The 72,089-nt window shown below is 37.4% G+C and overlaps 4 protein-coding genes across 5 annotated transcripts in view; 3 read left to right on the forward strand and 1 right to left on the reverse strand.

The window, feature by feature from the left end:
• Positions 1-9,401: 9,401 nt before the first annotated feature.
• LOC118001354 (amine sulfotransferase-like) lies at positions 9,402-16,065 on the forward strand. Its single transcript, XM_034991447.1, has 5 exons — positions 9,402-9,410; positions 11,133-11,259; positions 11,971-12,065; positions 14,910-15,096; positions 16,013-16,065. Exons 1-5 carry the CDS (start codon positions 9,402-9,404, stop codon positions 16,063-16,065), a joined length of 471 nt encoding a protein of 156 aa, XP_034847338.1.
• Positions 16,066-21,429: 5,364 nt separating this feature from the next.
• LOC118001334 (transmembrane protein 230-like) lies at positions 21,430-22,003 on the forward strand. The gene is made up of 2 exons (XM_034991435.1): positions 21,430-21,523; positions 21,578-22,003. The coding sequence occupies exons 1-2, from the start codon at positions 21,430-21,432 to the stop codon at positions 21,859-21,861; spliced, it is 378 nt and encodes a 125-aa protein (XP_034847326.1). The 3' UTR covers positions 21,862-22,003.
• A 21,123-nt stretch (positions 22,004-43,126) lies between these two features.
• RSPH4A (radial spoke head component 4A) lies at positions 43,127-53,156 on the forward strand. Its single transcript, XM_034991436.1, has 4 exons — positions 43,127-44,131; positions 45,513-45,747; positions 50,155-50,898; positions 53,050-53,156. The coding sequence occupies exons 1-4, from the start codon at positions 43,452-43,454 to the stop codon at positions 53,122-53,124; spliced, it is 1,734 nt and encodes a 577-aa protein (XP_034847327.1). The 5' UTR covers positions 43,127-43,451; the 3' UTR covers positions 53,125-53,156.
• A 3,905-nt stretch (positions 53,157-57,061) lies between these two features.
• ZUP1 (zinc finger containing ubiquitin peptidase 1) overlaps positions 57,062-72,089 on the reverse strand; it is a 28,999-nt gene continuing 13,971 nt past the window's right edge. Inside the window, exons 5-10 of one of the 2 annotated variants that reach the window (XM_034990369.1) lie at positions 72,060-72,089; positions 68,502-68,690; positions 67,899-68,064; positions 63,366-63,517; positions 62,084-62,304; positions 57,062-58,389 (exon numbers count right to left, since the gene is read on the reverse strand). The exon at positions 72,060-72,089 is cut by the window's right edge and continues 139 nt beyond it. In XM_034990369.1, the coding sequence (XP_034846260.1) occupies positions 58,342-58,389; positions 62,084-62,304; positions 63,366-63,517; positions 67,899-68,064; positions 68,502-68,690; positions 72,060-72,089 (806 nt within the window). In that variant the 3' untranslated portion in view covers positions 57,062-58,341. Of the gene's footprint in view, positions 58,390-61,289; positions 62,305-63,365; positions 63,518-67,898; positions 68,065-68,501; positions 68,691-72,059 lie in introns of those variants that run through there. The other variant, XM_034990368.1, reaches the window with a different exon arrangement.

Below are 72,089 nucleotides of genomic sequence, written 5' to 3' on the forward strand. Positions count from 1 at the left end.
GGTTAAGCGTCTGCCTTCTAACCCTATCGGGCTCCTTGCTCAACAGGGAGCCTGCTTCTCCCTCTCCTCCCTCTCCTCCGCACTTGTGCTCTCTCTCACTATGTCTGTCTCTCTCTCTCAAATAAATAAATAAAATCTAAAAAATATTTTAAAAAAAGATTTCTTCAGTAGTTTATCAGCAACTGATTATGTAATCAAAAAACAGTTAAATTCATAGGTATTTTCGCAATGTTGTTTTAAGTCTTCATCTCAGTCTAGTTTATAGGACAGCTCTGACTGTACTTATCTTTGTGTTTTAACAAAGCACCGCTCTGATCTTTGTTTTGATATTTGGCAACTTGTTTTAGGTGGAAGTGGCCATTGCACTTGAGAATACAGCCAATTAGAGTTTCTTCTTTAGTTTTTTTATGATACTGTTACTTACTCTCCATCACTGTATTCTATTAATCGTTTTTACCTCCCATTGAAGCATATGAGAGAGAGACACACACACACAAAAAAGGGCATCTGTTAAGAAGTCAAAGGTTTGTGAGAGAACTGCAGGCTGTCATGAGATATTTTCAGTTAGTGAGAATCCAGAGCTGAAGTAGACTCTTATCATTCTACTCCACCCATGTTTGGGGGTAAAAGGCCAGCAGGAAAGTAACTTACTTCCAAATCTCGACCTGATATGGGGACCGTAGGAGAGGTAACCAACAGCTGTACTGTTCTGAGTTGCATGCCAGATAAGCTTTCTCTCAGATCTTTTTTAACAGCTTTCTTGAGGGATTATTCATATACCATAAAATTAACCCATTTTAGGTGTAGGCTTAATCATGCTTAGTAATTTAAAATTGTGCAACCATCTCCACAATTCAGTTTTAGAACAATTCCATCAACTTCCCAAAGTCCCTTGTGTCTTTGGGCAGTTCATTTCTGTTCCCATGCTCCAGACCCAGGCAAACATGAAGCTATGTTCTGCCTCTATTCATTTGTCTTTTTGGAACATTGAGGTTCATTCCTGATGTAGCATGTATTAATTAAATGTGTTTTATTTTTATTCCCGAATAGTATTCCATTGTGTGGATATGCCACATTTTGTTTATTCACCAGCTGATAGACATTTGAATTGTTTCCACTTTGGCTACTATAAATGATACTGCTATGAACATTCACGGACAAGTCATTGAAGGCACTAAAGTTTTCATTTCTTTTCGGTAGAAACCTACAAGTTGAAATGCCAAACTGCTTTCCAAGGACTCTACCTTCACATCAGCACCATTGGAAAGGATGCCCATTTCTCCACGTCCTCACTAATACTAGTTATTTTCAGTCTTTTTGATATAGCCGTTCAGTAAAGTAGGAAGCGATATATCATTTTGCTGGAGGAAGTTCAAGAATATTGGAGGGGCACCTGGGTGGCACCATCGGATAAGCGTCAGCCTCTTGGTTTTGGCTTGGGTGGTGATCTCAGGGTGGTGAGATGGAGCCCCATGTCAGGCTCTGTGCTCAGTAGGGAGTCTGCTTCACATTCTCTCTCCCTCTCCTTCTGCCCCTCCCCAACATACTCTCTCTCAAATAAACAAATAAATCTTTTAAAAAAATATTGGAGAAGGATACCAAGTCAGAATTTCAAATAACAGTGATGTACAGAAGCATATTGTCACCTAAGTCAAAAGCACTGTCCAATCTAAAATTTGGATATTTTGCTTACCATGGATTTTATTTACATTAATTTTTATTTTTTTAAGTACTGCATTAAAACATTATTTATCCCAATTACTGAGATTTGGTTGCCTCCTTAAATTTTGCACCAGATATAGGTAACTCAATCTCTTCACCACAGTCCTTGGGAGTTCAACAGAGCTTTCCAAGTTTCCTGGCCTCCCTCTCCCAAAGCATAAGGTATTTGCCATCTGCAGCTTTGAATAATGCCTCTAGATTCTGCATTACCTCGTATTTTTGTGCCAGCAAGGATGCCATAGGAAAAAAGTGGATACATATTGATCTAAGGCAAACCCAGTGAAAAGGTTACATGAACATTTCCTAGTCGAGGTAAAACCAGGAAGTGATCAATAACAGCTCTTATGGATGCAAAGGATGAGTTCATGGATTATACTGTCACAAACTCCAAAGATATCTTTGCCAAAGAGCAAAGGGATGCATTCTTGGATTCAGGAAAAAGGAGAATGTGGGTTTTCAATATTTATGTGCTGGCCCATTGTTTGTGTTACAACACAAAGTAGGTAAATGACCTCAAGTAGCTCACAGTGTTTGTCCTTCAGAGATCACATATCAGGCAGCAAAGGTAGACATTGTATGATTATATATCAAAACAGGTCACACACTTCCAGAACTGTAAGCAGTAATTTTAGAGAGACCACTGAATTCTAACAAGATAGGGAAAGATTTTCACAAATGACACATAGAGTACGAGTCCATAGAAATAGTAAATGGGAAGGATATTAGCTTGGTGCTACTTTAGGACCTATGTCAGGGTAACAGATAGAGAATGCTGCCAAAAAGGTATATTGTGAATTTACAGACTTTTGTTCCATATCACCTTTTTTTGGGCAAAGCACTTGGTAAAAAAAAAAAGGTGGGGGAGAGATGGGCTGGGAATGCACAATTTAGTGCACCCTCCATTAACAAAAAATGGGGAAATCCTGGGAAATTTTCAAGAATATTTTAGAGGGACAAAAGTCCTAGAGTTGAGAGGGAGGAGTCCAAGATGACAGAGGAGTAGGAGACCTTAGTTTTGTCTGGTCCCAGGAATTCAGCTAGATAGCTACTAAATCCTTTTGAACACCTGCAAACTCAACCAGAGATTGAAGAAAAGAATAGCTGCAACTCTACAAATAGAAAAGTGACCACTTTTTGCAAAGGTAGGAGGTCCGGAGAAGTGAGTCCAAGGTGATATATGGGAAGATAAATTGCGGTGGGAGGGAGCCTCTGTAAGCTTGCTACCAGAAAGTGATATAGCAGCAGAGCACAAAATCAGAACTTTTAGAGGTCTCTTCTGGTAAGGGACATCATTCAGGCTGCTATGTGGGGGCGGAACCCTCACTGGGACAGTGTGGTCTCAGGATCCTCGTGGTCACGGGAAGACCAGGGGTGCCTGAGTGCAGCAGAGCTCTCAGGTATTGGAGCGGGGAAGCCGGCTGCAGAGACGGAGCCAGGGAGTGGGCTCTCAGCTCGGGGTTGCCATAAACCAAAAGCCACTGCAGAGTTGGACCACTGCTCTCTGAGCAGGGGCTCAATAAATGACAGAGCTGGCAAGACACCCCCTTCCTACCCCAGGAGGAGTGGCGCAGAAGCGCACTGCAAGAGTCTGTAGGGTTTGGAGACTTGAAATGGGGTTGCCTGTCTGAGATAGAAATGCTGGTTCACAGGCTGGGGGAGCATGGAGAGCAGACAGAGAACAGGGAGACAGGAGTGATTGCTGCTTTTCCCTGAGGGCTCACTGAGGAGTGTGGCCCCAAGATCTTGGCTCTAGAGCTGGAGATTGTGAGGCTGCCATTTCATTCTCATCCACTAAAGCTGCACATGGAGATCCTTCAGGGAACAAAAGCCACAAAGACCAATCCGAGCTGCTTACTTAGCCTGGCCCCTGGCAAGGGCAGTGCTGTTGCGGGGTGGCGGGGGGGAGCAAAGACACCTGAGAATCAGCACAACAGGCCCCTCCCCCAGAAGATCAGCAAGAACTCCCAGCTAAGACCAAGTTTATGTATCACACAGAACTGCAAACCTCCAGCACTAGGGCAAAATATATTGTATATAGAATTCTTGGGGTTTTTTGCCCATGATTCTTTAGTCTTTCAATTTTAATTTTTTTCTCTTTCCTTTTTCAACCAATTTCTTATTTTATCAACTCTTTTAAGTCTTTTTTCATTTTCATTTTTACACTTACATTCTATCCTTTCAATGTATTTAATTTTATTTTTGTATATACATAAGTTTTTCTTTCTTTATAATTTTGGGATGCAGTTTCTTCTAAGAGACAAAAGTACACCCAGGATTTAGTGTATTGCTCTGTTCTGTTCACCTGTCTGTTTATATTCCTTCTTTTTTTTTTTTTTACTTCTAATTTTTGGTTTTACAGTTGCATTCTATCCTTTCACCTATTTAATTTTACTTTTGCACATATATAAGTTTTTCTTTCTTTATAATTTTGGGATCTAGTTTTCTAACAAACAGACCAAAATACACATAGGATCCAGTGTATTGCTCTGTTTGGTTCACCTCTCTGATAATATTCTTTTTTTTTTTTTAATTAAAATTTTTTTTTTCAGTTTCTGTCTCTTCTGATTTGTTTAGTGTATATTTCTCTGGGGTACTTGCTGTTGCCATTTTAGTATTTTATTCTCCCATCCATCTGTTCTTCTCCGGACAGAATGACAAGATGGAAAAACTCACCTCAAACAAGAGAACAAGAGGCAGTACTGGTTGCCAGGGACCTAGTCAGTATGGATATAAGTAAGATATCAGAACTAGAGTTCAAAGTAATGATTATAAAGATACAGGCTGGGCTTGAAAAAAGCATAGAGGACACTAGAGAGTCCCTTTCTGGAGAAATAAAAGAACTAAAATACAATCAAGTCACAATGAAAAACGCTATTGATGAGATGCAATAAAAAATGGAGGCTCTAACTGCTAAGATAAATGAGGCAGAAGAGAGAATTAGTGATATAGAAGACAAAATGATGGAGAATAAGAAGCTGAGAGAAAGAGCGAGAAACAATTACTGGATCATGAGGGGAGAATTTGAGAGATAAATGATACCATAAAGCAAAACAATATTAGAATAATTGGGATCCCAGAAGAAGAGGAAAGAGAGAGGGGGGGCAGAAGGTATATTGGAGCAAATTATAGTGGAGAACTTTCCTGATCTGGGAAGGAAACAGGCATCAAAATCCAGGAGGCACAGAGAACCCCCTCAAAATCAATTTAAATAGGTCAACACCCCAACTTGCAAATCTCAGAGACAAAGAGAAAATCCTGAAAGCAGCTCAGGAGAAAAGATCTGTAACTCATAAGGGTAGAAACATTAGATTGACAGCAGACCTATCCACAGAGACCTGGCAGGCTAGAAAGGACTGGCATGATATATTCAGGGTGCAAAATGAGAAAAATATGCAGCGAAGAATACTTTATCCAGCCAGGATGTCATTCAAAATAGGAGTGATAAAAAGGTTCCAGGACAAACAGAAACTGAAAGAATTTGTGATCGCCAAACCAGCCCTACAAGAAATATTAAAGGGGATCCTCTAGAGAGCCCAAAAGTAACATAGACCAGAAACGAACAGAGACAATATACAATAACAGTCACTTTACAGGTGATACAATGGCACTCAATTCATATCTTTCAATAGTTACTCTGAGGGGCGCCTGGGTGACTCAGTCAGTTAAGCGTCTGCCTTCAGCTCAGGTGGTGATCCCAGGGTCCTGGGATCAAGTCCCGCATCAGGCTCCCTGCTCAGCAGGAAGCCTGCTTCTCCCTCTCCCTCTGCCCCTACCCCTGCTTGTGCTCACGCTCTCTCTCAAATAAATAAACAAAATCTTTGAAAAAAAAAATAGTTAGTGTAAATAGGCTGAATACCCCAATCATGCTAAGTGAAATAAGTCAAGCAGAGAAAGTCAATTATCATATGGTTTCACTTATTTGTGGAACATAAGGAATAGCATGGAGGACATTAGGAGAAAGAAGGGAAAAATGAAGGGGGTGGAATCAGAGGGGGAGACTATGAACTCCAGGAAACAAACTGAGGGTTTTAGAGGGGAGGGGGGTAGGGGGATGGGTTAGCCCAGTGATGGGTATTAAGGAGGGCACATATTGCATGGAGCACTGGGTGTTATACACAAACAATGAATCATGGAACAGTACATCAAAAACTAATGATGTACTGTATGGTGACTAACATAACATAATAAAAAATAAAACATAAATGCCCCAATCAAAAGACACAGGGTATCAGATTGGATAAAAAGGCAAGACCCATTGATACGCTATCTGCAAGAGACATATTTTAGACACAAAGACACCTCCAGATTGAAAGTGGGGGGGTGGAAAACAATTTATCATGCTAATGGACATCAAAAGAAAGCTGGGGTAGCAATCCTTATGTCAGACAAATTAGATTTTAAACCAGAGACTATAATAAAAGATGAGCAAGGACACTATATCATAATTAAAGGGTCTATCCAACAAGTAGATCTAACAATTGTAAATATTTATACCCCTAACATGGGAGCGGCCAATTATATAAGCCAATTAATAAGGAAATTAAATAAACACATTGATAATAATACAATAACAGTATGGGACTTTAACAACCCCCTCACTGCAATGGACAGATCCCCTAAGCTGAAGATCAACAAGGAAATAAGATCAACTGATGACATAGTGGTCCAGATGGACTTCACAGATATATTCAGAACATTCCATCCTCAAACAAGCGCACATGGAACATTCTCCAGAACAGATCACATACTGAGTCACAGATCAGGTCTCAACCAGTAGCAAAAGACTGGAATTATTCCCTGCATATTTTCAGACCACAATACCTTGAAACTTGAACTCAACCACAAGAGGAAATTTGGAAAGAACTCAAATACATGGAGGCTAAAGAGCATCCTACTAAAGAATGAATGGGTCAACCAGGAAATTAAAGAAGAATGAAATTCATGGAAACAAATGAAAATGAAAATACAACTGTTCAAAACCTTTGGGATGCAGGAGAGACAGTCCTATGAGGGAAGTATATAGCACTACAAGTCTTTCTCAAGAAACAAGAAAGGTGTCAAATATACAACCTAATCTTACACCTAAAGGAACTGGAGAAAGAACAGCTGGAGAAAGCCTATACCCAGCAGGAGAAGAGAATGAATAAAGATTAGAGCAGAAATCAGTGAAATAGAAACCAAAAGAACAGTGGCACAGATCAACAAAACTAGGAGCGGGTTCTTTGAAAGAATTAATAAGATTGATAAACCCCTGGCCAGTTTTATTTAAAAAAAAAGAGAAAGGACCCAAATAACTAAAATCATGAATGAAAGAGGAGAGATCACAACCAACACCAAAGAAATACAAACAATTGTAAAAACATATCATGAGCAACTATACGCCCAAAATTAGGCAATCTGGAAGAAATGGATGTATTTCTAGAGACATAAAAACTACCAAAACTGAACCAGGAAGAAATAGAAAACCTGAATGGACCCATAACCAGTAAGGAAATTGAAGGAATAATAAAAAATCTCCCAACAAACAAAAGCCCAGGGCTGAATGGCTTCCCAGGGGAACTCTTCCAAACATTTAAAGAAGAATTAATACCTATGCTTTTGAAGCAGTTTTAAAAATAAAAATGGAAGGACCCTCCCCCCCCCCACCAAACTCTTTCTATAAGGCCAACATTACCTTGATGCCAAAACCAGACAAAGACCCCCACAAAAAGGAGAATTACAGACTAGGATCCCTGATGAACATGGATGCAAAAATTCTCACCAAGATACTAGCCAATAGGATCCAACAGTACATTAAAAGGATTATTCGCCATGACCAATTCTGGGCCTCTAGCGTGGTTCAACATCCACAAATAAATCAATGTGATATACTACATTAATAAAAGAAAGGACAAGAACCATATGATTCTCTCAATAGATGCAGAAAAGCATTTGACAAAGAATAGCATCCTTTCTTCATTAAAACTGGAAGTCCTAACCTCAGTAATCAGACAACAAAAAGAAAAAGCATCTGAATCGGCAAAGATTCAAACTCTCATTCTTCTCAGATGACATGATACACTATGTGGAAAACCCAGAAGACTCCACCCCAAAATTGTTAGAAATCATACAGGAATTCAGTAAAGAGGCAGGATATAAATCAATGCAAGAAATCAGTTGCATTTCTATACACTAATAATGAGACCGAAGAAAGAGAAATGGAGGAGTCGATCCCATGTACAATTGTGCCAAAAACCATAAGATACTTAGGAATGAACCTAACAGAGGAGCAAAGGATCTGTACTCAGAAAACTACAGAACATTCATGAGAGAAATTGAGGAAGACACAAAGAAATGGAAAAACGTTCCATGTTCATGTCCTGGAAGAACAAATATTGTTAAAATGTCTATGCTACCTAGAACAATCTACACATATAATGCCATCCTTGTCAAAATACCATCAACTTTTTTTTACAGAGCTGGAACAAATAATCCTACAATTTGTATTGAACCAGAAAAGACCCCGAATAGCCAGAGGAATGTTGAAAAAGAAAAGCAAAGCTGGTGGCATCACAATTCCGGACTTCAAGCTCTATTACAAAGCTGTCATCATCAAGACAGCATGGTACTGGCACAAAAACAGACACATAGATCAATGGAACAGAATAGGAACCCAGAAGTGGGCCCTCAACTCTATGGTCAACTGATCTTTGACAGAGCAGGAAAGAAGATCCAATGGAAAAAAGACAGTCTCTTCAACAAATGGTGTAAAGAAAATTGGACAGAGACATGCAGAAGAATGAAACTGGACCATTTCCTCACACCACACACAAAAATAGACTCAAAATGGGTGAAAGACCTAAATGTGAGACAGGAATCCATCAGAATCCTTGAGAAGAACACAGGCAGCAACCTCCTCGACCTCAGCCGCAGCAACTTCTTCCTAGAAACGTTGTCAAAGGCAAGGGAAGCAAGGGCAAAAATGAACTGTTGGGACTTCAACAAGATAAAAACCTTTTGCACAGCAAAGGAAACAGTCAACAAAGCCAAAAGACAACCGACAGAATGGGAGAAGATATTTGCAAATGACATATCAGATAAAGGGCTTGTATCCAAAATCTATAAAGAACTTATCAAACTCAACACCCAAAGAACAAATGATCCAATCAAGAAATGGGCAGAAGACATGAACAGACATTTCTGCAAAGAAGATATCCAAATGGCCAACAGACACATGAAAAAGTGCTCAACATCCCTTGGCATGAGGGAAATCCAAATCAAAACCTCAACGAGATACCACCTCACACCAGTCAGAATGGCTAAAATTAACAAGTCTGAAAATCTTTTTCAGTATAGCTATAGATAAAATCTTGTTAATATCTAAATAATCTTCATTTTGATTTTAATTTTCTAATTGGTCCAAGTGATTTTGAAGATGTTTTCCCCAAGTGTTTAATAATAATTTTCTTTTTTAACTTCTTCATTGGATTATTAGAATTATAGCTTCTATCAATAGGTAACAGTACTATAAGACTTCTAATTTTTTAAATTTATGGTGAATTACATGATCAATTTTTCAAATGTTCCATGACTACCTGAGAAAATGGTGTATATTCTCTGTGTGGGGCACTAACACACACACATATAAAATACATTTTGTTAAATAATTTTGTAGGTTAGTTGTGAATCCTTTTATCTTCATGTCTAAAGTAAGTGTGTATAAATCTCCCACTATGATTGTTGCTAAATCAAAATCTTTATAGACTTATTAGAATCTGTGCCATTTTAAATTTTTCTATTATATTATTCAGTATACAAAGATTCCTGTTCTGTTGTTCACTGCAAACAAATTATATGTTGTTCTGTTAAATCACTTGGCTTTAAATTTTACCTAACTTCATATTTTCATTTGTATTCTTTTTCCATGGGGTTTGTCCATGTGCCTGTGTTTTTCTTGATTTTCAATATCATTTTTCAAAGCGGTATAGTTTTACAAGTTGTGTAAGTAATTCTATCAGATCTATGCTTTCTCTTCATTGAATAACTAGGTTATGGCAATATTTTGTTCTTCTAACACGTGTTGCTATGAACATTCTTGATCATGTTCCCTGGTGTATATCTGCACAAGTTTACCTAGAGCATACACCCAAGAATAGAATTGCAAAGCCACAAAGTTAAAAAAATGTTCAACTTCATAAGATGCTATTTTTTAAATAAAAAGCAGTTGTACCAGCTTACGCTAACAGCAGTAATATTTTTACTGGTCAGTTCTTATTTTTCTCCTAGTAAGTTTTTCTATCAGACTTCTTAATTTTTATCCATATGGCAATTATAAAATGGTTTCTCAAACCGATCTTAATTTGCATTTCCTTAATTATTAATGAGATTAAGCACTTTTTGATAGATTTGTTGACCATAATTATTCCTTACTCTGTGGAATAATTATGACGTGTGCCCAGTTTGTAACTCGTTGTGTTTTTCTTATTCGTTTTATATATATTCTGGATACTAATCTAGTATTAGTTGTGTGTGTTGCTTCTCTCGTTGCTTTTGCAACTTTATGGTATATTTTAACAGCATTCTTAAATTTAATGTAGTCCAATTCATCAATTTTTATTTTAAATAAGTTTTTCCTGTTTAGAACATCTTTCTCTTCTCCAAGCCCAGTAATGTATTATTTACTTTTTAGATGTTAAAGTTTTGCTCTCATATTTAGATTCTAATCCATTTGTAAATGACCTTTGTGTATGGTGTGAAGTTGAAATCTATTTTCTTTTCTTTTTTCTATGTGTAAATTATTTTTTTCAATGTCATCCGTTGATTTTTCCTTTTTTCACTGATCTTTAATGCTATCTAATGGTTGTATATCAAATGTTACTTAATGCGCACAGAGGGTAAATTGAAACAGCTTCTATGCAGGGTAATTTGTAATCTTAACCAACCTTACAAATAAGTAATTTCACTTTTGGAAGTTAGTCCTATAAGCTTGCACATGTGAAATGACTTGTGAATAAAGTTAGCTATTGCAACAGTCTTCGTATTGCCAAATATTGGGAACAACCTAAATTTTAATGAATAATAAACAGGATGAAATAAATTTTCATGCATTCATATAATGAAATACTATGCAAATGTTTTATAAAACCTGTAAGAACAACCAGGAATTGTTAAAATTTTTATTATTTCATGGGTCATCTGGGTGGTGGCTCAGTCGTTAAGCGTCTGCCTTCGGCTCAGGTCATGATCTCAGGGTCCTGGGATCGAGCCCTGCATCCCGCTCCCTGATCCCTGGGAAGCCTGCTTCTCCCTCTCCCACACCCCCTGCTTGTGTTCCCTCTTTTGCTGTCTCACTCTGTCGAATAAATAAATAAAATCTTTAAAAAAGAAAGAAAATCATTTAAAAAAAATTTTTTTATTATTTCCCCCTGCAGATCCTTTACGTCTATAGAAACCCCAAGGATGTTATGACATCACATTTTCATTTTTCAAAATCATTGAGTGTATTAGAAGATTCAGATAACATAGAAGATTTCATGGAAAGATTTCTAGATGGAAAAGGTAACTATGAATTTTTTGTCTTGCAAAATGTTTATGAGGCAATGTTGCCATTCAACCAAACTCTCAAACTTAGGGGACATATTTTACAGAGATGAAGAAGGTTAATAATTGAATAATGTGAGAGTCACATTAGTGGTTACTAGTGTCTGTCAACTTAATCTTTCCCTCAGTGGCTTTTCCATTCTCACTAGCACCACTTTGGGGATTATCAGGGTTGCAAAGGCATATGTTTAAGAAATATTTTGACTGGATAGTAAGAGAACCACAAATGGGCTAGCAGTTCAAACTAGCTAGATCCAAAGCTAGATCCATGTGTCTTAAAATAGTTAATGTTCAGGGAGAGTTTAGTTAATGTGCTCTGTCCTGGACTCGTGGTAGGCCTTATATCAGAGCTATAGAATTTTCACTCTACTACAAGGGAGGATAGATTGATGCAAGAGGCTCGTGGAATGTGGAGTTAGGGCTCTCATTCACTTAGAAGATTCTGTCGCTTTATAGATAGCTAATGTTGCTACCCAGAGATCTTAAAATAGATAACAAGAAGAGAAATAAAGACATGTTTTCAGGAGGCAGAAGTAAAGAAAAGAAGTGGGCTTACCTTAAAGAAATCTTCAAAATTAGTACTTTGGGCTTCTTTATTCTGCATTGCTCCTTTTCTACATACTTAGGAAAGACAGGTTTCTATTAAAATCATGTAATTGTTCCCCACAGTGGGTGGAAGCCTTTGGTTTGATCACATTAGAGGCTGGTATGAGCACAGACATGACTTCAATATTCTGTTCATGATGTATGAGGAGATGAAGAAGGTAACGAGGAAAATGTTATTATTGTTTTTAATTATTTCTTTGAAACCTTTGCTTATCTTGGTTTCAGTGAACTACATTCTAGTTATCTTCATACCTAAAGACTTCTCAGGCTTTTCTGGGGGGTTTCTAATGTCCTGCCATCCTTTAATTACTCGTCTTCCTCAGGGTTCTCTTAGCACTTTACACAATCATCTTTTATGATTCTTTTTCAAGTAACCATCTGTAGCAATAAAGGCAAACTCAAATATCTAGAGCAACCACACCTTAAACAAGAGAAAAGCACTGCAGAGCGCTGGGCAGACAAGCCCCTGAAATATGCTGAATTAACCAGAGGTGGATGTATGCCCTATGATGCAAGTTCGTTCTTTCCTTCTTTCTTTCTTTTTTTTTTTTACATAATGTTTACATGTTGGCGTCCAATCAAAGGTCTCTTAAAACATTCCATAAACCAAGTAAAGCACATTTGAAGTTCACTATTGTGTGGTCTTCATTGATTTATTTAAAAAACTATTGAATGCCTACCTTGCGACAGGTACTAAATCATGAGACAAAGAAGATTAAACCCTTTATTTATAGAGCTAATAGTTCAACAGGGAAGACAGGTATTCACCAGCAGGTATATATAATCCAAAACTGTGATATGTGTTACTAAGGAAAACTATAGGTACAGTATCAGTACACGAAATGAAGAAAACTGGTAGAGTCAAAGTGATAGGCAATGTTCTCTGGAAAAAGTAACGTGAAAACTACAAGTTAACAAATATGAGTTAACAAAATGAGGAGCGGTAAAAGAGAATTCTAAGCAAAAAAAAAAAAAAGTGCAAATCGCCTGAAGCATTAAAGTGCAAGACATCTTTTAAGAAGTGAAGGAAAAAGTTAAAGAACAAGGTGGAAGTGACAAAAGATTAAGATAGAGAGTTGCATGGGAGCTAGACTGTGCAAGGTCTTTAGATATGTTACTGATAGTGATTTCTTTCATCTTTAAAAGCAGTAAGTCCTTGAAGAGTAATAAGAAGGATAGAGACCAGTGAGCTAATCCACTGAAAATCAGTGGTGTTTTGGATTAGAATGGTATCATTGAGATTAAAGAGAATGCAGAGCTCTAAAACATATTTAGGAGGTAAAGAGCAAAAGGGATTATGCTTGGGAAAAATGAAGAAGAGAGGTGTCAAGGGCACTTCCCATATTTCTGGTTCATCTATCAGTGTAGATAATGGTGTCATTCGTGAAGATGTTTAGGGATCACAGAAGCAGGATAAGGGTTAAGGGAGAAGATTATCACGTTGGTTTTGACACATGGAGTTTAAGATGCCTTAGAAGTATCAAGTATCCAAATGAAGACTTTTGGAAATAAATAGAAAATACAGGTGTAAAGGTCAAGGAAGAGCTGGGCTAAAATATCAGTGATATTAATTTGGGCATAATCACAGTATAGAATATAACTGATAACAAAGATATTCATTTGGGCATCATCACTGTATAGAATGTAATTGAGACTCTGGGGGCACCAGGGGGGCGCAGTTGGTTAAGCATCTGACTCTTGATTTCGGCTCAGGTGGTGAGATCGAGCCCTTCAGTCTCTGCGCTCTGTGTGGAGTCTGCTTGGGATTCTCTCTCTCCCTCTCCCTCTGCCCCCCAGCCCCCAAACCCCACTTTCTCTCTCTCTCTCTCTTAAATAGATAGATACATCTTTAAAAAACCAGAGACTATGAACATGGATAAAATTGAGAATGGGAAGGGAGGGAAGAAAGGGAGAAGGAAGTAGGAACAAGGGGACAAAAGGGGAGGGGAGAAGAGAAGGGGAACTAGAATCTATTACTGAGGGACCTTAGGATACTATGTTTGGGTGGAGAGGGATGAGCTCACCAAGGAAACAGAAAAGGAACAGTCTGAGAAGTAGAAAGAAAATGAGAAATTTGTGATGACATAGAAGCCAAGCAGGTGGGTTAAGAAAGATCTTTAAGATCTTTTTAAGATCTTTAAGGCTGCCAAAAAGTCAAGTGAAAAAGAGAGTTTAAAATGTCCATTAAATCTAGTGACATGAAGCCTGGAATGAAGCACAGTAAACCAGCTTAGAGCAGGTTGGGAAATAAGTTGGTGAATCCCAAATCGCCAGCTCAAGCACATCTATATTGTATCTGTCTTTTATGTACCTATTTTCATGTCTAATATTTGGCCTTCAAACAAAGCATGCCCAAAATAAAATTTACCACCTCCAAGAAAAGCTACTTCTCCTGTAAATTGCACTGTCATTCAAGTGGCCTAAATCAGATTTCTTTTCTTGCAGTGTCTTTGTCTCGCTTTGGGTATCAGGGTAATGCTGGCCTTATAAAATGATTTTAGAATTACTCTCTTCTTCAATTTTTTGGAAGAGTATGAGGAGGATTGGTGTTAATTCTCCTTTAAATGCCTGGCAAAAATCACCAGCAAAGCTATCTAGACTGAGCTTTTCTTCCTTGGGCCCATTATATTTAATGACTTGCTTTACTCTTTCCTCATGAAATTGTGAACTCTTAACAAGCACAAATAGCATATTATTATTCTCTTGAACTTCTCTAGCACCTAGCACAGCTCTGAAACATATAAGAGAGTCTACAAGTGTTTCTTGCACGAATGAGTGATGAGCTATCCTTATAAAATAAAGCAGTAGGAAGCTATAACAAAGCTGACAGCCAGAGCCACCATTTTCATAGAAGGAACAAGGAACTAACACATTCTTGTGAAACTTTAGACTTAGAATAAGCCCCCACACCTTCAGTTTTCCACAATGTGGTAAGGTTGTTAGGCGGTAACTCATGCATTTCTCTCTCATACGCCAACTAGTTTCTCCTACGATTCTTGCAGGATCTCAGAAGTGCTGTGCTTCAGATTAGCAGTTTTTTTGAGAAAGAACTGAGTGAAGAGGACATGGATGCTGCTGTGGAACAAGCTACATTTCAGAACATGGCATCTGATCCACAAATCAACTGTGATTATATTCTAAAAGATGTAGTCAAGACACAAGTAAATGAAAGAATTTTCCTGCGCAAAGGTGATGGTCAGTGGTTTATAGAAGAAAAAGCGTTGAAACTTCTCTTGAGTCCTTGGCTCCTAAGCTAAATAAGGAGTGCTTCCAACATGTCTCTCCTAGTACTATCATTGGGGCCCCAAGAAGAATCGACAATCCCAACCAAAATGGCTCCGAGAAGTGTCCCAGGAAACAAAACAGTTCTTTAGTGCAGAGCCTGACACTGGAACCTGATTTATAAATGTAAGTTTCCTTCATTCACTCTCACTTCCCATTGCTCAACTAGATCAGATATAAAGCAATTCTCACGTCCTTAATAGTTTCCTGACTGGCTTAAATGCCAATAATAATGTTTACAAAAGAAAATCTGAAAGCTGAAGATGCCAAATTATTAATCTTCATTTAAAAATTGGCTTCAGGTCATTTCAAACGTCATGAAGTAAAACTGCCTCAGTGCCTTCTCTGGGAACCCTCTGTGACTTTGACTTCATTACTTGAAAATCTTTGGGTCTCTTTTTTTTCCATTTTAAAAATGAAGAAATATTCACCTTATAAGCTTGTATGAAGAATTATATTACCCGATGGATGTCCCTTGCCAAGATGGCACCTGGCATTTAGTAAAATGTATTTAAAAATTCTAATCTCTTTATGTATTTTAGTCTTGCTTTTCCTTCTACTTTAGAAGGTAATAACTTAATGGTAGTGGTTGGTGGAAGTCTAGCAGTTAAGGAAGTGGACTATAACTGTAAAACTGTAATTATAGTCCTAAGTTTGTTTCTGAGCTCATCCTTGTATAAGGAAAAGTGAAGTGTCAAACCCCACAGAGAACGAACAGATATTTAACTTGGCTTGGAGGAAGGATTAAAGTGGCTGGAGGAGACTTTTACCCTGTTAGTGCTATTTCTTCACCTACCTGCTGTTGATGTGCTTATCCTCCTAGGTACCCCTGCAGACTGGAAACGTCACTTGACCGTGGAGCAAAATGAGATTTGACAGAATATTCCAAGGCAAAATGAAAGATTTTCCCTCGAAGTTCATCTGGGATCTAAATGAAGACTAGAATCAGTGCAAAAGAATCATAAAAAACTCTACTAACAGGAAGCTTACTTTAATACACAAATAAGTTTGTGCTTTTTATGCAAATGTTAATTATAAAATTTTATTGATAAAAAAGATGAGTAAATTGTGCTTAGATTAGTTACCATGATTTTGCTGAGCACTTTGAAATTTCACAAATTAAATTATTTGAAAGAGAGTCTGCATGGGTAGCCTGCATAAAAAAGAAAAAAACAGAATGTGTGCAACACGAATTGTAAATGTCTTGAGAGAGTTTCCTTAGTGTGTATTTTTTTTAAAGATTTTGTTTATTTATAATAGAGAGAGAGAGAGCATGAGCAGGGAGGAGGGGCAGAAGGAGAGGGAGAAGCAGACTCCCCGCTGGGCAGGGAGCCCAATGCAGGACTCGATCCCAGAACCCTGAGATCATGACCTGAGCCAAAGGCAGACACTTAACCCACTCAACCACCCAGGCACCCTGTATTTTTTCCTTTATCTACAATTAAATTTAGGATCAATTAAACATTAACAATATTTTATTCTTGCAATTAAACTTTAATTATTTGGTTTAAAATCAGTGTGATTGTCAAAATTAATAGGCAGCTCAGATGTAAACACATGGATCTTTTTAATACTTTACCAGATCACACATTTGCACTAAAGATTCAAGGATCAGAGATGGATTAGTCATCAAGTGGTTCAATCATTTAAATGTTTGGATACAAAATTAGTTGTATTCATAACATATCACTCACTAATTCCATATGTATTTAATAGTTAAATATTTAAGATAAAATCATTTTGAATAACTAGAAAAATATAGATGAACCTCTTTACAATTCCCAAATGGAGAAAAATTTTGAAGCATAAAAGCAGGGGAAGAAATTTAAAAGAAGAAAATTTAGTAAATTTATATTCATAAACATTTCAAGTCACCACCATTCATAAGAGTCACAAAGGGAAACAACCCAATGTCTATGTACAGTAAAATACATAAGTAAATTGTGGCAATTCCTATAAGGAAACACCATACCTCGGTAAGGATGCATGAATTACAACTACATGGAAAACATAAATGACTCAGAAATATAATAGTATTGGGGGAAAAAAGCCAGATGCTTATTGCACGGGATTTTAAAAGCTGGGATTTTAAAGAGTGGCTATGTTTGGGGGATGGTATAGTAACAGAACAAGTAAATGAGAGAATTCCTTAGGTGTTGAGAATATTCTGTTTCTTGGTCTTAGTGCTGGTTCCAGAGTTGTGGTCACTTGGTGAATATTCACTGGGCTGTGAATGTATACTTTATCAATGTTTTTGTATATTTGTTGTATTTTAATATAATTTGTGAAACAATTCCCAAATATGAGAAATTTTTGTTAGACAAGACCAAAAAAGCTTGCAATTTATTGGGAAAACACACAACATTAATTCAAGATTAGCAAAAGTGTAAAAATTGGGGAATGTTCCATGTTGAGTAGGGTGGAATAAACATTCTCCTGTATTTTTGTGGAAACACAAATCAGTTCAAATCTTCTTCATAGCAATTTTGAAACAGAATCAAGAGCATTAAAACTAGTCACATCCTGTGATCCCATTATTTCATTTCTAGGAAACTTCGGAACTCCGATTCAATTAACTCACTTTTCTATACTTTGAATTTTCTTTTCACTACATTTCTTTTTCCAACTAACATATTTTTCCATGTCCGTGCAATTGGCTTTTTTTTTGTTTTCAGATAAAACATCCATTTACATCTTTGCGGAGAACATATATCTGAGGTTTTCTGTCATTTTTGAAACTCTTTCTCTTGGCGTCTTGGTCAGGCACTTTGTTGCAAGTAAGAATAAGCTACTTCTAACCAGCTTGGACAAAGTAGGTAATTCATTAAAATGACTCATGGAACACAGAAAAAAGAGTTGTCTTGAACTTCCTGAAGAACTAGAACCTAGAAGTATGAAGCAGTCAAAGATTCATATATCTTTCCACTTTTTAAAAATTCTCTCTCTGTTTTCGAGTTTCATGGTCTCTCATCTCTGTGTTCTTCATTGAAAGGACACATGTTTCTTTCCTCCGTCTCTGAAGACTGGCTTTGCTTCGGCATGATAGCAGTCATACACTATGTTCAAATGACCTCAGTTCAAACAACAAACAGAGATAGGCTAGTGTTGTTAAATTCAAATTAAAATTTCAGGAAGAGAAACTGAGTGGTGTAGGTCACTTAGCTTCCTTTAGGAGTCAACCTGCGGTCAAGGCAAAACAGTCGAGTACAAACAGCACCTGAAATTCTGTAGCATCCTTCAGGGGATAAGAGAGACAGTAGAAGAAAAAAAAAAGTGACACTTTTTATGGCTTGATTATGTCCTCCAAAAAGATATGTTGAAGTCCTAATCTCCATTACATCAAAATGTGACATTATTTGGAAATAGGATTATTATAGATGTAATTAGTTATCTTCAGATACTGGAGTAGGGTGGGTCCTTAATCCAGTAAAATTGGTGTCCTTATAAAAAGAGAGACACAGGGTGAAGATGACCAGGTGACAACAGAGGCTGGGTTTGCATCAACAAGCAAAAGAATGCTGGAGATGGCTGGAAAACAACAGAACCCAGAAGAGGCAAGGAAGTATTCTCTTCTACAGGCTTCAGAGGGAAATCTTGATTTTGTACTTAAAGCCTCCAGAACCGTGAGGCAATAAATTTCGGTTGTTTTAAGCCACCTGCATATTGGTATCTTTTTTACTTTTTTTAAAGATTTTATTTATTTATTTGACAGAGAGAGAGACAGCGAGAGAGGGAACACAAGCAGGGGGAGCGGGAGAGGGAGAAGCAGGCTTCCAGAGGAGGAGGGAGCCGACGCGGGGCTCGATCCCAGGACCCTGAGATCATGACCTGAGCTGAAGGCAGATGCTTAACCGACTGAGCCACCCAGGCGTCTCCTGCATATTGGTATCTTTTTATAGCAACTCTAGGAATCTAATACCATATTCTATAACTCATTAATAATTGCTACTCTAAACCACGGCCATGAGGCAGATTCTGGAGCCACACCAAAGAAGTCAGTAGGATAGCATAGTGCTGATTAGCTCTGACGCGAGAGATAAATATCCAAATACGTGTCACCAAGCACTGTTTAATAACTGGAGATAGAAATCCATTCCCTCCACTCTTGTTCAGCATAGTACTGGAAAAGTGTAGCTAGCACAATAAAGCAAGGAAAGGAAATAAAAGCACAGGAGAGGAAGAAACAAAACCATCCCAGTCGGCAAATGGCATGATGGTTTATGTAGAAAATTATAAGAAATTAACCAAAAAAAAAAAACCCCCAAAACAAACCTATCAGAACTGATAAGTGAGTTTTGCAAAGTTGCAAAATGCAAGTTCCTGACTCACAGAAATCAATCGTATTCAATATGCTAATGATGAAAAATTGTAAACAAATTAAAAACATAATGCCATATACAATTACTCCAAAATAAGAAAATATTGGGGCACCTGGGTGGCTCAGTCATTAAGTGTCTGCCTTCGGCTCAGGTTGTGATCCCGGAGTCCCGGGATCGAGGCCCGCATTGGGGTCCCTGCTCAGCGGGAAGCCTGCTTCTCTCTCACCCACCCCCCTGCTTGTGTTCCCTCTCTCGCTGTGTCTCTGTCAAATAAATAAATAAAATCTTAAAAAAAAAAAAAAGAAAATATTTAGGTGCACACCTAACAAAATGTGTACAGGGTCTGCATGCAGATGAATAAAAAATTATAATCACAAAAACCAAGGAAAACCAAATTAAACTATTTATTGAGTGTAAGATTCATCAAAGTAAAGATGTCATTTCTTCCCAAATTAATCTATAGGTTTAATGAAATTCCTACCAAAATCCAAATACGATTTTCTGTAGCCATACAAAAGTTAAGTCTCAATTTTAGGACTTAAAAAGATGTGTACCCCCATTAGCTATCAGAGAAATGGAAATTAAAGCTACTGTGAGATACCACTATATACTTACTAGGATAAATTTTGAAATATTGACAATACCATGTGCTGGCAGAGATGTGGAGCAAATGGATCTCTCCCACATTGCTGGTGAATATACAAAATGGTCCAGCCACTTTGGAAGACACTCTGGCAACTTATCATCTTACACATAAACTTAGCATATGACTCAGCAATCCCACTGCTGGGTATTTACCCTAGAGGATAAAAACAAATTCACACACAAACTTGTATAATAATTTTCATAGCATCTGTCTGTAATAACCCCAAACTGGATGTATCCCAAATGTCCTTCAATAAGTGAAGAGATATAAAAAACAAAAACAAAAACAAAAAACCCTATAACCTATCCACACAATGAAATTCGGCCCAGAAGGGGCACCTGGGTGGCTCAGTCGTTAAGTGTCTGCCTTCGGCTCAGGTCATGATCCCAGGGTCCTGGGATCGAGCCCCGCATCGGGCTCCCTGCTCGGCGGGAAGCCTGCTTCTCTCTCTCCCACTCCCCCTGCTTGTGTTCCCTCTCTCACTGTGTCTCTCTGTCAAATAAATAAAATCTTAAAAAGAAAAGAAAAGAAAAGAAATTCGGCCCAGGAATAAAAAGGCATGAACAAAGCACAATAACCTGGATGGATTTCAAGGGCATGATATTAAGCGAAGAAAGCCAAACAAAAGGTAACACACTGTAGGATTCTATTTTTATGCTTTTCTTTCCTTTTTTTTTTTTTTTAAGATTTTATTTATTTATTTGACAGAGAGAGACACAGCAAGAGAGGGAACACAAGGAGGGGGAGTGGGAGAAGAAGAAGCGTCCTTCAGAGCAGGATTTCAGCCAGGTTTGATTGTAACACTCACATATCTCCTGTTCCCTAATTGGCCATTGGAGGCTGATCAAATTAGCTAAGCGTGCTGCATGTTAGACCAATGGAAGAGAAGAGAAGCAAACAAAGGAGATGATGATGAACATTTTGGGAAAATGGAAATTCTGAGATTGACTGAATGAAACTACTGAATGTAAGCTAATCTACTCAATCTAAATAGCTGTTATGACAAAGGAATCGGAGTCTACTAGAACTGCCCTGAGAAAATGAAGGAGCCAATATACCATCAGACTATCAAAGTAATCGCAACTTTGCACGATAAAAGAGGAATTCCATCAAAAATATGGCAGTCTTGCAGAAACAATTCTTTAGGGGGAGTTAGATGAATGGGAGATGCTGAGGCGAGCCTCCGCGTGGCTCGGGGCAGCCGTTGGGTGGGCGCGGGGGCCCTGAGGCCTCTGCCCGCTGCAGTGGGCGAGCTCCCCATCCACTCTGCGGGTCATGGTGCCCACTCGCACCAACGTGGCTGCCGGGATCCCCAGTAGCAAAGTGAAATACTCAAAGCTCTTCAGCACTGACGCTGGACACCTTCACCGTCAGCAGGAAACTTCACCTGCTGAAGCCAGCTTTAAATTGCAAAGATGTGTAGTGAGATCTCACTTATTAAAGTTTAAGAAAAGCTCTACTAAGATTCCTTATAGGGCCATTGCCTGTGCCGCTGCCCAGTTTTTGATTGGCGCCTTTCTGGTTATTGTGGGCTGCCTCCTGCTGGCGGGCTACATCAGCAAAGTGGGGGCCAACCGCGCCGTTCCGGTTCTGATTATTGGCATCCTGGTGTTCCTGCCCGGGTTTTACCACCTGCTCATCGCCTACAGAGCCCGCCGAGGCTGCCAGGGCTACTCCTACAGCGACCTTCCGGACTGTGATGAGTGATGACTAGCCCCCAACCGCAGCCACGAGAAGAGGACTCAGGGATGGCGCTGAGCGGAGCCGTAAGGCATTTGGCAGAGGCTGTGGAAATCTATGCTTCAGGACTAAGGAACTGGCAGCTTTGTAGATACTTAGCAAAACTATGGCCAGGTTTTAGAAATTCATCCCCAAAATGTTCATTGAGCTTATAATCAGCCAAATAGGAAGCTAGGAAGTGCTCCGTTTTTATTTTCCTGGCCCTGGCTAAAAACCCTGACAGATTTTTCCACATGGATATGTGTAGTGGAAGGATAGCATTATTAATTGTGCGGGGAAGTGAAAAGTTACTCTGTAGAACAAAATGTTGCCCCCACCATCCTATTTAGAGCTGAACTCTCTTTTAAGTAGTCCTCATTGATAATTTTATTTTGTGGCAAATGGAAAAATGCAGGATGTCTACTTTCATATTAGTAAGTAATTTATCTGGAAAATTTCTGAGTATTTTATCGGCATGCTTATCTCCAACTTTGTAGCCTATGGATATCTTGGTAAAATCAAATATCTACGTAGGAGAAATAAAGAGAACAATACAGTTGTGTTGTGTGGAGCTTTAGAGTCAGATAAAAGTGGTTTTACATCCCAGATGCCAACTTTTTAGCTGTATAACCCTGGACAAACTAACCTAATACTCTGAGACAGCGTTTGGGACGTAATTCTTACTGTTTGGGGTTTCAGTATGGGCCAAATATAGTATTTATATTAACAACATTGCACATAGGTGTTCGCCAAAGTGTTAATTCCTCACTGTAAGGTAGGGTTTTATAGAAGACTGCACATAAAATTGACTAAAGCCACAAGTGAAGTGCTTCCATTCAAGCCAACCTAGGAGAGTTGGCAACCCAAGAAAATGGGGCTGCTTATCAATAAAGTCATCTCTTAGTTTAAATCAGGACACGGGATTGCTTTTTATTCATATGAGCCTTTTCCTCTTGAGTTTTATGTAAGAAGAGGGCAGATCCAGGATTTGTGGCACCTAAGGCTTATGGAATTTGGAGGGGTCTCTTAAGAAAATACAAAATTATAAATTCAAAGTTAAGTGCAGTGCACAGCAAAGGGCCTATATTAAGTATCATTAGCTTCATGGTACATCTGGCTTCCTAGAGAAAGTGAATAAAGGATCTAGAGAAGAGGACTGACTGTGGGGCTATGTCTGCAGTTAAGGCTGTAGTTCCAGATTAAAGATAATTGATGAAACAGTAGTATTTTTTAGAATAAAGGGTATCATCCTATAAAAAAAAATACTTTCTGAAGTGTTGTAGATAAAGAATACAGGCATACTTTGGAGATACTGTGAGTTCGTTCCTTCCCACACTACCTCAATGAAACAAGTATTGCAATAAAGGGAGTCAAATGAATTTTTTGGTTTCCCAGTGCATATAAAAGCTATGTAGTCTACTAGGTATGCAATAGCGCTATATCTAAAAAAAAAATGTAAATGCCTAAGTTAAAAAATTGGGGTGCCTGAGTGGCTAAGTCGGTTTAGCATCCTACTCTTGATTTCAGCTCAGGTCATGATCTCAGGGTCTTGAGATCGAGCCCCATGTTGGGCTCTACGCTGGGCGTGGAGTCTGCCTGAGATTCTCTCTCTCCCTCTGCCCCTCCTCCCCCCCAACCCCACCTCTCCCCCTTTCTAAAAAAAAACTAAAAAAAATAAAAAAATATTTTGTTGCTAAAAAATGTTAATAATTTGGGCTTTCAGTGAGTCGTCATCACTGACATAATAACAATGAAAACGTTTGAAATATTGTGAGAACTATCAAAATGTTACATAGAGACATGAAGTGAGCAACTTTTGGTGAAGAAGTGGTGCCGATAGACTTGTCAGATGCAGAGTGGCCACAAACTTTCAATGTGTAAAAAATGCAATTATCTGCAAAGTGCAATAAGACGAAATATAAAAAAATGAAAGATGCCTGAACAGACTCAGATTTATGAAAGATAAAAGAGTGCATTTCCTGGACAAAGAATATTGGCAATCCATAAAGGAGAAATAAGATACTCTCAAATGTGCTAACCCTTAGGATGCACAAAACATACCCAAGTTAAAAAAAGAGTTTGGTGGTCTTCCATTGGTACTATAATATGTACCTAGACCAGACACATAACAAATGGTAAAATATGGTACGTTTCTAAATATTAGCTTGAGATTGTGCTAAATGAACACAGAAAATATGAGTTATAATTTGTTTGGGCTTTGATAGCATCTTCATAATCCTCCCTCTTATTAGAAACCACAGAATATACAAAAAAGTCCATTGAAAAGTAACTGGTAAAAAGTCCAGCACAACTTCAATATGTATAATTAATATTACAAAAGGGACTCAGTCATGGAAAGGAAATACCTTTTGAATATAGAGAACGGTTAATCTATAAAATGGTAGTGAAGGAATGTCAAGTTAGGAATCAAAGATCCAAATACGGTCAATAGTGTAAACTTCGATCCAGAGATGACTGTATCACAAAGAGAAGAGTTAGGCAAATGAAGACAAAAGGAGTATCAGAACATGGTCATATTATAGAAGGTGGTATTAGAAATTGGAGGGTTGGGCGCCTGGGTGGCTCAGTTGGTTAAGCGACTGTCTTCTGCTCGGGTCATGATCCTGGAGTCCCGGGATCGAGTCCCACATCAGGCTCCCTGCTTGGCAGGGGGTCTGCTTCTCCCTCTGCCCTCTTCCCTCTCATGCTCTCTGTCTCTCATTCTCTCTCTCTCAAATAAATAAATAAAATCTTAAAAAAAAAAAAAAGAAATTGGAGGGTTGTTTTAATTCCAAACATGGCATGCACAGTGTGTGCAGTAACTTTAAAATTGTAGTTCACACAGACCTGTACCTCTGAAACAAATAATACATTATATGTCAAAAAAAAAAAAAAAGATAGTAGAAAGGGGAAAATGAAGGGGGGGAATCGGAGGGGGAGATGAACCATGAGAGACTGGACTCTGAGAAACAAACTGAGGGTTCTAGAGGGGAGGGTATGTTTTGTGCATCCTAAGGGTTAGCACATTTGAGAGTATCTAGAGGGGATGGGTTAGCCCGGTGATGGGTATTAAAGAGCTCACATACTGAACGGAGCACTGGGTGTTATACGCAAACAATGAATCATGGAACACTACATCAAAAACTAATGATGTAATGTATGGTGATTAACATAACAATAAAAATTTAAAAACTAATAACAGAAAACTGAAAAAAAAATTGTAGTTCACCAGGTCACATATCTGACAACTCTTGCTGAATTATAAATTATATATATTTGGCTCTTCTTCTGTTAATTCAAAGTTGAGGTCAATTTCCTGTAAGAGCATCCCTTTGAAACGATTAGATTCCCAGCGGTGACAGACAGCCGGTCGTCCAGGCTAATGGTCTGGGCAGGCCAGGTCATCGGGCACAAGGAATGCAGGCAGACAGGAGACGGCAGCATCACCCATCTACAGACAGAAAACTATTCCAAAGGACACCCTTAGAGTAGGACATTGTCCTTAATTTTGAAACAAAGCATATCACTTTATTATTAGCTTTTCAGAGAAAGTCTTGTTCTCTGCCCTTCCAAGAGAGTGGATCTCAGTGTCTTAATTTGCTCTGGGGTTTTCTTTCATGTTTTGAAAGTAGCCTGTTTCACTATGGATTCCACATCCTCGTTAGTCAGCTGCTTTTTAAGATACTTGCTGATTTTTAACACAGTGCTTCTGAGGTCCTATAATGGGTTCAGTTGATCACAATGAATCCCATGATGAAGCGAGAACATACATATCAGAGTAAACTCGATGTGTGACAAAGGATCATCAGTGTAACTAGATGTGTGACTAAGAGTCTGCAGGGCAGAGATAGCTCAAAGTGTTTCTCTTTGTAGTTTAAACAAGTTGAAGAAAATGTTAGGGAATCAAGTAGAAATATGAGAAAAAACTCTACTATAAATTGCACTCATTTCTGCCTACCTATGTGTTCATGAGGACTACCTTGACTATCCTATTTAATAATGCAACATGCCAAAAAAAATAAAAATAATACAACCTGAGCACCCCTCCCTTAACTTCTGATCACCACTTTCCAACATTACTTTTTCATTTTCCAGAGCATTTCTCTCCTTCCAATATGCTAAACAATTTGCTTATTTATTATATTTATTGTTTAGTGTCTGTTTTTCCCCCCTAGTATGTTAGCAGTAGGAAAATAGGGATTTTTGTCTGTTTTCTTCAGTTCTTAGACAAGCAGAATGTAGTAAGCACTGGATAAGTTTGTGGGATGAGAGAATAAATGAAGAAATTACTATTGTCTAACTTAAATATAAGGACATATGAAGTCCTAAGAATAAATTAAACCCATGCATTTTTGAAATTTCTAGCCAAGTTGTACTCATTGATAACCTAAAAAATGTTTATTTAAAAAGGCCTTAGGCAAATATACTTTAAAAAGTATGTACCTAGTCTCAAATGGTTACATATGTGATAACATTTATATAGCATTCTTGAAATAAAATTGAAGAGACGAAGAGCAGATTACCATTGCCAGGAATTGCAGTGGTGCTTACATGTGGTAAAATTGTATAAAACTACACACACACACACACACACAAGTGCTTATAAAACTGTTGAAATCTGAGTTAGCTCTTGTGGCCGTACCAATGGCAGTTTTCTGGTATTGATCATGCACTATAGTTATGTAAGATGTTACCATGGGAAAGGTAAAAGATGGGTGGGATCTCCAGGATTTTTTTTTTTTTTTCGCAAATTTGTATGTTGAATTTATAATTATTTCAAAATAAAACGTTCAAAAATGGTAAAGATTTTAGAATGCTAATGTCAGTGTGCCTTAAAATGTGTTTGGATATATATTTTTTTATGTCTGTGTTATGAACTAGTTTGACAAAATTTTTGCTAGAGGCAAAACTCACTCAAACACACAACAAACTTTCTTCATTTCCTCATAGGTAAAGAGAATATTAAAGTCATCCTTAAGAGGGACACCTGGGTGGCTCAGTTGGTTGAGCATCTGCCTTCGGCTCAGGTCATGATCTCAGCATCCTGGGATCAAGTCCCACATTGGGCTCCCTGCTCAGCGCGGAGCCTGCTTCTCCCTCTGCCTGCCACTCCCCCTGCTTGTGCTTCCTCTCTCTCTCCCTAATAAATAAATAAAATCTTTAAAAAAAAATAAAAATAAAAAAAATAAAGTCATCCTTAAGAGTATACAAGCCTCTAATATCATCAAACCAGGAACTGCCAAACACTGGTGAAAACAAACATAAAATAAATAAATCAGAAATTCCAAAATCTAATAAGACCTAAAGGACAGTAAAATTTCATGTGCAATATCCAGATTCTTTTATCTTTCTGGACTATGTTACACCAACCAATATATTTTTTTCCATCTGGTTGATAAAACCAAATACAAACAACTCTCGACTGTCAGAAATACAAGGTCAGGGTACTGAGCCAAGTGTTGCAAAGCCCTACCACAGTTATAATGTAGTTCTGGTAACCCCGGTCACAGGTCACAGCACTCAACTGCGGTGTGCCTTGTCTCCTCTTACAGAAAGAGGTCGTAAGAATATCTACTTTCTAGTGCACATTGGGGATAAAAAGATCACAAATATGAAAATACCTTGTACAGGTCCCACCAAGACAGAATTCAATTTATATTTATTTCCTGGGCTTGTTCTTGAAATAATTAGAAGTAGCTTGTTACACTACCTCATCTATTCCTAAAACCAGTGAGACTTTTGTAAAGTCACTAAATTCTTTCTAAATTATTTTTTATTTCCATTTTGCAACCTTTATCCTGTTTATCAATTCCTTTAAGGGACCCCTTTATGGTATGGAGTCCTGAATACTGAAACATGTCATATTTTGTGTTTTCTGCTCTGAGCATGGAACTTTCCTCCTAAAAAACATATTGCTTACAACATCAAAGCCACAAGGGTTTCCAGCTGCAACAATGAATGGCTAACTAAAACCCCGGATGGAAATAAATCACCCGCTCCCAAACCTTTTGATTTGAGGCCAGGAGATGTATCTGGCAAGCAGAACCTCTGGAAAAAGCAATCTGTGGATAAGGTCACTTCTCCTACTAAGGTTTGAGAGAGTTCAAGAAAGAACCCAAAGTAGCCACTCAAGATGCTGGACCAGCTCAGTTGGAGAGGGCTAGTTTGCTCTGTTTTATATTTATGTTGATTTACTAAATTGAGTTCATTGCCTCTTGTTTTATTTTTCATTATCCCAGTAAACCCATGTATATTATCACTATATTTAATAAACACCAAAAAAACCCCATCAAAGCCACAAAACAGAATGGTTGCTATTTTTTATTTAATAAATTAAATTTACCTTACCAGTGAAAAATCTTTCCAAGAGTTCTTCTTTTATATCTGATGTCACAAGTTTTAACATTAACTTTCTTTAAGCAGATTTATTTATTTATTTTAGAAAGACAGAGAGAGAGAGAGTGAGAGACAGTGAATGGGGAGGGAGAGAGGCAGAGGGACAGAATCTTCAAGCAGACTCTCTGCTAAGTGTGGAGCCCAAATCGGGGCTCTATCCCACGACCCTGAGATCATGACCTGAGCCAAAACCAAGAGTCGGAGGCTTAACCAACTGAGCCACCCTTGTGCCTCAACATCAACTTTTGAAAAATATACACAACCTGAAAGTTAAAAGAGGTGACTTTAGATGTTTTAAATAGATATGTAATTATCTTAATTTTTATTAAGTACTTTTCATGAAAACTATTGAGAGGTTTTAACTATTAAAATAAGACATTGAACATTTTTCTAAAGGTGTTTTCATAACACAAAGTTGAAAATACGCAAAGGTAGTTCCAGGTGTTGTATTTGTTAGACAAGTTTCATCCTTGGAAATTCCAGAGGACTTGAGGATGTGGCACTTCTTCATGTTTGTCTATAATCCACTTCTGAACCAGCTATTTAATGGAAATTCCAGATCTCCATAGCTAGAGCATGCTCTTTTTGAGCATTCTACACACCTTGGGAAGGAGAAGGAAGTGGGGGAAGAACCATAGAAATCTGATCCACAGAGATCTGTCACATTCCTGCTGTGACAAGCCAACACTGCCAGAAGGTTACAGACTTCTCTGACCCAGTGCACAAGCGTAAGGAGAGCCTAGCACTTCCCAAGATCCAAGGGAGTGTGTGAAATGCCAAAGGTGAGCATTTATAAGGAGGTTATGCTTGATGGTAGAGGACACATACAGATAAAATATTAAAGTGATGGTGCTCGCCCAGGATGGGAAAGAACGAAACAGCTAGCATATTTGCATTCCATAATGATTGACATGTATTTCTCTTCCCTTTCATTGTCCACTGTCCCGTGTGAGAATAAGCAAGCAGTCAAATGGAAAACTAGAAGATGGAATAAATGAGAAGAAAAACAAAGGACAAGCCACAAGATGGACAATTTGCCATTGAATTACTGTCAAACTCTTTACTTCTCAAGGCAAATTGTAATTTGCTGCAATCTACAGTAGCCCCCCACTGTCTTATCCACAGTTTCATCTTCCATAACTTCAGTTACTCATGGTACTGTGATCGGGAAGCAGATGATCCTCCCGACTATTATCAGAAGGTCAGTAGTAGCCTAAGAGGCTATGTCACAATGTTGATGCCATTCACTTTGCTTCAGCTCATCATGTAGGCAGTTTTTTATCTCACATCATCACAAGATGAAGGATGAAAACAGTACAGTAAGATATTTTGAGAAAAAAACCACATTCACATAGCTTTCATTACAGTATATGATTATAATTGGTCTATTTTATTATTAGTTGTTAATTCTTACTGTGCCTAATTTCTAAATTAAACTTTGTCATAGGTATGTATATATAGGAAAGAACATAGTATATATAGAGTTTGGTACCATATGTGGTTTCGGGCTTCCACTGGGTGTCTTGGAACATATCCTCCATGGAGAAGGGGGGGATAAATGTATTATGCACATAGCTATCAGGATTCATCTTTTTCCCTTCAGAACTAGTGTAGCTCAATCAGATAAGAAACAGTTGTTTCTTTGCACCAAATATAAGAAAATTACAACCTACTTTCCCCATTTTACCTCTCAAACTTTGGGAACCAAATAATTAAAGCAGGCAAGTCATAAAACAAACAAACAAACAAACAAAAAACAAGCACAACAAACAAACAAAACAAAAAACAGCCTGGGCACCTGGGTGACCCAGTTGGTTAAGCGTTACACTCTTGGTTTCAGCTCAGGTCATGATCTCAGGGTCATGGGATGGAGCCCCGAGTCAGACTCCAAGCTCAGCAAGGAGTCTGCTTCTCTCCCTCTGCCTCTGCCCCTCCACGTGTCTCTCCCTTCAAGTCCTACATAGATGAAGTTTCTTTTTATTGCAGATAACAGAAATGACCTCTGGTGACTAACTTTTAGAAAAGGAATGTGTTGCACGAATCCTGGGAAATCTCAAGGACTGGAAGAATCAAAACGGATTTCAGTGCTCTAGAATGAATTCTGCAAACTTTAACTTCATTCCTTCTGTTAAAACTTTAAACTTTGAGGCTTTGCTAGGATCAGTCTCTCTACTGTGATCAGGAGGGCAGACGGGAAAAACATATATGGCTACTAAGTGAAATCATTTTAATACAGGCAACCATCTCAAATCCTATCTAATACAAAGTTTGGTATAAATATGGTGTTCCTCACTCATTAAACTACTGAAAAAAAATGTGTGAATCTAAAGAATGACATTCAAGAAAAGGGTGTATTTCTGTGAAATGAGGTTTTTGACAGAGGGAAGCTAAAGTGGAAATGATGGCGATATGTCTTTGGTAGTTGTTTTCAGGCTCAATGACTTGTATTTTGGCTCCAAAAATACTACAGCTAGAATTATACGCTCTACATGAGCCATGTAGGTCGAGATCTATGATGAAATCCACAAGCCAGAGACACTGAGAAGGAAACAGGAGCGTATAGAGCTGGATTCAGGGGTGGAAAGTAGAAGAAAATGTTTCCATCCTAGAGTAGATACAGCTCACACTGTAAGATCTTTCAAGTCGATAATCAATGATTGGAAATTCTCGGGCTCCCTTCAAGCTAAGAAAGAATGGTTTGTGCATGAAAATGAGGTGACGTATTCCATTAAAACTGATCAGGACACAGATACATTCTTACATCCCTTCATCTCTTGGGACATTTTTGGGGAAATAATTATTTCCCCAAATTATTTCTAATAATATTTTCTAGTGATTATTAATATATACGTATGGACATATGCTTTAAAAATAATTATATAACTTACTAGATTTTGGATAAGAAACAATAAAGGCATCACTATGTTGGATTTCAAAGTCTTTCAGCACATCTAGAAAGTTTGGTTCAACAAACAGGTGTGAAAAGTCTTTCAAGTATAGCACTAGTTATCAGCTTCCTTTGTTTTGGTCTGTTCTGCCCTTATTCAGTGATCTGCTACCAAGGTATAGTAGTATTTTAGAAAAGTGAGAAGTTTAATTCTCTACCTATTCACTGGTAACATAGAAGCTTATGGGGAGTGAGTGCAAGATTGTTTGGGGTCCTAGCACCGCTGTCAGCCCAGAGGATGCTTTCGGTCTGATGTTCTTACACAGCTACATTGAACTTCCAAGTTTATCTATCATCTATCTATCTATCTATCTATCTATCTATCTATCTATCTATCATCTAGCTAGCTAGCTATCATCTATCTATCTATCTCTATCTATCATCTATCTATCTATCATCTATCTGTATCTATATCTATCAATCTATCTATCTATCTATCTAATCTATCTATTATCTATCTATCTATCATCTAGCTAGCTAGCTATCATCTATCTATCTATTTATCTATCTATCTATCTATCTATCTATCTATCTATCTATCATCTAGCTAGCTAGCTAGCTATCATCTATCTATCTATCTATCTATCTATCTATCTATCTACCTATCTACCATCTTTCGAGAGGAAGGGATAAATACAGCACTATTAATTCATATATCTTCCACAAAAGGGGTTAAAGAACTCAGGGGAGAGCTTTATTAATTCCAGATGGTTGATACAACTGGTAAGAGATCGTGTTTCCCTCTTAAGACTCTTGTTCCTAAAAAAAGGAACACTCTTTATGGGATCTACTTCTTTTCTAACTCCATGTTTTTGGAATTGCAGGAGACCTATTCTCTATCTTCCTGCACAAACTCTCCACCACCCTCCTAACCTGTTTTGGAAAGAACTATTTGGTAAGGTAGCTTCTTCTCCTTATAAAGTGTCGGGAAGAATAGGGTCCATTTTTTCATACCTATGCTGAGTTCATTCTAAAATGATATTCAAGGAGCTATTAGAAAGCTACTATTTACTACTTACTGGCTGTATTTGTTTCCTATTGCTGCTATAATGAATTACCACAAATCTAATTGTTTAGAATAACACAAATCTATTCTCTTATGTTTCTCGAGGTCAGAAGTCTGAAATGGGTCTTAAGTCCCATTTTTTTCTTTTCTTGTCTTTTCTTTTTTAAAGATTTTATTTATTTGAGAGAGAGAGAGCACAAGCAGGGGATGCTGCAGAGGGAGAGGGAGAAGCAGGGAGCCTGACTTAGGGTCGATCCCAGGACCCTGGGATCAGGGCCTGAGCTGAAGGCAGATGCTTAACTGACTGAGCCACCCAGGTGCCCCCCTTTTTTTTAACTTAAAATTTTTTTTTATTTTTTATTTTTTTATTTTTTTAAAGATTTTATTTATTTATTTGAGACAGAGAGAATGAGAGACAGAGAGCATGAGAGGGGGAGGGTCAGAGGAGAAGCAGACTCCCTGCCGAGCAGGGAGCCCGATGCGGGACTCGATCCAGGGACTCCAGGATCATGACCTGAGCCGAAGGCAGTCGCTTAACCAACTGAGCCACCCAGGCGCCCTTAACTTAAAATTTTTTAATTAAAAATTTAAAAATCTTTTGTCCCCCTTCACCCATTTCTCCCCCCCCACCCCCTCCTTCCTATGGCAACTACCAATTTGTCCCTTTTTTTTTTTACCGATCTGTTTTTTGTATATATGAGCTTGAGTTTTGTTTTTTTTTTTAAATATAGGCTCTACATATAAGAGAGATCATACAGTTTTCTCTTTCTCTGCATGACTTATTTCACTTAGCATAATGCCCTCAAGGTCCATCCATGTTGTCACAAATGGCAAGATTTCATTCCTTTTTATGGCTAAATAATATGCTACAGTTTCTTTATTCATTAATCAATAAACACTTAGGTTGCATCCATATATTGGCTATTGTAAACGATGCTCCAATAAACATGTGGGTACAGATATCTTTTCAAGTTAATGTTTTCATTTTCTTTGGATGAATACCCAGAAGTGTAATTACTGGATCATCTGGTAGTTCTATTTTCAAGGAACTGCAATGCTGTTTTCCACAGTGTCTGCACCAATTTACATTCCCACCAACAGTGCACCAGGGTCCCCTTCTCTCCACATCCTCACCAACACTTGTTATTTCTTGTCTTTCTGATAGCCATACTAACAACGTGAGGTAATATTTCATTGTGGTTTTGATTTATATTTCCCTTATGATTAATGATGTTAGCCATGTACATGTTGGTCATCTGGATGTTGTCTTTGGAAAAATGTCTATTCAGATCTGCCCATTTTTTAATTGGATTATTTGTTTTTTTGCTATTGAGTTGTCTAAGTTCTTTATATACTTTTGGTATTAACCCCTTATCAAATATATGATTGGCAAATATTTTCTCCCATTCAGTAGTTTCCAATTCTATTTTATTTTTTAAGATTTTATTTATTTCTTTGACAGAGAGTGACACAGCAAGAGAGGGAACAGAAGCAGGGGGAGTGGGAGAGGGAGAAGCAGACTCCCACTGAGCAAGGAGCCTGATGCGGGGCTCCATCCCAGGACCCTGGGATCATGACCTGAGCTGAAGGCAGACGCCTAACGACTGAGCCACCCAAGTGCCCCAGTAGTTTCCAATTTTAAATGGTTCATTCAAAGCTTATGTGCTTTATCTAAGTGCTAAGTCATAAAGAGGGTATCATATGGCACACACATAAATACAAAATTTTGAATGGCCAAAATACTGAAACATAGTATTTGCTTGTATTTTCATCATATTTTCTTTGACATATCAAGGTAATTTATATATAACTTCTAAATATAGTTTTTAATATATTTTAAAGTTGTTGGTTTTCCTGCTTCTCTGTATGAAAATTTAACTGGAAAATGAAGCACTTATAATTTAACAGAAAATTCTTTACACAGAATCAAAATATTTTAGGTAGATATTATTTAACCAGCTATCTTACTGAGATTAATTTATAAGTATTAGCATTATCCTTTCATATCTATACAAATGAAATAATCACCAATTAAAATGCTGGCCCAGATTTTTCATCTTAAAAATGTAATAATTATGGCAGATTATAAACTAATTACCATTTAACAATACAAATTAAAAATTTAAATATGCATAGCTGCTGACTGGAAAATTTCACATCTAGAAATTTATTGCATATATGTAAAAACACACACACAAACATATAATATCTACCTCAAGAACTAAACAGATAAAACTGCAGTAGAGTTTAGTGTTTACATTGTTTTAAACAGATACAACTGCAGTAGAGTTTAGTGTTACATTGTTTTAAAAATAAGAAATTGAAAAGTAAGTCTTCCTCAGTGGCCATTAAAGCAGATTGTGGAATTATTTAATATAAAATACATATGTGTATATATATACACACACGTGTTCAAAATTTAGAAAGATGTTGAATGATTATTACGTGTAAAAAAAAGTAAGTTACAGAACAGTACCTAATATCCCATTTGTTTTCTTTGAAAAATATATTCATAAAAACATATATTCGCCCTCCCACCAAAACACAAAAAACAAACCAAAAAACCATATATTCACTCCTAGCTTATAAAAAAGATAAACTAGGGGTGCCTGGATGGCTCAGTTGGTTAAACGACTGCCTTCGGCTCAGGTCATGATCCCGAAATCCCGGGATCGAGTCCCACGTCGGGTTCCCTGCTCAGCGGAGAGTCGCTTCTCCCTCTGACCCTACCCCCTCCTGGGCTCTCTCTCTCACTCTCTCTCTCTCAAATAAATAAATGAAATCTTTAAAAAAAAAAGATAAGTTAGATGGGGGGAAAATTTTTTTCCAGGCTAAATAAGTTTATGCATTTTTACCAATTGGCTTAGAAATACGGACTTTTGGGGCACCTGGGTGGCTTGGTTAGTGTCCAACTCTTGATTTCAGCTCAGGTCATAATCTCAGAGTCCTGGGATCAAGCCCCACATGGGGCTCTACACTGGGTGTGGAGTCTGCTTAGGATTCTCTCTCTCTCTCTGCCGCTCCCCACTGCTTGCACATTCTCTCTCTAAAAAATTTAATTAATTAAAAAAAATATATGCACTATTGTAATATTCCTATATGATTAATGGATTTCAAATTGTATGTGTTTTAATTTTTTTTCACATTATACCTGTACCAGTTAAATGTTTATTATGACTGTATTATTTTTATGCTCAGAACTACTTTTAAGTATCCTGAATAATCAAATTGTGTCTTATAAAAAAACACTGTGGGAAAATCTAAAGTGGCCAGTTCTTCTTTTAGTAGATCTATAAAAGAGAGAAAAGTGAGAATGCTGAAATAATAACAATTTGTGTCATTAATCAGGTGTAAGTATTTTAGAGAGAGTCTCCAAATACAAAATTCAAAATAAGATTAAGATCTTAATGTATTAATAATATGTATCAATAATAACAACAGTACTACTAATAAATACCACTTGTTTGACCACATGGTGTTCTGAAATTCTTCCCACAGCCTTTTACAGATGTTAGCCCGCAAGTATGTGGATACTCACAAGGTGATTCTAAAGTTTATATGGAGAAGTAAATAGCCAACACTATTGAAAGAGTAGAATAAAATTGGAGGACTGACATTACCTGACTTTAAGACTCACTACGAAGCCACAGTATCAAGACAGTGCAGTAATATTGGTAAAAGAAGAAAATAATCCATTAACAGAATAGAATAGAAAGCCTAGAAAGAGACCCACATAAATATAGGGCAACCGACATATTTCTGATATGGTGCTGGAACAACTGCACATCCACATGCAAAAAAAAAAAAAAAATGAATCTAGACATAGACTTCACATCCTTCACAAAAATTAACTCAAAAATGGGTCATAGATTTAAATGTAAAACTTAAAATAATAAAACTCCTAGAAGGTAACGTAGGAGAAAATTTAGATGACCTTGGGTTTTGTCCTGACTTTTAAAGTATAATACCAAAGTTATAATCTATGAAGGAAATAATTGATAAGCTGGACTTGATTAAAATTAAAAATCTGTGACCTGACACTGTCAGGAGAATGAAAAAGACAAGGCAGAGACTTGGAGAAAATATTTGCAAAAGACATATCTAATAAAGGACTGTTATGCAAAATATGCAAATAAGTCGTAGAACTCGACAATAAGAGGGGGTGGGGGGATGGGTCAGCCCGGTGATGGGTATTAAGGAGGGCACGTTCTGCATGGAGCACTGGGGGTTATACGCAAACAATGGATCGTGGATCACTACATCAAAAACTAATGATGTAATGTATGGTGATTAACATAACATAAAAAAAAAAAGAACTCAACAATAACAAAACAACTCAATTTTAAAAATAAGCCATGGAAAGATGTTCCACAACATTGACAACACCCACTGCTGGTGAGGATGTGGAGCAACAGGAACTTTTATTCATTGCTGGTGGGAATGCAAAATGGCACCCTGGAAGACAGTTGGTGGTTTCTTAGAAAAGTAAACATACTCTTACCTGAGGATCCAGCAATTACACTCCTTGGTATATACCCAAAGGTGTTGGCAACTTCTCTCCACAGAAAAACCTGCACATGGATGTTTATAGCAACTTTATTCATAACTGCCAGAATTTGGAAATCTCGAATACAAGATATCTTTCAATAGGTAAGTGGATAAATAAACTGTGGTACACCCAGACAATGAAGTATTATTTAGTGCTAAAAAGAAATGAACTATCAAGTCATGAATATACATGCAGGAAACCTAGTGTATAGTACTCAGTGAAAGAAACCAATCTGAAACAGCTACATCCTATATGATCACAACCATGACATTTTGGAAAAGAAAAAACCATGGAGACAGTAAAAAGATTGGTGATTGCCAGGAGTTAGGAAAGATGGAGGGTTAAATAAGAGGGACATAGTAGGTATTTAGGTCAGTGAAACTACTCTGTATGACACTGGAATGGCGGATCTATGTCATTAGTCACATGCCAGATGCCGATATTATGATACTATAAAATTTGGCTATGTATATATTTTCATGAAATGAACAAAAATGATGAGGATCAATTATATTATTAATGATAGAAGAAGAGAGGCAGAAGTTTTTAAAATGCATATCTAAATGAATGCCAGTTCTTCATATATTCTAACAGCACCGCTCCATCCCAAGCCCTCTGCCATCCAGATTCCCTGTCCTCTAGGCTTATTACCTCTTTAATGTTCCCATAGCCATGACAGGCATACCTCATCTTATTGTGTTTCACTTTTTTGTGTTTCTCAGGTACTGTATTTTTTACAAATTAAAGGTCTGTAGAACCAGAATTGGAAGCGGAGCCTGAAGATGTGATTGAATTGCTGCAATCTCAGGATCAAACTTGAACGGATGAGGAGTTGATTCTTATGGGTGAGCAAAGGACATGGTTTCTTGCGATGGAAATGATTCCTGGTGAAGACACTGTGAAGATCAGCTTTGATATGGAATATGTTGCATCTGTGTCCACTAAAAGTCAATCAGTTTGTTCCCCACTGTCAATTTTTACCTGGGGCGCCTGTGGGAAAATCTAAAGTGGGCAGTTTAAGTCCACGGGAGAACCCGGGTCTTCACGGGTAGGGGAAGACAAGGGGGTGGAATAAAAGAGGGGTCATCTAGAATGTCCGCAGTGTCGGATGGGCTGTGAAACGGAACAAGACACATTCTAATATTTGCAGTCGGGATTTTGGGGACAATGCCATGAAGGCTTGCATATATGGGATCTCTGACCATTTGAGGAGTTCCAGCAAAAAGGTCAAGCTGGAAAATAGTATTATAAGAATGGGTTCCGTGGGGGACCATACCTCTTGACCTGGGAGTTTGTACTTAGGCCAATAAACATGACATAAAAAGATGGGACATTTTTTTCTTAGGCTTTTGGGGTCAAATTTGTTCCCGTTTTTAAAAATAACAACCCAAGGGCAAGTCAGAAGGAATAGCGGGGGTTTGTCCCATAGTGGGAAAGACGGGCTGCCAATTTTCAAAGGGGCATTCCACCAAGAGGCAAGGTAGCTGTTAGCCAGCATCAGGAAAGGGTCCCAACTGAGTCTGTAAAGGGTGGATTTACCCAGGATGGGTGGCTCTTGCCAACTGTGCCACACATTGGGAACAGAGACCTCAGAGGAGACAGAGTGGAAAAGGTTAGAGGAAAGGGGTCCTTCGTCCTCAGGGGCATGGATAGTCTGACCTGTTGGCCCTCAGACCTTCCAAACACACTGGGGAACTGCCCTGGCCAGAGATCTTCAGTTGCCTGAGGAGTACTAGGGTTGGCTGCCGAAGGGCCAGAAGAGAAAGAAGAATTAGAGCAGGATCCCTCCAAACGGCAAGAGGGGAAATTTCTCACCCTTTTGGGCAAGGGCGGTCCAGCAGATTCCCCCTGGGGCTTCAGACCTCCACTGAGGAGCAATCTTGGCTGGGGGTCATCGGTTCCCAAAGTATTAGAGTCCATCCACTAATGGAAAGTCCTGAGAAGTCCCTGAGGCTTTTCTACGGAAAGAGTTAAGGTTCCTATATCTATATTAACTTTCTGTATTTGCATGCAAAGTCTTTAATTGTCACCATGGTTAAGTGGATAACTGAGTATTGTTTCACAATGACTTAGGATCCTATTTGACCAAGTATTTTAAAGCCTTTTGCATATTTTTTAACAAGATTCCCCAAATCTACTTATCACTTGTAATTCCAGTTATTATCTTAAAATGTAGTGTGTCTCAAAAATAACCAAACTTTCTTGACAATTCCATTGCAGTGAATTCTCTTTAGATCTTTAACAATGGACAATAAAATCTATACAGATTGTGGCACATGTGGGTAAGTATATTCTGCTTCTACAAAAAATGGCCCCTCATTACCACATTCTTGCCATCCTGATGTCCTTGTAACATGACAACAGTCTGCTCCTGAATCACAGAAATTAAGATGGGTAAACAATGGCTATAAATTAAATGAACAGTCAGGGCTATGGGAAACCTAGGATGGCCACTTGGCCGGTCCTTCCCAGCTCCCTGGCAAAACCATTTTTGGCTTTTGCATTTCTTCACTTACCTTAGTGCATTTAAGAAAAACTAACTTGGTCCTCAGAGGCCTCAGACCTCCTCTCTCTGGACTTTTTGAACATCGGCAGCTGAACTTCATTCAGCTGCCACTTACAATGGGTTATCAAAATGTTGATGTGTTTCCCATTTAGGGTATACCTTCCACAATATCCAAAGACCCACTTCATTGGGCAAATTACATAAGACTTAATGAAAACCTTACAAATTTCTTAAAATTATCACTGTTGATAATCAGGCAAGGTCAACAAAACAAATGAAAAAACAGTACTCAAGCAGAACAAATATTAATTACATAGGACTGATGCAATTAATGAGCTGATGAATATGGATTATAATTTTCATAACTTTTTTCAAAAGTGTTACTGGTTTTTAATCTTTTGTTTTCCCAGATTTAGGGAAATCTTTTCTTTTTTTTTTTTTTTTTAAAGATTTTATTTATTCATTTGAGACACAGAGATACAGAAAGAGGGAGCATGAGTAAGGGGAGAGGCAGAGCTCCGGAGAGGGAGAGGCAGAAGCAGATTCCCCGCTGAGCCAGGAGCCCAATGCGGGACTCGATCCCAGGACCCCAGGATCATGACGCTTAACCATCTGAGCCACCCAGGCACCCTGGGAAATCTTTTCTCTTAAGCTTTCAACAATTTGGTAAGATCAACTTTTGTAAACAAAGATGAAACATTTATCTTTTCCTCTCTACCTGACCCCTCTAGAATTCAAACAATAGTGTTGTTTACATAAATTCAATGAGAAGTTGTTCCCCTTATCACAGGACACAATTTTTAAAAAACTGGCTACCTTGCCAAGGCTTTAACTAAAACGTTAGTGTTTGCGAGGTAGGTGCATAGACTTAGGTATGACCAGACAGCTTTAAAGAACTATTTGCAAAAATTGGCCTAGTACCTTGCTTACAAAGTTCCAACAAAGCAATCTTTTAAAAAATTTATATAGCCAATCACTATCTTTGCTGCTTTTATATAAATAAACAGGCCCAGATTAGTTTTGTCATGATCTTTGATTTAAAAAGATTGGGGTGGGGCATCTGGGTGGCTCAGTCGTTAAGCGTCTGTCTTCTGCTCAGGTCATGATCCAGGGGTCCTGGGATCAAGCCCCACATCAGGCTCCCTGCTCCGTGGGAAGCCTGCTTCTCCCTCTCCCACTCTCCCTGCTTGTGTTCCCTCTCCCGTTGTGTCTCTCTCTCTGTCAAATAAATAAATAAAATCTTCAAAAAAAAAAAGAATTCCCTTAAAAAAAATAAAAAAACAAACAAATAAAAATAAAAAAATTGGTGATTGTAGATCGATAAGTTAGGTTTGTACCTTCATCTATATTCCTTTTTATTTTTAGTTTTTAATTCTTTTTTCTCTTTGCTTTTCAGTTTGAAAAGTTTCTATGAACCTCTCTTCAAACTCACTGATTCTTTCCTCAGCCATGTCCACTAAACTGATGAGACCATTAGATACATTCTTCATTTCTTTTATAGTGATTTTGGTTTCTAGCATTTCCTTTTGATTTTAACAGTTTCCATCTCTCTGCTTAGAGTACTCAGGTGTTTTTCCATGTTGTCCACTTTTTCCATTAAAGCCTTTGGCCTATTTATCATAGTTATTTTAAATTCAGGCTTGATATTTCCAAAATCTCTGCTATATCTGAATCTGGTTCCGATGCTAGTTTTTCCCTTCAGACTATTTATTGTCTTTTAGCATGCATTGTAATTTTTTGTGGAAAGCTGGAAGGATGTATCAGGTAAAAGGAACTGATATACATAGACCCTTAGTGTGAGGTATTATATTTATTTAGCTAAGAGTCAGGCTGTGTTTACTGTTTGCTGCAGCTGTGGTTTCAGAGGATAAAATTTTCTCTAGTGTCCTTGTTTCTGTGTCCTCTGTTGCCTTTGGGTTTCTCCAGAGACTCCTTATTAAATGGATCTCAGGTTTGCAGTTCTTCCGGTGTAACCCCCTGTTGTTATACAGAAGGCCCAGTGCCCTGGTGGTAAGGTGTGGAGAAAGGAGAAGCATTCCATAATCCTATAATTAGGTCTCAGTCCTTTGTAAATCCATCCATGTTGCCAGGGTGTGGCCTTCACAAATGTTTCTCAGCTTCCTTCCCCCTCTCCAACCTCCAGTGATATAGAAAGGCTAGAGTGGGCTAGATTTGGATATCTCCCCTCAGGTCAGTTAGGCTTCAGTAAAAAGCCCAACAAAACCCTTGCAAAAATTAGTTAGGCTCTGGTAAAATAGCTTTCCTGGAGGGCAATCCTTGTTAAGGAGAACAGAGAGCTCTGGGCATTTTTGAGAATGGTTACTTTCCCCTATCCCTCTGCCCAGAGCAGGAGACGCTTTTTCTCTGGTCTTCACGAACCCAGGGAAGCCTCTGGAGTTCATTACCACGGCAGATTGTGATCAATGCTAAGAACGAAAAGTACAGGGTACTATGATAGCACATAATAAGGGAAACTGAAATTGTCCATGGGATCAAGGAAGGTTTTCCTAAGGAAAAGAACTAAGTGGAGGAACAGGGAAAACTTTTCAAGCAAAGGAAATAGCATCTGCAATTGCTCTGAGGTCAGAAGGAATATGGAACATTTGAGTGAATGAAAGAAAAATCAGGGTAGTCACACAAGAGAGAGTGGCTCCAGATGAAAATGGAAAGGTAAGTAGGCCAGGAGCTTTGATAGTTATTCTAAGAATGAGAAGCAACTTTAGGATTACTAGAGTCAGAGTCTAGATAGATGTTTGGGCTGGAAATAAAGCAGGAAAAATAATGGACGTTTTCTTAGATGTTTCTTTCAGTTGCTCTTCTCCCCTAATTTATCACTCTAGTTTTTCTTTCATTTTTTGAGTCTATTCCAAGGGTTCTAATCTGGGGAGTCTGACTTCAAGGAGTACCTGAACCAGCAGAAATTATATGCAACATTTTGTGTGCAGACACATGTATTCTGTGAAGGATAAAAGGTCCACAGTTTTATGGAAGGGTTCTGTAATTCTCCCACCAAATTGGGAGTGGGCGAGAGCTAAGGATTATGTTCTTCCATGAAGTTAAAATTAATGACCAACATCTTGCATAATTGGAAGTTATATCAATGTAAAGTGTCAAAAACCAAGTATTCATTTATTAAAAAAAAGAAATACAGGACAAATGAACATTAAAGTCTAATGAATATACTGTTTATAGCCCAGACCAGATATGGTCCCATCCTTTATAACTTCTTCACGTTGGAGACTGAATAATACGAATTAGGTGATAGTCACAACCTTAAATATTGCAAAATTATGAATTCACATTTATATTATCAAAAAATGATTATATTATTCCAATATAGTTTTAGGGTTAATTTGAACTTCAATCATTAGAAAACAGGTAACCCATGGGTTGTGTTATTTATATAGGATAACCTTCTACATTGCCTTCACCTTCAAGGTAATATGCTGCCTACTCACCTGGCAGATTCCATGAGCCGGGGAAGAATAAAAATCAGGACTTCCTTGTTTATCCTCTAAAAGTCTCTCGAGTTTGGATGGCGCAGATGAGAAATCTCTGCCTTCTAAGTGTGAGTCTTGGACTCTCCTGGTCTGCGCACTGCCACCTCATTCGCACCTACAGCCCCGGATTCCCAAGGTCTGTCTGTCTGTGTCTCTGTCGCACCACGCACACGCTCACTCACTCACTCACTCACTAGCTCTGTAAATGCATTATCTCTCCACTAAATGCATGACTCACCCCTTTCCGCGCACCTTGAATCAAAACTATCCGACCCTGAATGTTTTCCCGCGCTGGATCGCGACTCTCCCGGCTCCTCCTCCTCTGCTTTTGTTCTCGCGGCGCCGGGCCAGTTCTCAGGTTTCCAACCCCGACTGGTCAACTGGAGGCCCGATTGGCTGCGGTAGGAAGAGGAGCAGAGACCTCACCAAATCACAAATCTAGGATTTCCATTTTACTTGGTCTCCTCCCTAGAATCCCGGCCACAGGTGTGCGTAGTTTCCCTTCGAGGAACCCTTGCCTGGGGTTGCTATGGAGATAGGACGCTGCACCTTGCAGAGCAGCCTGGACCCAGAAACCGCTCAGCCGACCTCAGCAAAGCGACTGCCTTGCGTTGCCTCTTTCCATATCTGCACTTCCCCTTCATCCAGAACTTTGTTTTTTCTTGACTCCTTCCATGGAAGACTTGGAATCCCTGAAGCAAGAAAAAGAAAACCAAGAACCGGGAGAAGCAGGGCGGCCATGGGAAGAAATAGCAGCTTCTTCCCAAGATCCCGAGTCTGCGTTATCTGAGCCCCTGGAGTCGGAGCAGTGGCCGGAAACTGGACCCCAACCCAGAAGCAGCCTTCCTCAGAGCCCACTGTTTAGATCCAGCACTCCTCTGGATGACCTCACGGGACCAGGTGCATCATCTCCACCTTCCCCTCCTCAGGAGGACTCTTGCACTCCTTCAACCCTGGCTCTGGCCGGACAGGAGCTTGCGACCCCGTGGCAGTCAGACAAAACCACTGTGAATGTGAATCCCAAAGCTGGGACACCTCGCTCCCACCATTTGGAACAATCATCTGATAAAGGAGAATCGACTGCTCCTCAAACATGCCAATCAGAGGGAAACACCTTTCAGCAGTCTCAGCAAACCAAACGTCTCCTGTATGGACCAGAAGATATGAGCGATAACAACTCTGAACAAAAAGAGCTGAGATTTAACGTTTTTCAGGAGGAGGACTCAAACAGTAACTATGATCTGGATCACGCTGAGCCTGGGGTCTCTGAAGTGGCCCCCAGCCTGCTTGAGATTGCCATTCAGAGTGCTAAGGCCTACCTGCTGAAGACCAGTAGCAAGTCTGGCTTAAATTTGTAAGTCTTAAAGGGAAAAAGGAGGGTGGAGGATTTGGCAAAGAAAAGGAGGTGTGAGTATCTTTGTGTGAGAGTGTGTTTCTCTGGGTGAATGGAAATATATTTGAGGGGCGCCTGGGTGGCTCAGTCGTTAAGTGTCTGCCTTCGGCTCAGGTCATGATGCCAGAGTCCTGGGATCGAGCCCTGCATTGGGATCCCTGCTCAGCGGGAAGCCGGCTTCTCCCTCTCTTCCCCCCTCCGCCCCGGGGTGTTTCCTCTCTCGCTGTCTCTGTCAAATAAATAAATAAAATTAAAAAAAAAAAAAAAAGAAATATATTTGAAAAGTCTGCATTAGTAGGAGACAGTTAGTGGCTTAATAACTCTTTGCATCACAGAACTCAAAATAGGTCTTTGGTGGGGATTCTTTTAACTTCTTTAAAGACCCTTGGCACACAGAAATAAAACCTAGGAATTATGGAATGGTTTAAAAGAGATCATGAAGATAGTGAAGTCCTGATTTGAGCACTGGATGTTCGGCATCCTGAAAAACCCCCCAGTCTGGGGCAAACTAGGAGAACTGGTCACAATAATTTTAAGGTCTGAAGAATTTTTTAAATTAATATTTAATGTGAGAAATCTTCCAGAAACCCTGAGATTGACAATTCAAAAGATTTTTTCTAAAGCCCTGTTTTAAACTACGATTAACTAAGTTTCAAGGATGTGATTTATACTCAGTAGTGGATCCTACTTGAATTTGTCATATAAACTTATTGTCATAATTCTCTGGGTTAAATAACAAGCATGAATTTACAAACTGTTAAAATTCCAGAATAACTCATTATAAGTACTTGAGAGTTCACTAACAATTTAAAACTGAACACAAAACATCAAAGTGGAAAAATTTCCTTTACTGAATTATTTTGGAACTGACATTATTTAAATATCTAAATTTTATTTTATTGCCAAATGCTAAGTCTCTGAGATCATAAACTAATATCTTCTATAATATTCACTATTATCTTCTAAGTACTTTAGAGCCTGCATTTAAAAACTGCTCAGTAACAGATGACTTTAACTCTCTTATATGCAGATCTTATTTTGATAGTCATGAAAAATATTTTTTTGTTGTAATTAAAACAGTCTTTTACTAAAATACAAGCTCTGATATTGGTTTTACTCTATTGAATAAAAAGCCTACAAAAAGAATTTCATCCTCTTTTTTTGCCATTCTATTAAAACAAATTATTATATCTTCCAAATTAAAAAAGCTATAAATATGAATTAAAATCTAATAAACATATTTTATAATTTGACACAAAGGCATTTTCAGGTTGAAACATGCAATGCTTTTTCGAATGTTGTTTGACATGGATATTATCTGGAATTTTCTCTTTTTGGGTAGATATGATCATCTTTCTGATATGCTGACCAAGGTCTTAGATGAGCGTCCTGAAAATGCTGTGGACATCATTGAAAGTATCAGCCAAGATGTGAAGATGGCACATTTTAGGAAAAAATTAGATACACTCCAAAATGAGAATGAGATGCTTCCAATATATGAAATAGCAGAGAAGCAAAAGGCTCTTTTTCTCCACGGAAATTTGGAAGGAGCTGACCAAGAACTGGAAGATGAAATAGTAAGTCAAGTCTATAAATTTGAATAGTTTGATCTTAAGGTTTTATTTGAGATGAGTGGGGGTGGCTTGAAATTCTTATCTACTGTCTTTTATAGTTTTCTAAATAGTACTTGCAATCTTATTTCACACCATTCATATCCATGTTTAGGGTTTCTTATTTTTTTTACGTTGTGTTTTAATATTTCATAGGCGTGGTTGTTTGTTATATGTTTGTGGGGTTGAGCGCCTTGATATCAGAGAAAATGATTCACCTTTTATATTCTTCAAAGTACCTGATATAGATGTGGGTCTAAAGCTGTTTCTTATTAAATATTTATTGAATCAATGAACTGTCAGTTAAAAGTTGGGCTTTAAAACAAGTTGCTTATTTGCCCCTTTAATTTACTAGAATAATTAGAAGTACCTTTAATGTTATTTGCATTATTTTCCAAGGCAACTTCCTCATATTATGTCTTGATATTGTGCATTTTACATCAATGGGACATAATATAAGAGGAGAGGGATAAATATTTATTTTAATCACTATAGACAAAGTGTTGAAAATATTTACAGAGAAAGCTGGTGTCAGAGATAAAAAACTATCATTCAAGAATAAAATTAGTTGTACCACAGAAATTTTTGCTTCAAATATTTTTAAAATAGCATCAAGTGTTCTGTTTCCTGAATACCTGCATGCTTGTAATTTATACTACTGAGTGATTTATACTATACGTCTACTGAGCTTCCACGTTGTGTTACCACTAGACTACTTAAAATATGTCTGTATACTTGCAAATTTGATGTTTGGTCTAAGATATTTTCAGAAAAAGGTGGAGAGTTCAGTCAAGAAAAACATAGGAGAGTGGGGATCTAGACAGCAGCTTCATCTTCTAGGGCTCTGCCAGCTTTGTGGGGAGACCAACCTGACACAGTGGGATACGGAGTGCTCAGAAGGCGCAGGTGATAGTTGTCAAGGAGTTGACATTGGCTGAACCTTTTCTGAAAATATCTTACTCTAAACATGCGGTTAAATAGCCACACACAGTGATGGCGAGTCTGGGGGCAGTCAGTGTGTGGGGATCAGGCAGAGAGGCAGACACCCTCAGGGGGGAGTTTATCAAAGAGAAGTCAGACTCCAGTACAGGAATGGGGCTTTGGGTCCTCTCTAGGCATGGTCTGACATGGGAGGGATCTGCATCCTAAAAACTAGGAGTGAGAACACAAATAAGGTGTTTTGGTCCTGGAACTTGAACCCCCTAGCCAGACTTCATAAATTCTTCCTAATGAGGAGTACGATTTAGAGCCAGGAAGAGCTGAGCCATCAGATGAAGATTAAAAGTTCTACCTCAGACTCTAGAAAGATGCAGCAACAGGAAGACACATAGCTCTTGGAAGCGCTGAAATATGAGCTTTGTGACCAACTCTGTCTCAGACTTAAGACTTAGAGTGTTCATGTTTCTGTTCCTGTCTTTGACCACATGAGAAGTCCTGTTCCTAGTTTTTAGCTTTCATTTATTCATTCACCCATTGATTCACACTGTGACTACCTACCGCATGCCAGCTACACATGAAAAAAATAAACACATGAAATGAAATACACATAAAAAAGACTTTTCTGGCTTTAAGTTGCTCACGTCTAGTGAAAAAAGCAAAAAAGCCTATAGAACTATTTGATTAGCACAATAATAGAGATAGCATCGTTTGGTGGGAAAAACAGGAGCTTGGAACTAGAATCCTAGCTCAATCACTTACTTGCTGTGTGACTCTGAGTAAGTGATTTAACCTTTTCAAGCCTCAGGGATAATCACATGGCAACAACTCAAGAGGTAGAGTACTATATGTGAAGGGTTTGGCACATACTGGGAATTTAATGGATAGTAGCAATTGTTATATTGTTTTGACAAGCTATGAAACCAAATGGAGCAATAAATAACTCCACTATTGGGAATTGGGCAAGACTTTGTACTGGAGGTGATATTTCATTTGGGTCATGAAGGACAAGTAGAAGTTCACAAGATAAAGACTCTAAGGAATAAATTCTGAGCAAAAAGAACAATACAAAGTCAGGAGACATTATGCAGTGTTCGGGGAAGTGAACATGGATTTGAACAAAGAAACAAAGCAAACAAGGTGTTTAAGCCAGCCTGCTCTTGTGCATTGATAAGAAATTTCTTTTTTCTATATGATGGGAAGTCAATAGAAGCTTTTCATAGAAAATAGCAATGGTCTGACTTTTGGTTTAGAAATGTAACTCTGGTAATAACATGGAGGAGAATGAAAGAAGAAAGATTGGAACAGGGGCAAGGAGAGCATTCGAAGCCTTCTGTGCCAGGACAAGGAGTCAGGATGGAGACTAGTATGGTAGAAATGAGCTAATGAGGAAGGAATAATGCAAACTACACTTTAGATGGTAGAATCAATAGGACTCTAACTAGTTAAATATGAAAGTCTAGAGAGTCAGAAGAAACAGGATGATGAAATTAATTTGGGAAACTGAGTGAATGGTGATGTTATTGGCAAAGACTGGTAAAAAGAGAAGGTTTTGAAAGAAATATGAATGCAATCTTAATTTGAAGTATATGTAGACTATTCAGCTGAAATTTCTCATAGGTGCCTAGAAACAGGTGTAGAACATGGGAGAAAAGTCAAAGTAAGAGAGCTGGATTTTAAACAACCACATAACACTTGTAGAGTGTGGAAGCACTCTTCTAAGCATAAAGTACTGAATGATGCCTGAAATTTGAGGACATGAATATTTAGGGCTCCATTAAGGAAAAGGAGCCAATTAGAGACTAAGAAGAAATACTTACAGAGGGCAGAGTAGGATGAAGAGTGAGATCCACTGTGGAAAACAGTAGGGAGTTTCCTCAAAAAATTAAAAATAGAAATGCCATATGATCCAATAATTCCACTACCAGGTATTTACCAAAAGAAAACAAAAACACTAATTTGAAAAGATATATGCATGCTTATGTTAATTGCAACATTATTTAAAATGGTCAAGATATGGAAGCAAGTGAAATGTCCATTGAAAGACAAATGGATAAGGACAAGGGAATATTTCACAGCCATAAAGAAGGATGACACTGTCCTACTTGTGACAGCATGGATGTGTAGAATGTGTAATGCTAAGTGAAATAAGTCAGACAGAGAAAGACAAATACCATATGATTTTACTCATATGTGGAATCTAAAAAACCACAACAAATTTATAAACAAACAAACAAAAAGCAGAATTAGTCCCATAAATTCAGAGAAGAAAGTGATAGTGGCCAGGGGGGGGGGGGGTAGGGGGATGGGCAAAATGGGTGAAGGGGAGCGGGAGACACAGGCTTCCAGTTTTGAAATGAATGTCACAGAAATAAAAGATACAGTGTAGGGAATACAGTTAATGATATTGTAATAGTATTGTATGGTGACAGATGGGAGCTACACTTGTGGTGAGCACAGCATATGTATAAACTTCACTATGGCTACACCTGAAACAAATGTAACATCGTGTGTCAATACACTCAAATAAAAAAGAAAAAGAAGGTGAGCGGTGCAACACATGCCAAAATGAAAGAGATGAGGATTGTAAAAAGTCATCATGCTTATTTTGACACCAAAATTATAATATAAACAAGAGCAGATCACTTGTTAGGACAGCAAAGTGCTCTCAATTTTCCATCTTCAATGTCTAAAATTTGTCTAAATTTATCTAAAATTTGCAAGTGATCCCTATCTTAAAGCTATTCTCTACTTTCTCACAGATGTTTCTTAGGGTCCACTTGAGACTGCTTTTTCACTTCTATTTTTTTTGTAAAATCATTTTTTATTTTCTTCCTTATGTTAAATCCAAAAGTATTTATTATAAGTAGGGGCAAACACCTGACTAAATTATGTTTTCAAGGGAAGTCATGTCTGAGCACTTGTTTTATTATATCTTCCTTTTATTTATCCTATATATTACCTTATATAGAGGGCCATATTGATTTTTATTTACCTTAAATATTATCATATGTACATAATAATTACTAAGAAAAATATAGTAATATATACAAACATATATAAACTTTTTCTAAATATATGTAGGGAGATCGATTATATTTTATTATTTCAGGATAGTAAAGGGACCACTTAAATATTTTTTATAAAAGGAAGATGTTGAATTTTTATTATTCATAATACCTATTAAATTATCCCTAAGATACACACATACAAGGCAACTATTATATTGGTAAGTATAAGACACAATGGTAGAAGTTACATTTATAAGTAATGAGAGAAAAATTGGAATAGAGGAATTGTCAGAGTTTGATCTAAACCTTGCAAGAAATGTCAAAGACATGGTGGAGAGAGAAGGTAGAGCTAATACCAAGATGTTGAGAAAGGAAAAGGGAAGCAAGCAGTTTTCTAACATTAACCACAGTGGTTTTGTATCCGCAGGCAGAAAACTCTCTCCCAAATGTAATGGAGTCAGCTTTTTATTTTGAACAAGCTGGAGTTGGTTTGGGCACCGATGAGACTTATCGTGTATTTCTTGCCCTCAAGCAGCTTACTGACACCCACCCAATCCAAAGATGCCGCTTCTGGGGCAAGATCTTGGGTCTGGAAATGAATTATATTGTAGCTGAAGTAGAATTCCGTGAGGGAGAAGATGAAGAGGACGTAGAAGACGAAAATGTAACTGAAGAGAGGGACGATGGAGACAGCGAAGCTGATGAAAATGACGAAGAGGAATTACGAAGGACATTTTACAAGACCCCACAGCCTATACCAAAAGAAGAAAGTAGAACAGGGGCCAACAAATATGTGTATTTTGTTTGCAACGAACCAGGAGGACCATGGGTGAAGTTACCATCGGTTACGCCTGCACAAATTGTTATTGCAAGAAAGATCAAGAAATTTTTCACTGGGCATTTAGAGACTCCCATTGTAAGCTACCCACCTTTCCCAGGAAATGAGAGCAATTACTTACGAGCACAAATTGCCAGAATTTCAGCAGGGACCCATGTCAGCCCTCTGGGATTCTATCAGTTTGGTGAAGAGGAAGGAGAGGAGGAGGAGGAAGAGGTAGAAGGCAGGCGAGATAACTTTGAAGAAAACCCCGATTTTGAAGGCATCCAAGTGATTGATCTCGTGGAATCCCTATCCAATTGGGTTCATCATGTCCAACACATTCTCTCTCAGGTAGGGGTTTTGCAATTCTCAGTTGTTCAGCCAATCAGCAAATTTTTGTTAAATTCTCTCTACCATGCACAGATATATACAAAACAAAGTTCTTCAGATCCTAGACAAAGAAACCATTGAAAAATCAAATAAAAACACAGAGTACTATGAAACTGCCAAGTAGTGTAGATCTGGGATCTTTGAGCAAATTTTTATTTCCAAATAGAAATAAAATAAATATTTCTATGGAGAATTTGACAAGTTACGTGAGGATTTAGATGAATGTGTGTGGTGAAATTATATTTTATACATTAAATATAGATAGATGCATTCCCATTTTGGGAACAGTTCTTTTATTCTATTTCTGTAATACATGGAGCTTTTATACCAAGAAAAATAAAATATTATAACAAAAATGAAAACAAGTAGTGCTGGACTGGCACTTCCTCTGCCAGGTGCTCTTACTAGCACTTGATATGTATTATCTCATGTAATCCTTGCAACCGTATGGAAGACTAATATTATCCTGATTTTACAGATGAGGACATTGAGGCAGAGAGTTTAGAAAATGTGAGAAAGGGAATATAGCTAATAAGCAAGAGAGTCACATGTGAATGGGCAGAATGGATCTGGCGTCCATCCTCTTAATTACCCTGCTATACTGCCTCATCTGCAGGTAGAAAGTCATTATCCTTGGATCTATGGAAGAGGGACTCTTAGACATCTCTGGATAAGAGTTACTTAAATGAGTAATAACCCCAAACCTCCTTACCTAACTTAATATCACATTTAAAAATTTGTTATTGCTACTAATAATAGTACCCTACCACTTTCACGTAAATTATTTATTACAAATTAGTAAAGCGCATTATTTTTTTCACTAAGGTTTTGCTGATTTCAAAATATAAATGCTCTGTAACTTTAAGAAGTTGGCAAATTTATGAAATAAATTGTACCATTTTTTGATTGAAACAAGCTAGATCAAAAACCTAGTACTTGGGATGTTGAATGAGTAAGTGATTGATCAAATTCCCATACAGTAGGACCTCCTGCAGATAATTGCTTTAATCCAAATGAATATTCCAATATTTTAAGGTCCTCATTAGATTACTAAATCTTGCAATACTCATTCCCAGGGTCGCTGTAATTGGTTCAACCCCACACAAAAAAGTGAGGAGGAGGAAGAAGAGGAAGATGAAGAAAAAGAAGAAGAAAAAGGAGAAGAGCCTGACTATATGGAAGAGGAAGTGGGGCCTCCTCTTTTGACACCAATCTCTGAAGATTTAGGTAATTTTACACAAACTATATAATATACCATGTGTATTATATACATATGTAGGTTTTATGTATATATGATATAGTATATATAGTATACATATATACTGTAGTATATTTTTATGTATGTACATATACTATATACAGTATACATATATATACTATCGTGTTTTTAGGCATGTATATATAATACACTGTGTATGTTATATGGTAATAAATGGGAGTTGGAAACCTATAAAAAGTGAACAGGAGCCAAAATTTCATCCCTTTTCCCCTTCATGTGTTTTGGGATAGTGGGGACTAGAGAATATAGCTGGCCTCACCACCAACTTTCTCGGACAGAGGGTGAAGGAGAGATGCAGGGAAGAAATGTAAATTGGTTGCAGCTCTTACGGGAAATGCTGACAGTTGTCTTGTGTACCATTCTTGTCTTGCGTTCTGCAGACCATAACCTCTGGCCATAAACACAGGACGTAGTCATCTGAGGTACTGTGGGCTTTTTAAGTCTACTCTTGTCCTCCTTAGTCTTGTTTCTTCCTATTCAGTTTTGGAGTAGTATGCTTGCAACTCTTGTTCCCTTTCATAATAATAATTTGATCTTTTATTTGGTCATTAAATAATATTCTCTCTACCACATAGTTCTCCTCCCTCTTAATAAAACTTTTCTGTTGCACAGATGGACACATACCTGCACACATACATGCATATAAATAATCAAATTTTGTTGTTCCACAGTGTTCATAAATTATCCTTCTGATTTTATGTTAAGCTGCTGCTGTTTAATTTTTCTTTATATGTCAAGTAGGTGTGTTTTAATATTTGTAAAAAGATCTCTGTTACACAGTAGATCCCTATCTATTTAGGAGTTAAGCTTTTGAATTTCTCTTTGGTTTACAGAAATCCAGAATATACCGCCTTGGACAACACGGCTGTCCTCAAATCTCATTCCTCAATATGCTATTGCCGTCCTGAGATCCAACCTTTGGCCTGGAGCGTATGCCTTTTCCAATGGCAAGTAAGTATACAAAGCCATTATCATGATTATTTAAGTGCTGGAAATTATAGTTATCGCTGGAATGTTGTTATGTTCCAGTTTTTTGTTTTTTTTTTTCTTTTTCCCCTCCCTCACCTGCTTCCCCAGGTGAAGCACAAACCTGGGTGAGGCAGTTAGAGTAACCCCAGAGTAACAGACAAGGCTGCCCTGGTGGTTGTTCAGGGCAGCCACTCACAAAAAGCTGGGGTGAGATCCCAGACCAGGATGGGAGGGGGAAAAAAGAGTATGGGGCAGTCTACCCAGAGTAAGGGGTCGGGAGGAGGGATACCTAGGAAGGTCCAGGCCATGAGCCAGATGTCACGTTCAGCACTTGTACTTACATCTTCCCCATGAATTCTTATCACAACTCTGGGGAGAGAGGTCCTCCATTTCACAGCTTACGAAATGGGGCTGAGATAAAGAGAGAGCAAGAGGCTGGAGGCAGATGATGAAGTCCCCAGATTCCATAGCGGTTACAATGTCACTGCCTACGACGAGCTTCTTCCTGTTGCCGAGTTGACCACTCCCAGGGAACCTACACCACCACAATCTGTGAAGCTATTTTCTCACTGGAGTGATTTTCTCAGTGGTGTCTGTTTCTGGAGCCAAGGCTGGTGGCAGGAATGCTCAAGAAGGAGGAAGGGGGTTACTCTTGTTTTAACTCATCTTGGCATGTCAAGTGTGTGTGTGCTGTAAGATTCAGTCAAGTGACATCTATATTACATAGTAAAGCATCAAATTTAGAACACTAGAGTAATTCAGACTTCTGTCCTAATATGGTTTTTATTCTGATTATTTCAGTAATAGACTTACTCATTTTCTAGGATTAATGGAGATAGTTCGATGCACTGTTTAGTTTGAATCTCATATAATTTTTGTTGGATATCTTGATGAAAAATAATTTAAAATATGTATTATTTTAGCTATCACTTTCAAGAGAATTAGGATCAAGAGGATACTCAGTGTCCTTTTTTTTTTTTTTTTTTTTAAGATTTTATTTATTTCTTTGACACAGAGAGACACAGCGAGAGAGGGAACACAAGCAGGGGGAGTAGGAGAGGGAGAGGCAGGCTTCCCGCGGAGCAGGGAGCCTGATGCGGGGCTCGATCCCAGGACCCCGGGATCATGACCTGAGCCGAAGGCAGACGCTTAATGACTGAGCCACCCAGGCGCCCCGATACTCAGTGTCCTTTTATCCCTCACCCAGAACATACACTTGCATTTGTATTGTGCTTCCATTTCTCATCTGGGAACCCAGTGTCAGAAGCTCAGCTAAGCTGGAGAGAGAGCTGAGTGGCCAAATGTGAGAGATGCCATTAAAGTCACAAGCCAAAAATGAATGAAGCTTTTGATCATTTACTGTGACAATATAAGCAAGAGAAAACTCTAACTGCTCCTGTCCCGTTTTCCTTCATGGAATGGCACACTGATGGAAGGTCGGCGGGTCAGTGTAGATGTAGAGGTCATCTCACTGAGGAGTCCCCAGGTATCAGGCTTCTGCAATTTTATGGCCTCAAGGGCCCAGGGAGCTGGTGGAGGGTGGGGGGAAGGGCTAGAAGTGAAAAAGTACCGAGTACTGAGTCAGAGTAGAGAGAAGTGTCTTTAAGGTGCCCCCCTTCTGCAACCCCATAAGGAGGCCTTGGCAGAGGCACCTGAAGACCTTTGCCGAAGGCCTCCGATAAGACCTAGAGTGAAGGCAGCTGTGCTAGGAACTCAACTATGCAAAGAGCATGGCAGGCCGGATGGGTCAGAGTCCTTGACTAGAACTTTCCTTTAGAGACTGCAATGCACTGGCTGGGCATCGAGTTTGGCATGGAAACAGCAGTTTTCCTGCAAGGCCTGCCAGATAAAGCCTAACAACTGCATATTGGGTGGGCCTGAAACACCACACACAGGTTTGTAACCAATCACAAGCATCCTCAGCCATACCAACAATTTGCTAGGTTGGCAAGTTTTTAAGTCTTCCTAACTCTAAAGAGGATTAGTAACTTTTTAACTTAGTTGTTTTGTTTTTCCTGAAAATAGCAGTTAAATGATTAAAGATGGTGGTCTAGGTGTAGGGTACATTTTGACAGAGTCTGGCCAGCCTCTTAACCAGCTTAAGCAGTTTGGATCACAGTAGTGTCCTGTGGTAGAAGAATCATTGAGGGCTAGTTCATCCCCAGCACTTCAAATGGAGTGTTTTAAAATTATTGGACTATGACACTGAGAGTGATCAGCTTTTACAGAAGAGAAGGATCAACTTTTCTTACTGAAAAATGATATAATGATCATCTACTTTCTTTTCAAACTTTATAGAAAGTTCGAAAATTTCTACATAGGCTGGGGTCATAAATATAGTCCAGACAACTATACACCCCCAGCTCTACCACCAGTTTACCAAGAATACCCCAGTGGAGCCGAAATTACAGAAATGGATGATCCTAGTGTGGAAGAAGAGCGGGCTTTTAAAGCCATACAGGAGAAAGCAGCTGCTCTTCCAGTTGAAGAAATGGAAGAAACTGAGGAAGATGAAGATGAGGAAGATTATGACCAAGAATAGTATCAGCCCAGTCTTGTGTGAGACTGGTACACATACACCGTGTGTGGACCCGATTTTACATATATAATATGTAGTATAGAATTACATAAAATTGGCAACTATTCATGTGCAAAATGTCGTTCCTTGAAAATGTCAGGTTTGGAATTTCATATGTGCAATAGCTAATATGTACTTCTAGAAAGACGCTCGATGGATTTCCCAGAGGCTAAATGACATGTTCTTATATCGCTGTTCTAACGGCCATAGCTAATAGAATAATGTGTATTCTTTAAGAAAAAAAAAAAGTCTTAGGTTTAATTTCTAATATGGCAAACATGGAAAGATGTAATCTACAAAATCTTCTTGGGGACTTTAATATTTGTCAGTGGGTGCTGGGACCAAAATTATTGATAATCCCTGAATCAGAGCATGTTTTTTTTAACCAGTCTGTGATACTATATGCAAATATTGTGTATGTATGTTTGTATGGGGGGTGGGTTGTTTTTTGTTTTGTTGAGGACAGGATTTATAATTCTATCACCTGCTCAAAGGCTGGGAACACTCAAAATTTTAACACTTTTACTTGTTACTTCTTAAAAAATGTTCTCAGTCTGACTCCTTTATCCTATAGAAATTGGTTTGATCTGATTGGGGAAAAATGATCTGCACAGAGATGGCTAGCTGGGATATCCAAAGACTTCAGACTACAGTTTTTCTACTACTGTTTCTCTAAAACTAATTATTATTTCCATTCACTAAAAAAGTATTTTTAAGTCCTCTATGTGCCAGGCACTCTGAGACTACTGTTAAAAAGTAGACATTGCTCCTGAAATCTTAGAGCTTCCATTCAAGGAGGGGAATATGAAAAGAGAAATAGAAAATTAGAACAGATTGCAACTTAGCAGGTATTGTGATAAAAATGTCACAGGGTACCACAGAACAGTGTTTCTCAAAGTCTGTGAAGTACCAATTTAAAAATAAAAATTATAATCCAATGCCATTATTTTTGTAAAATAAAATATCACAGCAATTCTAATTTCTGTAATTATCTTGTCAAGGACTGGCAGTTCTCAGATCACTGATCTACACTTTGAAAAACACTGTTAATCAAAAACTTAGAAGGTGCATTTAATCCAGACATAATAAGCCTTGCAGAAAGCACTTCCAAGAGGTGGACAACTATGGCAAGAAGGGTCCTAGGCAGTATCAACTGTTTTTTCGGCAAAGGATTTTAGGCTGGAAGGAGTAGAACTTTGAGAGTGGTAAGAGATGCGCCTGGAGAGGTAAGCAAGGCCCAGGTTGTGTGGAATGTCTGGACTTTATCCAGGAGCAATGAAGAAGACTCAACTAGGAAGTCACAAAATCACATCTGTATTTCAAAACATTTGGTTTACACGTGGAAGACTGACTGACAGAGGATCAAGACAGGGAGACCAGTTACGAGATTATTACATTATCTAGATAAAAGGTAATGGTGGCTTGAAACAAGATAAAGTAGAAACCTGGTTACCTGTCTGAGGGACAGAGTATTAGGAAAGATGGTTTCCAGAATTTTCTAATTGGCAATATTATTCATTCTTGGAGTGCAGCTTTTACTATTTGATGGAGTAGCTAATATTCATAAAACCGTATTCAAGTATGTTCTTCTTTTTTTGTGTTGCTTTTTTGTTGTTGTTGTATAATATCCATTTCCTTATCTACTCTGATTTCCTTTTGAGAAACTGCCTCTGTCCCATGGCAAAGTCTCATGCCAATCAGATGTGGCCTTTCTAGAATGTGAATTTTGAGCAGAGACATCCGACCTCGGCTCCTAACCTGGTAGTTCCGCTATGAATCAGATCACATTCTAGCCTCTAGAATTGCCTTTGTTCCAGCACAGTTTCCTAGTTACTGGTGTATTCTCTGAGCTTCTGATAATCTTTCAGTGAATTCCCTTCTGCTCAAATTGGCTTAAGTAGGATTCCTGCCTGCAATCTTACTTGACACATCCAACATGAATCTGAAAGTTTCTTTCCTACAGGACATGTTAAACCCAAAGTTCTAATTCACAGTTGTATGGGTAAGAGTATAAATATTTAACAAAAGCAAATCCCTCTTTTTAGAGCTATACCTGTTAAATATTAAGGTAATTTCTAAGTGAGGAGGAGGGAATTTCATTATGTATGTTTTATAACAAAAGAAAGCAGAATACCCAAATGTAAGAGCTTGGAAGTGAGACAGCCTGGGTTCACACCCTGGATTACAATCATTTTCTTGGGCAAATTACAAACTTTGCAGAGCTTCAGCTTCCTTACAGGACTAACAGAATTTGTCTCACAGAATTGAAGATTACAGTAATTAATACATGGAAAATACTAAGAATACTTAACACAAGGACCCAATAAATATTACATATGATTAGCATACAAAACCAGTTTCTAACACATAGAGAGGAAATACAGAACTCATAATGCAAACAAAATTGTTTATTGAAATAGTTACTAAAGAATGAGGTACACGAGGTGTGATTTAGATGTTTTAGAAATTAAATTGTAAGTTGGGTAAGGAATTCAGATTCGTAAGCTGTATTAGGGACCTTAATATCTGAATTTGGAAAATAAAGTAAAATTCCATTATCACTGAAATGCTTAATTCTTCAAGGAATCTTCTCGGCTGTGAAAACTTGAGAAGCTTGTCTCCTGGCCTTGAAAAGGAATTTTAAAGAACTGTTAATTTTAAGCAATAAGTCCATTATTAGAATATATATTAATCATCTAATATAAAAAATAAAATCTAGAAATTTTTTCAAGGTAATGAAAATTCCTTAAGAAAAATTACAACTTCAAACTTAGGAAATTAGAAATAAACTTTTTTTTTTTTTTTTTAAGTAGGCTCCAGACCCAGAGTGGAGCCTGACGTGGGGCTTGAACTACAGACTCTGAGATCAAGACCTGAGCTGAGATTGAGTCAGGTGCTTAACTGACTGAGCCACCCAGGCATCCCAGGAATAAACATTTCTAAAGCCAAACCAAAAAAAAAAGAGAAAAAAATTAAACAAAATACCAGATAAACACAAAACAAAGTAAAAAGAAAATTCATTATTTTAAGGAATAATGAGTCAAAAGTAAAAATGATGGATCACAGTCATAGAGAGACATGTATAAATACAGAGAAGGAGAGATAGAGCAGTGAGCAGAGAACCTATAAGAAAATTATCTCCTTCATTATGGTCTTAAAAATGTCCCTTTAAAAGACTTTTTTTTTTTTTAAGATTTTTATTCATTTATTTGAGAGAGAGAGAGAGCACAAGCAGGGGGAACAGGGAGAGGGAGAAGCAGATTCCCCTCTGAGCAGGGAGCCTAAGGGGGCTGGATCCTAGGATCCTGAGATCATGATCTGAACTGAAGGCAGATGATTAACCGTCGAGGCACCCAGGTGCCCCTAAAAGACCTTTTAAACATTTGTTCTATTTTCACAACTTGAGTTACAAATCAAGGTATATTATACCAAACTAATTTAAAACAAAGTTAAATCAAGATTACATAATGGAAAACAAAGAATGCAGTGACAGAATTTAACTACAACATGTCAATGTATGAAAAGAATTGAGGAAAATGGCTATTAAATAGGTTTGTATGCGTTACTTAAGTGAATTGCATTAGGAGATATTTTCCAACATAAATCCTTTCACCTAAACAAGTGTTCAAACATATACAACAGTTTGGAATTATTAGATACTCAAAATGTATTTATGGCAGAAATGTATTATGGTAATTATAGGACAGTTGTCAGGATAAAAACAATTTTTTGAAACCCAATTCCTCTCCTTGAATAAGAGCTGCATGATTAAAATATTATAATTAACTCCAAATATGAAGAACAAAACATAAAATGCAGTTACAAGTATCTACATTTTGGGATACTTTAAAATACCAAATTTGTTCTGAAATTCCTACAATTAAAATTATAGCTATCACTTAGGAGGAAAAAGACATTTTAAAATGAGCTATAAAAAAACAATCACCCTGAAATAAAAAGTAAAGTCATTAATGTGCCCTTAGTAAAAGACACAGGTTTCTATCTGGTGACATGCAGATCAATCAGTACATCAGTATTTGCTGAATTCCTATAATGTATACAAGCACTGTTAAAAATGGCAGAATAACTATAAGACACAGTGATTTTTTTTAAAAAAAAGGAAAAAACAAAAACCTAAGCCTGAAAGCAATATGCGAAAACAATGTTAACTGATGATTTTTCATTTTTCAAAATATATTGTCCTATCTTTTCAATAAAAGTGAATTGTTCACATACAAGCTTAATTAGCAAACATGAAATGATGAGACTTTGTATCCTCCCAGAAGAAGCAATATAGAGAAGGGCTCTGGATGTAAACAGACTGAATTGGAATCCTGCCTCTTGTTACTTAGCAGCTGTGTGACTTTAGAAATAGGATACAACTTTTTTGAGCTTAGGCATCCTCCTCTGTAAAATGGGAATAATAGTGACTACTCCATGGGGCAGTTGTGTAGATTACATTAGTTAATATTTGTGTAAAATGCTTAGGATGGTGCCTAGCACAAAGCAAGCATTATAAAGTATTACTTTATCAATATTACAATTATAATCATATTATTATTTCTTCTCTATCTGGCGGCATTGTACACAGTCAGCCAAGTTCTGATTTTTTTGGTTAAAGACACAGCTACTCTCCATGACTCAAAAAAAAAAAAAAAAAAAAGAAGAAGAAGAACAGTAGCAAATGCACATTTTTAGTATTCTAACACCAATGTCTCAGTTTCTAAAACCAGAAAGTTAACAACTAAAATGTTCAGCTAGGCTCCATGATAATATTTAACCTCACCTATGCTCTGTTGATGAACAAGCATCTTGGTATTTATAACTATTAACACTAACCTCTAACAAACAAAAAACAGACTCTTAACTATAGAGAACAGATGGCTACAAGAGGGGAGGTGGGTGCGGGGATGGGTGAACTAGGTAAAGGGGATTAAGAGCACACTTAACTGAGTAATGTATAGAATTGCTGAATCGCTGTATTGTACACCTGAAACCAATATAATATTGTATGTTAACAACACTGGAAGTACAATAAAAATATAGGGACACTTGGATGGCTCAGTTGGTTAAACATCTGCCTTCGGCTCAGGTCATGCATGATCCCAGTGTCCTGGGATTAAGTCCCATATTGAGCTCCTTGCTCAGCGGGGAGCCTGCTTCTCCCTCTGCCTGCTACTCCCCCTGGTGTGCTCTCTCTCTGACAAATAAATAAAATCTTTAAAAATAAAATAAAATAAAATAAAATAAAAATATAGGGGCACCTGGGTGGCTTAGTCAGTTAAGCATCTGCCTTCCTCTTGGGTCATGATCCCAGGGTTCTGGGGCTCCCTGCCCAACGGGGAGCTTACTTCTCCCTCTCCCACACCCTGCTTGTGTGTGCATGCGTGCTCTCTCAAATAAAATCTTTTGAAAAATAAAATAAAAATATGTCTTTTTAAAAGTCAAGAATAAATAAATAAATAAATAAATAAATAAATAAAATTAATCTCTTAACTTTATGCAGCCAAATTAATGATAGGGTGAAAAAATGAATGCAATTTTGGCATTTATGTCATGGCAAAGAAACCTTTGAGATATAATTAAATTGAAGAACCTCTGAAACAATCTTTGCCTTTATATTCCAAGTTGTGAGGCTGAAAAGATGAACTCTAGTTCTCTCATTTCAAGTAATTTTAGTGCTTTCCCCTGTAATGCTGTTACTCTTCATAAATGCTCCTCTCTAGTCCTCTCTTTTCTCCTCAGAGAGAAACAAATCATGTGGAGTAGTCTAATAGGGACATTTTTTTTCTTTTAAGATTCTGGGAACTGTGCATTTTCTAGACTTGATATGCCATTACATAGCTTCAGTTTATACCAAGTGGAGGCTTTTCAATCCCTAGAAATTCTTATGAACATACCAGTCACCACTTAACTGTAAGGGATAAAGAGGCAACTGTACTGAACTTAAATTCTAGAACTGTGTATATCCAGTAACCCCAAATGCATAAGATGGAGTCTCAATAATTACAAGAATCACACTTAATAAACCATAATTATTAAAACCAATATGCGTTAGGTCTCCGGGGATTAAGTGAGGTTTTCTTTACCATATATGTTATTAACAATTATATAAGAGTAAATATTTTTATGAAGCTCTGAGTAAAGTATTTCAAAGTCATTAGGTAGCATTTGAAATTCAAAGATGTCCACTCCAGAAATTAAAACCAAAATAATGCAGAATGAGATACAAAGGGATTAACATTGATTCTAACTAAAAACTTTAAATTTGTAAGTTCAACTGGTTCAAGCTTCACATAACCAAATATGTAGATACTTACAACTTTCTCCTCTGAAGAAAGAACACCCTCTACTGCCACTATCTGGTATTGCTTATGTTTTAAATTTCCCACAAATTTCCGAAGTTGCTTGAGATTGCTAGCCTCCATGTCTTGCTTTAACAGTTTCTGCATTTCTCGAGAAGGACATCCAGGATCAAATATTAGTAAACATAATGTTCGGTTTTTCCTCTCTTCAATTCCAACAACTGTTCGACTATGACCTATCAAAAAATAAAAAAAAAACTATGTGTGTGTCTCCTGTCTATTGCTATACATATAGACATGTTATTAAATACACACACACTATATATATATTCTCTGTATGCAGTGTGTGCACATGTGTGTTTAGAACAGAAATAAAGTCAGTCCCTCTGACAGGTACTCTCACTCTGAAGACAAAAATAGTTTTAGTTCTGTTTCCTAACCTTCAGTTTTCATTTGTTCAATTTTTCTTTTCTTAAAGGCTTCAATGCAAAAAATTTTATGTCTATTGTGCCATATTATTTTAGTTCTTCTTTCTTAATCCCTTGATTCTTCTTATCCAAATTATTTCAAATGCATTATTTCAAATGCATGAAAGCATCTGAAAGTTATCTACCACAGAACAAAATTTCTCATGAATCCAAAAGATAACAAAAGTAAATTTATATATACTAGAATTTCAATGGGGAGGGTTTAACCTTTACAGCTTGTATTCCTAAATGATGAAATTCCCAACATTTACTGCTCCTATTCCTGTTGATTCAAATCATCCATTCAACAAAGTTTATCAAGTATCCATGTGTCAGGCACTATTCCAGGCAGTTAGTTATACAGAAGCAAACAGAACAAACATTCCTGTCTTCATGGAGTTTTCACTCTAAAAGGAAGGAATACCCTATAAACAAGGTAAGTAATTAAGCATATTATTATGTTAGATGCAAAAAAATAAAGCAGGGAAGAGAGACAGAAAATGCCAGTGGTGAGGGGTTGATAACAAGATGGAATTTTAAATAAGGTGATAGGGGAAGGCCTCACTGAAGTGACATAGATGGAGACCTAAAAAATAAAGAAGTAAGGGATGAACAAGAAAGTGAACCAGGTGGCCCTGAAATATACAAGGGATAGCACCCTTCAATACCCAGGAAGGTACCATAATGACAATGTAGCTCTGAAAATCAGACTAACGTCACAATACTCCCCTCTTCCCTATTATCTGAATCTTAATCTGTCCTCAAGCAAAAGTCAATTAGTTATCCTCTAAAGGTATAAGCTATACTTATCATCTATGAGTTATACCAACCTTGATGCTGAAGATAGATTGGAGGTTTAGATGTACACACTACTTTTGGACTCCCTTCTCTCTCTGAAGAATAAAAGTTCAATATCCATTCAAATAAACGAGGATGTGTACCCAAAGGACCAGTTGACTTATGAAAATCAACAATGCGGCATCTATTAAAAAATTGACAAAATGGTTTGGAAAATAGTTTTTAAAACATGTTCACCAATGGAGTTATCAAATACAAAAAAATTTTAATTTAGAACTAATTCTATCTCATCAATATTTTCCCAAGAAGAAAATAAATACAAGTTTCATTATGTATCTGGAAAAATGTCATTTTATGAAGAAATAATTATTTAAATAAGATTTAATAAGATTGATGACTGATATAAAAGTTACATTTTCTTTTCTTTAAAAGATTTTACTTATTTATTTATTTGAGAGAGAGAGAGAGAGAAACAGCGGGGAGACATTCAGAGGGAGAAGCAGGTTCCCTGCTGAGCTGGGAGCCCGATGTGGGACTTGATCCCAGGACTCCAGGATCATGACCTGAGCCGAAGGCAGTCGCTTAACCAACTGAGCCACCCAGGCGCCCTAAAAGTTACATTTTCTGACATACAAAATCTCTATGAAGAGTAAATAAGGACCATACTTTTTTTTTTTTAAGATTTTATTTATTTATTTGACAGAGAGACACAGCGAGAGAGGCAACACAAGCAGGGGGGTGGGAGAGGGAGAAGCAGGCTTCCCGCTGAGCAGAGACCCCCGATGCGGGGCTCGATCCCAGTACCCAGGGATCAGGACCTGAGCCGAAGGCAGTCGCTTAAAGACTGAGCCACCCAGGCGCCCCCATACTTGGTTTTTTAAAAGTCATCTGCATGTAATCTGAGACACAACTTTCATTCTAAAGTCTCTAAACCTGATGATCAATTAGAAGCTGACTTCTAATTTTAATTCCGCAATAGCCATTCACATCTATCAAAAATATCCTGACTATTTTTCCTCTTGGCTCTCACAAATTCCAGTAACAGACAAGAAAAGAATACCTGCAAAGATCTCAGAAGAACCCTGTATGTACTCCTCTCATATATACATCTATCTATTCACTATTTGGCACTAGATCACAATGGTATTCCTTCCTCAAGAGGAAGTCAGCCTTGAATTAATGAAATTATTTTAACCAGAAGCACTACTGACACTTCTCAGCAACTATTTTTAATAGGTCGGGTAGAAGCAAGCGGTGCGTGAGTGGCTCAGTGGGATAAGGGCCTAACTCTTGATTTCTGCTCAGGTCATGATCTCAGGGTTGTGGGATCCAGCCCCATGTCAGGTTCCCCATCGAGCAAAGAGTCTGCTTGATATTCTCTCTCTCCCTCTGCCCCTCCCCCACTTTTGTGCATGTGCTCTTTCTCTCTCTCTCATAAATAAAATCTTTTTTTTTTTTTTAAAGATTTTATTTATTTATTTGAGAGAGAGAGAGAGCACAAGAGGGAGGAGCGGGAGAGGGAGAAGCAGACTCCCTGCCGAGCAGGGAGCCTGATGTGGGACTCGATCCCGGGACTCCAGGATCATGACCTGAGTCGAAGGCAGTCGCTTAACCAACTGAGCCACCCAGGCGCCCCTCATAAATAAAATCTTTAAAAAATAATAAAAGTTCGGTTATAAGCAAAAGCAACTAAAAGCTTTTCTGTCACTTTAAAGTATAGGACAGATATCCTGTCCTTCCTTGTCTCTCTTAACAAAGTCTCCAAATACACCAAAATTATAATGGTTGCTATCCTTAGCCTCAGGAGGTTTAGTGTTGAGGCTAACATTCAACTGATTACTGCTGAGTTTTAAATGCTGAAATGAACTTCTGGATAAATTGTTAAAAAAGTAGCTATAGTACTTTTGGGTTTGAAATTGACTGCATATTTAGATTTAGAATCTGAATAGTACCCTACAGAATATAATTCATAGACAGCGAAAGGAAGACATTTAAACAAGTAGTAAAAAAATTCAGAACATAGTATTAAAGAGGTTTTACTAAAAAATTAAACTATTTCAGGCACCAAGAAAACAGCTGGATGTATCAGGTATTTTAGACAGATATCTTCCTTCCCTTAAACATGACTTGAAAACTTAGTATATGATATAATATATGTAATCTGAAAGTGTGAACAGACTGGCAAGAAGAAAAAATAAAGTTAGAGGACATTAAAATAGTCCTTTGGATTTAGAGATCATGACCTGAGCTGAAATCCAGAGTTGGATGCTTCATCAACTGAGCCACCCAGGCACCCCCAAAGTTTTTCTATTTAAAAGTTAAGAAATAGTTTCACCTCTGAATCTAATTAATTAATATGGTAAAAATGATGTGAAACAAACATAAAGGAAAACACAGAGCTATGAAGTTTAAAGGCAAACTTTCCATTAAAGATGATCATAAGCATCTATCTCTGTTCCCTCTTGAAAGCCCAACACCATAATACTGAAGGAGAAAATGATTCAAACAGCCAAAGACAAAGAGAATGGAGACAGACCAAACTGCCCTGCACTTTTGGAAAATGAAAAGCAGAAAGGAAACATAAAAGTGAATGAAAAAAAAACCAGACAATTGTCTTAAAATCCCAGAGAGGCTAGAAGCTTAGAAGCACTAGGTATTGGGGAGAGTAGTAATGGGGGTATAATGTGAAATGAATTGAAAATTTGCATAAAGAAGGCAAATCACTGCTTAACTACCCCCTCCATCAATGCAGGAGCTCTAGTCAGGAGAGTGGAGAATTCTCTGAATGGCCCTTAGAAAAGATCTCTTCCTATATTAAAATTTTCAGAGTTCCCCAAACAAACAGAAAGCTTCCCCTAAAATTCTATAAATGAAGTCTGCTCATATGCAAGCTCCATGTAATCCTATAGGACCTCTGATCTTTTAGTGCCTCATCCTCACTTTAGGAATGGACAACTAGGGATTTACAAAAGTTCGAAGAAAGCCTTCAAAATGCAAAAGACTAAAATAAATAGAGTGAAAACAAATTAACATGGAAAAAACCCACAAATTCAAGGAATAGAAAGAAAATGTTGGGAAAAAATTTGCAACCATAACAGACTATGATGCTATGAAATTGCCCCTTAAAATTAAAAACATGATTGCTAAGATACAAATTTCAATAGAATAGTTGGGAGATAAAGCTGAGAAAATCTACACAGTAAAACAAAAAGCAAAGATAAAAAATGAAACATGACCAATAAACTTAAAAAGTCAAAGGAGTTCAGTGGCCAACTACCAGAAGTTCCAGAAAGAAGAATAAAGAAAATGGAGGAATCGTAATTATCAGTTAACTCTGAGCTCTTATTACATGCCAGTCACAGTTCTAAGCACTTGATCATCTCACTTAATATCACTGCAACTCTATGAAGCAGTTACTATTTACATGTTCTTTTTATCAATGGTGGGACTAGGCTGCAGACAAATTAAGTCATACAGCCAGCCAATAAGCAGGAAACTAGAATCAATTGTAGGCAGTCTGACTCCAAAGTCCAAGCTCTTAACCACTATACTGAGATCTTACAATTCACAATTCTAGATTCAAAAGGAAAAACAAATGCCTAATACAATGAATCAAAGCCCCACATTCATGGTGAAATTTCATAATAGCAGGACTAAGAGATGATGCAAAAAACTTCCAGACAAAATAAATAGGTTACACATAAAAGGAATGAAAATCAGATAACATCTTACCTTCTCAATAGTAACACTGATTGCTAGAAGTCAACAGAGTAAGAACTTAATTTGATCTGAAAATGATTTTGAGTTTAGAATAACACAGCCACCCAAACTATTTTAAGTAATAAGGACTAGGCACCTTTTCTTAGGAAGCTAATGAAAGATGTGTTTAAGTAGAAAAGCAATCCAAAAAAGATAAAGACATGGAATCCAGAAAAAAGTCCTGGCTCTACTTCAAGAAAACAATGAAGAAATGTTACATGATTACAGCTTTGAAGGGAATCTAGGAGACTAGAGCAAAGACAATGGAAGGCTTCATGGAAGAAGTGTCCAGGAATAGGAGTGCCTCAGATTACATAAGTGGAGGTTGTGAAAAAGTTTGAGACCATGATGCAGTCAAATAGTAAAAAGGAAAAGAAAAGACAATTCTTAACTCAAGGAAAATTTTTAAAAGCTTTTCAGGAAAGGAAATAAAATCAGAAATGAATAATATTAATACAATTATTAATTATTAACCAAAATAAAAGGATTGAGGGTGAACACAGGTAAGAAATGTGAGGGAAATGCAACAATGTCTAAAACTGATTAACCAAAAAAAGAAAAGAAAAAAAAAAAAAAGCCCTGAAAGCATATTATTCAGAAACAATGGACGTAACAGCTGCGTCTGAGAAATCAGACTTGAGAAGAGAGAAGAACATAAGATAGGGACTGAATTGCTGGTTTTTATAAGCCTTTCAGTGCCACTTAAATTTTATTTTTTAACTGTCCTTTGATAAAAGAAAAAAACAACCACAAAGAAAACCTCCCAGGTATGACAATAACCTTAACTTGGGTTTTCAGGTACATACTTTACCCTTAGGGAGGTCAGAAGTGTATATACTTCACATGCTCCGATCCAGGCCTTTGTTCCCTGTAACCTGTTATTAAGTTGAGAGGCACCCTGAGGATCAAAACCCTCCTTCCACGCATCTTCAATCATAGACTGAATTTTTGGAATGCAAGGAATTGACATACCTAAAATAATACAAGCAAACATGTTACATGATAGTTACTAAAGTACTATATATTAATTCATTCCATATTGTATGTACAGTTGATCCTTGAGCAATACAGGGAGGTTAGGGGCACTGATAGCCTGCACAGTTGAAAATCTGCATATAACTTTTTGCTCCCCAAAAACTTCACTACTAATAACCTACTGTTGACTGGGAGCCTTACCAATAAACATAAAACGAACAGTTGATTAACACATATTTTATATGTTATACATATTATATACTGTATTCTTATAATAAAGCTAGAACAAAGAAAATCATAAGGACAAAATCATAAGGAAAATACATTTACAATATTAGACTGTAAAAAACCCACGTATATGCAGTGCAAACTCATGTTTTTCAAGGGCCAACTACATATCAGTGGACACGTTCAGAGAACTGTATTTCACATACCTTTCAAGCAATCGTCATAAGCATCATTTTGCAGTAATGATGAAAGTAGCATCTGGAAATTTCGGTAACCACAACCCCAACCTTTGTCACCAAAAGATGAATGAAAGTGATCCACCCCTGTGGAAAGCCACACGCGCCTCACATCTGTGGCCGCATTCTGATAGTATCTGTAAAGTGCTTCAATAATTCCTAAAATAAAAAAGAGACTTAGAAGATTTAGAAGGATAACCTATCATCTTTGATGGCTGTCTCATATATTTCTTTTTTTTTTTTAATTTTTTTTTTAAATTTTTTTTAAGATTTTATTTATTTATTTGACAGAGAGAGACACAGCGAGAGCAGGAACACAAGCAGGGGGAGTGGGAGAGGGAGAAGCAGGCTTCCCGCCGAGCAGGGAGCCCGATGTGGGACTCGATCCCAGGACCCTGGGACCATGACCTGAGCCGAAGGCAGACGCTTAACCACTGAGCCACCCAGGCACCCCTGTCTCATATATTTCTAATATTAGTCTCTCCCTCAAGTGCCCCATCTAAATCCTGTCAATTCCATCTTCTTTATCTTTTTACTGTTATAACCTTTGTTCATGTCTTATTACTACTATGCAAGTTTTCCTAAAACTAGCATACTACCTAAGACAATGGTGCCTCACTGTCTAGGTAATATGGTCTTAGCAACCACATCATATATAATTGCCAAAGAAAAATTTCCTCATAATAAAATTTATCCTTGGCCCCTAAATTTCTTTAGATATTTTCCAATATCTTTTGTTAAATTATAATCTATTGTTAAACAGAAATAATAGCTTTAACTAATAGCTGCTTCAATTAACATTTACACAACTAATAAAAATAAAAATCTCTGCCACACAATCACTGAATTTCAAAGCAGTTTACAAAAAGGACATAATACATTACAGAGCAGTATTCTTTAATCTTCTACAGATGTATTAGTATTAAATTATACATACTCTATTACATTCTATAGTAATTTTTAAACATATGCATAAATAGAAATTAAAGGGTGACATAAATTAAAAACAAATAGAAATTCTGGTATTTTCTTCCTGTATAACCTAATGAATCATATTCCACATCTGCTGGAATGTCCTATCCCACAGAAACCTTTTTACATGGAAACGCGTGAAGAAATATAAAGATGGTCTTCAGAAACAGACTCATGGATATGAAAATATATGGCATAGGAAATTACAAATAAGTGGGGAAAGTACAGAGTTGCTTTCCTTTCTTATTGCTTGAGATACATCAGTAATAAGAACTTAAAAGTACTGTTATAAATAAGGGGAAAAAATTAAATCCACACCTTCTCTTTCTCTCTCTCCTCTCTCATACACACTTATGTACAGATAAATCCCAAGTGAATTAAAAGTAGAAATAGGAAAAGCAAAGTATAAATGTTTAAAGAAAATATAAAGGAATATGTTTATGACCTCAGAGTTGGGGGATTTCCTTAAACAAGACACTTAGGATATAAATAAAGACAAAGGCAGAAATTTGATTAAATTCAAATTTAAAACTCTAATTAAAGATACCATATACAAAATTTAAAGGCAAATTATAAATACTGAAGAAGACATTTGTATTTCATATAATCAACAAATTAGTGTCCTGAATATTGAAGGAACTCCCACAAATCAGTAAGAAAAAGACAACCCAAAAGAGGACAGACAAAGGAAGGGAATAGGTTTTTTACTGAAGAAACTAACTCAGGAGTAATTGGGAAAATGCAAATTAAAATTTCAAAAACGAGTAGCAAAAATTAAAAAGTGTGAGTGAGAATACCATACAAAGTGTGAGTGAGAATACAATGATGCAAATGCAGATTATGATCATTTTGGAAAACAATTCTGCAATAACCTTAACAAAGTTAGAGATGTATATGCCCTTTAACCTAGTATTTCCAGTTCTGGATGCATTACAGAGAAACTCTTAAAAAAGACCTCTTGACAAAAGGGAACAAACTGAGGGGAGGTGGGTGGGGGATGGGGTAAATGGATAATGGGCAGGGGCGCCTGGGTGGCTCAGATGGTTAAGCATCTGCCTTCGGTTCAGGTCATGATCCCAGGGTCCTGGGATTGAGTCCCACATCGGGCTCCCGGCTCAGCGGGGAGCCTGCTTCTCCCTCTGACCCTCTCCCCTCTCATACTGTTTCTCTCTCACTCGCTCTCTAAAAAATAAATAAAATCTTAAAAAAAAAAAATGGATAATGGGCATTAAGGATTAAAAAACAACAACAAAACCAACCAACCAAACAACAAAAAAAACCTATTCATAATTTGTATGAACAACCTAAATGTTTGTCAACCACGAAAACAGGTAAATAAGTTGTGTAAAACTCATACAAGGAAATACTATACCAGAGTCAAAATGAAGTACAGCTATAAGAATCAACATATCTGAGCAGACCAAATAGAAACAGATGTATATCAATTTATACATAGTTTAAATACATTAAAATATTACATATATTTATGGACACCTACATATATGGTAAAAGCATTACAGTATATGAGACTAATAAATACCAAATTCAGGGTATCGGTTCTCCTTGTGGATGAGGAGGGATTAGAATCAGAAAGGGATGCACAAGGGATTTAAAATACATATGAGGTTTATAGCTTCAAAACAGTAAGATTAGGAATCTCTGTGGCAAGAACAAAGCTGTTTCCATATAAATTTTTTTACTACACTAATAGGTATATTAAAAAGATACCTTAAAAAACATCATGGAAAAGGCATTCTTTGGAGCAAGGCAGATATGATTGTGAATAGTAGCTGGGCCAATAAGTAGCTATGTGGTTACGTTGGGAAAGTAATTTAATCTATCTAAATCACAATTAACTAATCCAGAAAAATGTAAAAGTATACAAGTGAATGTCTGTTTTGAGTTAAATGATGCAATATATATATATAAAGATCTTAGTGTCTAAATCTATACTAAAACAATATAGTAGGCACTATCTAAGTGTGACTATTAAGCACTTGAGATGTTACTTGCCCAGATAAAAATACTCTGTAAAGTATAAAATACACATTGGATTTTGAAGAATGTACAAAGATTGCAAAATATTTCATTAATAGTTTTTAATATTGATTATATGTTGAAATAATAATATTATGGACACATAGGGTTTAAAATACTAAAATTAATTTCACTTCATCCTTCTTTCTTACTTTTTCTAACGTGACTACTAGAATTAAAAAAATATATATGTATATATATATTTGGCTCGCTTATATTTCTATCACACAGCATTGATCTAGAACAGTACCATCAATAAAAACTTCTAAAAGGCTCATTTTCAAATGTCAAGTAAATGAACACAATATAAAAGTAAATTATTTTTAAGTGAATTATTTAATGAAAAAATAAAAGTGCAGAGGTTTAAAAAAAAACATTTAAAAAAATTATTTGAATAGTCTCACCTAAAAGTATACAAACTATGGATAATTAAAATTAAGCAAAATTTAAAAAATCCTGATTATTACTTCACTGTTACATGAAATACTAAAATAATGATTTTGATGTTTAAGTACTCACCAGAAGTTTCTGTTTTTCCATCATCAATAC

Source organism: Mirounga leonina, unplaced genomic scaffold, assembly GCF_011800145.1.
Source record: "Mirounga leonina isolate KUSES-001 unplaced genomic scaffold, KU_Mleo_1.0 Mir_53, whole genome shotgun sequence".
Lineage (NCBI taxonomy): Eukaryota > Metazoa > Chordata > Mammalia > Carnivora > Phocidae > Mirounga > Mirounga leonina.

Excerpts from the sequence above, each read along its gene's own strand:
- LOC118001354 (XM_034991447.1), top strand. Across the intron at positions 11,260-11,970 it reads AAGATTTCTAGATGGAAAAG|TGGGTGGAAGCCTTTGGTTT; the intron begins GTAACTATGAAT and ends TGTTCCCCACAG. Across the intron at positions 12,066-14,909 it reads TGTATGAGGAGATGAAGAAG|GATCTCAGAAGTGCTGTGCT; the intron begins GTAACGAGGAAA and ends CGATTCTTGCAG.
- LOC118001334 (XM_034991435.1), top strand. The coding sequence starts at position 21,430 with ATGGTGCCCACTCGCACCAACGTGGCTGCCGGGATCCCCAGTAGCAAA. Across the intron at positions 21,524-21,577 it reads TGACGCTGGACACCTTCACC|TGAGATCTCACTTATTAAAG; the intron begins GTCAGCAGGAAA and ends AAAGATGTGTAG.
- RSPH4A (XM_034991436.1), top strand. The coding sequence starts at position 43,452 with ATGGAAGACTTGGAATCCCTGAAGCAAGAAAAAGAAAACCAAGAACCG. Across the intron at positions 45,748-50,154 it reads AAGAACTGGAAGATGAAATA|GCAGAAAACTCTCTCCCAAA; the intron begins GTAAGTCAAGTC and ends TTGTATCCGCAG. Across the intron at positions 50,899-53,049 it reads TCCAACACATTCTCTCTCAG|AAATCCAGAATATACCGCCT; the intron begins GTAGGGGTTTTG and ends TTTGGTTTACAG.